Source organism: Mustela lutreola, chromosome 13, assembly GCF_030435805.1.
Source record: "Mustela lutreola isolate mMusLut2 chromosome 13, mMusLut2.pri, whole genome shotgun sequence".
Classification (NCBI taxonomy): Eukaryota; Metazoa; Chordata; class Mammalia; order Carnivora; family Mustelidae; genus Mustela; species Mustela lutreola.
In genome coordinates, this window is record NC_081302.1 from 19,765,968 (window position 1) to 19,838,056 (window position 72,089).

The 72,089-nt window shown below is 34.0% G+C and overlaps 1 long non-coding RNA gene across 1 annotated transcript; it reads left to right on the forward strand.

Annotated features, from left to right (window-relative positions):
• Positions 1–30,377: 30,377 nt before the first annotated feature.
• On the forward strand, positions 30,378–41,422 carry LOC131814123 (uncharacterized). Its single transcript, XR_009347129.1, has 3 exons — positions 30,378–30,493; positions 35,000–35,117; positions 40,878–41,422. It is a non-coding gene; the product is annotated as an uncharacterized LOC131814123 (long non-coding RNA).
• Positions 41,423–72,089: the final 30,667 nt, after the last annotated feature.

Consider the following 72,089-nt stretch of genomic DNA (forward strand, 5'->3'; position numbering starts at 1 on the left):
TGGTTCAGTTACTTAAATATCTACCATTGGCTCAGGTCATGATTCCAGGGTCCTGGGGTCTAGTCCCTCATTGGGCTTCCTGCTCAGTGGGAGCCTTCGTCTCCTTCTGCCCTCCCCCCTCGCTCATGCTCACTCTCTCTCTCTTAAATAAATAAATAAAATCTGTAAAAAAAACCCTTGAGTATTAATTTGAAATTTTAAATAATTTTCATCATTTAATAAATTTATGTAAATGAATAAAATTGAAAACAATGAAGTAGAGACAGAGTATCAAAGTTTATCCAATATAAATGTATGCATTGTTTTATAGATGTTAATATACAGCTGGTTAATAAAGCACAGAAAATCAAATACTTTCCAAAGGGGTATACTAATGGAATAAGAGAAGGGTGCCAAGTAATACCCACATACACTTGTATATCACAAATATATATATACCACATATATATTCATTCCTACAACTGAGTTTAGCCAAATCTACCTGATAAAACCATGGTTCTGGTGGAATTTACAAAATGAAACTAGAAATTTTTTTTTTTAATTTCAATTTACTTCATGGAACCTTGAATAACCTACAATAACTTTTTCAAATTGTTATTAGGTATTGGCATTCACCCTCTCAACCAAGCATTTTCAGCAATGCAAAGAAATGAGGACAATGATCCCTTATTACACATAGCCTGGAAGATTCTAATCCAGTGCAGTAAAAGCCTTGTCTTCAAAATACACATGTACATACCTTTACTCATAATTGCAGTGACATGCATCTTATTTCTAGCCCAGAGTTTTTTTTTTTTTTTTTTTAAAGATTTTATTTATTTATTCGACAGAGAGAGATCACAAGTAGGCAGAGAGGAAGGCAGAGAGAGAGGAGGAAGCAGGCTCCCTGCTGAGCAGAGAGCCCGATGCGGGACTTGATCCCAGGACCCTGAGATCATGACCTGAGCCGAAGGCAGCGGCTTAACCCACTGAGCCACCCATGCGCCCTAGCCCAGAGTTTTTTGCTTCACGATCAGAACCTGCAGTGCATGTGAAACCTATTATGTTAAAAACACATTTACATAAAATATGGTTCCATGAAATTTACAAATGCCATGAGGGGAAAGATGAGGAAAAGATCAAGTTTAAATTCTCTTAACGAGTTTGATATTCTTCCTTTGATTCTTCCTTTGATTTTAATTACGTATCACTTTTTGTAAAAGATTGCTCATTGTCTTCAACGTATCATATATTTGCAATAAAATTATTTGCTTTTTTTGTTAGATTTAAATGATTCATACTCCCTGTAAATTTTTATTTCTAAGCAGACTTAGATGACTACAACCTCATATTTACATTAGACAGTATCACTTGTAACATTTAAGCTCTATCTATGCTGACTGGTTTCCCTTGAAAGGGAAAGAACACTAAATGTAACTGGAAAACATCATATCATGGTGGTTAAGAGCATGGTAATTAAAGTCAAACACATGCTTGACAGTTTATCCTAACACTTAAGATAGAATTTTTCAAGATAATTAAATATGTCAAGTTTTAGGTTTCATAATCTGTCAAATGGGGATATTGATAGCTCCTCCAGTTTGTGTGAATTAAAACCATTTCTGGTCTAGGAAGTAATTAGAGAGTAACTGTTAATAATTGGTGTTGGAAAGTATTGGTGAGAAGTATTTGTGATAGTCTGTTAATAGGAAGGTATACTTAAGAAGGAAAATGGTCTCCTATTTATACAAGAGTTTTTCAGTGGGTTTTTAACAATTCACATTTAATTTTTCCCTATTTGGCAGTTTTAAGAAATTTCATGTCATGCTAATAAAATTACTGCCAGTTTTTTTTTTAATAATTTGCAAGTTCTTAATACTATCAACGTATATACATTATGGCTTTCCCCACTATTTATAATAATTTATTATCTTTCATATGTAATTGTCTTCATGTGTTTGTGGAATTGCAAGCTTATCTATACCATAAACAGTTCCCTCAGATTTATCAAAATAAGGAATATAAGCAGCCAAACACCATGTACATAGTGTTAGTATGTAACACTGGAAAAGATACACTAATGTTAGTCACACAGGAAAGAGAATAATGTAATAGAAAGTGAGACATAGTCCAAAGAACCAACACTTTTGTTTAATTTAATTAATGAAGGAAGTTACTCTTCCCATGCACGTAAGATATATTCAAAATTTAGTGGTGACAGAGAGAAAATGGCTCAAGTTGAGGGAAATAAACCAGAGTCGGGTAAATGAATATATAGGACCAGAGCACTTGGAGCAAAAGAGTACATGAAGCAGAGGAAATGCCAGGTTGAAAAAATGGAGACTAATCAACAGAAAACAATCAGGTCTTCTCCTGTGTTAGACACCATAGAGTATAGTGAAAATATAGTTCAGATTATTGAGTTAGACAGATATGGACTGCATTCTAAAGCCAATTCAATTATTATCTGTGTAAATGTGGTTATGACTCAGTCCACTCAACTGTAACAATAGAAAAGATAATATTCTCTCTGGCTCTTAACAAATGCTAATCATAGCTATTGATGTTTTGTAGAGATACAGGCAAAGGACAATCTAGGTTTTGAGGTACCTAAAGCTGATACAATTTGTGGAGCCCTCTTAGGAAAAGAATGTAAATTGCAATTACCAATTTGCATAAGAATACAAATTTAGAATGAGAAAGTAAATCACAAATTATAGATACAGCAAACTTCACAAGGTCAGGAATAATAACAAAACAATTTTACTCATGAACAGCTCAACACAGCTAAAGAATATCTTTTTTTCCTAAAATATCACTAGCATATTTTATGATAACTTTTTCATAGTACAGTGATTTCAATTTTATGAAAATATAGTTTGCTCTATCCTCTAGCTTAATTAAAATTTATCTTAAATTATTATTATTAAAGAGAATCAGGTTTAGAAAAAAGTTCACTTGGGTTCACAACTCTACTGGAAACATCATGCAAATACTCAGATTTATTGTTAAATTTGGATAAACCATTAACATAAGTCTTTCACTTAGACTACAAAAATGCAGGGCATTGAAAGTTTTTATTTGCTGTGATGTCTTAAATATTGGCTGAATTAATGCTACTAATTAGCTAGTTTATCATGAATGATTCTACAGCATTACTTATGTAATGGAGTTTTCGTGTTACCTTTGTCAGTGTCTGTATTTTGTATCAAACCAAAAACAGATAGATCATGGCCAATGAGTTCATACAATGCAATGATAAGTTGTAGGATATGAAACATTCAGTCCACACACTTAAGTACTCAGTATTTGTTTCAGTGATGTAGGCTCAAGCCCTACAAATACAGGATTTCTTTTTCTTTCTTTCTTTTTTTTTTTTTAAGATTTTATTTGTTTGAGGGAAAGGAAGAAAGCATGAAAGCATGAGCAGGAGTGGAGGTAGAAGCAGACTCCCCACTGAGCAGGGAGCCCATTGTGGGGCTCAATCCTAGGACTCTGGGATCATGACCTGAGCCTGAGGCTGGTGCTTGACTGACTGAGCCACCCAGGTACTCCCAGGATTATTGATACATTCTACTTCACACAATTCCAATACAAGTGAAAAATTACTTTCTTACATTGTATATGCCACATTACTGCTTAGAAGACTTTTTTTAAAAAATACACATCAATGAGGAGTACCTAGATGGCTCAGTGGGTTAGGCCTCTGCCTTTGGCTCAGGTCATGATCTCAGGGTCCTGGGAATGAGATCCACATTGAGCTCTCTGCTCAGCAGGGAGCCTGCTTCCTCCTCTCTCTCCGCCTGCCTCTCTGCTACTTGTGATCTCTCTCTTTCTGTCAAATGAATAAATAAAATCTTTTAAAAAAATAAATAGACATCAATGAGAACCAATCTTCTTCCCATAACTTTATATTCCTCATGATAGTATAATTTCCCATAGAGTAGCTTCTGGCTCCAAACATCTGTAATCTCGTTACTCCTCTACTCACATCTGATGCCAGGCAGTTTGTCATATCATGATGATGTCATAATATCATTTCAAGCTTTACTTCTTTGGCACAATATGAAGTAAACAGGCATGGTAGGGAGTTCCATTACTTCTGAAAGTTAGTTCTATTCCAAGATTGATAACAAAAATTTTACTGTCATTACAGGTGCCTGTGGTAAACAAAACCATTTATTTATTCCACAAAGTTCAAACTCTACCTACTCAACTTATTCTGGGCCAGATCCTAAAAAGAACTGTAAGCATTCCAGCACCACATAAAAAGAGAGGAAGTCAAATGAAGATCAAATAAGGGTAGGGGCTGCTGGGTAGCTCAGTGGGTTAAAGCCTCTGCCTTCTGCTCAGGTCATGATCCCAGGGTCTTGGGATCGAGTCCCGCATCAGGCTCTCTGCTCAGCAGGGAGCCTGCTTCCTCTTCTCTCTTTGCCTACCTCTCTGCCTACTTGTGATCTCTGCCTGTCAATAAATAAATAAATAAATCTTTAAAAAAAAAAAACAGATCAAATAAGGGTAGAAATGGTTATTAAGTAAATGCAGATAAAACATTTTTTTTCCCTTTTTAAAACATAAGACCATATGCATTGACTAGCTCAGACTATCATGAAACTCCTCAGACTTTATCTTTTCATAATTCTGGAGTCTTAAAGTCCATAATGAAGGTGCCAACAAATTTTGTGAGAGCCTGTTACTGGTATGTGTGCAGGTATGCAACTTAAGTTACATGTACGGGGAAATGTATATGGTTAAAAACTTATATTGGAAAGGAAGAAAGATCTAAAATAAATGACCAGAGTCCCTCACAGGAGGAGAAAAATAAAGAACATAGTATGTCTAAAGTAGAAAGAAGAAAATAAAAAGATAAAAGCCAAAACAAACAAAAAACTGAAATATAACAGAGTAACAAATTTAAAACCTACTTCATTGAAAAGTTAACAAAAATGATAAGCCTTTAATTAAAGAAAGAAAACACCAATCAATAATATAAGAAATTACATATTCTACAGACCTTAATAGGTAATAAAAATATGAGAATATTAAGCAAACAGAATTAAAACCTTAGATGTAATGGGAAACTTCCCTTTAAGACATAAACTAAGTCCACTGAAGAAGAGATAGCCTGATTAATTTTGTATTTACCAATTAATTATAATAAGCTAACACAAAAATGATACAATCTGATAATGGATACTTACAAAAATTGTAGAGCGAACGTTTTATTACAATGAGAAATAATTCTTTGATCCTAAAATTAGGAAGAAAAAATGGTTTACTATCATCTTTTTTTCTGTTTAACATTATAGTAGGATATACAAATATTAAAGACATAAATATCAGAAAGGAAGAAATAAGACTTTTAGGGGCAGAATATCTATTCCCAGATAGATAACACTATCCTAAATCTTTTATTTATTTGTTTGTTTGTTTGTTTATTTATAGGAGATAGAGAGAGAAAAAATACTAGAGGGAAGAGAGATATTGTCAAATGAGATATAAATACAGCACCCAATTACATGATGCTTATAAGATATTACTTTAAATTACCTTAAATATAAAGGTATGAAATATTAATAATTAAAGGATGTAAAAAATATACCATTCTAATTGTCAAAAGAAGTCTGGAGTTTCTCTTTTAGTATCATCCAAAATAAACTCTGGAATGGTGAATATCACCAGGCATCAAGAAGGTAATTTCAGGGGCACCTGGGTGGCTCAGTGGGTTAAGCCTCTGCCTGTAGCTCAGGTCATGATCTCAGGGTGCTGGGATTGAGTCCCACATCAGGCTCTGCTCGGCAGGGAGCCTGCTTCCCCCCATCTCTCTGCCTGCCTCTCAGCCTACTCCTGATCTCTCTGTCAAATAAGTAAATATAATCTTAAAAAATAAAAGAAGGTAATTTCATGATTTTGAAAAAAAAATCAGTTTATTGATCAAGAGAATTTTTTAGCACCATAAATTTGGTGGATTAAAACAACAAAAATTTATTCTCTCATGGTTCTGGAGGTGAGAAATCCAAAACCAGTTTTATTGAGCCTGTATCTAGGTGTTAGCGAAATGCTCCATCTGCAGTCTTTTGGGGAGAATTCATTCCATGCCTCATTTAGCTTCCAGTGGCTCCCAATACTCCTTGACTTGTGGCCTCTGCCTCTGTGGTCCTATTGCCTTCTCCTTCTGTGGTCTGTCTAATCTCCCTGTTTCTTTCTTATTAGGATAATGGTGATGACATTTAGAGCCCAACCAAATAATACAAAATGAGCTCCTCATCTCAGGATCCTTAATCACCTCTGTAAAGAGCCTTTTTCCAAATGAAGTAAAATTTACAGGTTTAAGAAAATAGGATGTGAATTCATTCTGTGGATTTATTCATTCATTCATTTTTCAGGCTATTACAGTATTTTTATAATTAATTTTGAAAAAACAGATAATAACAGACCTCTAGATTTTATCTTTTCAGAATTATTTTTCTCTTATAGATCTTTGTATTTTAAAGTTGATTTTAAACTCAGTTCTTAATTTCTCTGCAATAGTTCACTGGAGATCTGATGGGATTATTTTATATTTATAGGTTATTTTAGGACATACTGTCATCTTAAAAATACTGAGCCTTCAAAGCCATTATGTATTTAGAACTTTAATCTTTTGCAGAAATATTTTATATTTGTCACTGAACAAGTAATGCACATACAATCCTGTCTTCATCCTCAGGTATTTTATGATTCTTGCTGCTGATGTAAATTATTATTAATTTTTTTAAAGATTTGATTTCTTAAGTAACTTTTTTGGAGGTTCCTAAGATTTTTTTTGTATACAACCATTAATTGTAAAATAAGCACAAGTTGATTTTTGTTTCCTTCTGTTGCCTTGTTACATTGGTTAGGAATTCCAATATAATGTTAAATGAAAATTATTAAAGAGGTTATCTTTACTTTGTTCTTGTTCTTTATATTGTCTAGTTTTACAATTGTTTTTAAATATTTAATTATTTTAGAGAGAGAAAGGGAGAGAGCATGAGTGAGCGTGTGAGTGGGGGAAGGGGCAGAAGGAAAGAATCTCCAGCAGACTCTGTGCTGAGTGTGAAGCGTGCCCCAGGGCTCAGTCCCAGGACCCATGAGATCATGACCTGAACTAAAATCTTAAGTCAGTCCCTTAACTGACTGAGCCACCCATGTGCCTCTAATTTTACAGTTTTTATTGCAGAAAGACACAATCCAGTACTAGTACTTCATCATGACTATTCTGATTACCATAGCTGTGTCAAAATTTACTTTGAAACTTAGTGAACTAACTTAATAATGACATTTATCTTACTCATGAGTCTTTAATTTGGGCAGCACTAAGTAAGTATATCTTATCTCTACTCAATGTGGATTCAGCTGGGGTTGCTCAAAGGCTAGGGCTAAAATTATCTTCAGGCTTTCTCATATTTTTGGCAACTGATAGTGGATTTAGGCTGATAAGGGGTGTACGTGATAAATAGGGATCTTAGATGGAATAACTAGGAGTGGTTATCTTTGTTGCAGAATTTTGTTGCAGCATGGTGAGTGCATCCTATGAGTTAAGTGTCCCAAAAGTTGTAACCAGACTAAAGCTTCATCACATTTTATGTCCTAGTGACATAAACTACATTATTATTTAAATCAAATTCTATATTTTGAAACATTTACAAAGTTGCAGCCATTTGCAACCAGGAGGAAAGTAGGCTTCACTTTTTGATGGGCATGGTACATTTTTGGAATGGCAGGTAGGATCATAAATACTCTTACAAACATTTGTTTCAAAATACAACATATGGTAATGGTTCAGTAATTTATTTTAAGGCTGTATTCTAGGGGCGCCTGGGTGGCTTAGTGGGTTAAGCCACTGCCTTCGGCTCAGGTCATGATCTCAGAGTCCTGGGATCGAGTCCCGCATTGGGCTCTCTGCTCAGCGGAGAGCCTGCTTCCCTCTCTCTCTCTCTGCCTGCCTCTCCATCTACTTGTGATTTCTCTCTGTCAAATAAATAAATAAAATCTTTAAAAAGAAAAGGCTGTATTCTATTTGTGTATTGCACAAAAAATGAAATATGCTAAATGTTCACCCTAAAGTAATGAATTTACAATGAAGTATTATGCAGGTGTTAAAAGAAGAAAGCTTTACATTTTCTTCTAAAGTACAATTTCCAGGTAAATAAAACAAGTCCTCAAAAGTGTGCATGGTAGCATTAGTGATACAAAAATGAATATAAATGCACAGGTATATGTATATATGTTGATAGTTCTGGTAGAATACATAAGAAATTAACAACATAATTGCCACAGGATAATGAAACAGGGTGGCAGGAAGAGAGAGGTAGAAAGGATAAATTAGCTTAATTTTTTATAGATTTTTCATGTTAGAATACATGTAATTTTTATGTAACATGTTTATGAATAGATAAATAGTATTAATCTGAAAAGACAGCTGTTTATGTTTATTATAGTGAGGTTAATATTATCAAAGAGATGTTATGAAGGAATTCTTAAATAACCCAGTACTTCTAGGGAAGTTGGAGATGATTTTACCAAGGAAATGACATTTGACTTGGATATAGTTTTTTCCTAATGTTGGCTTATTTTTGGTACTCATCTATTTACTTTATCATTTTATAATTAACATTTATTTTAAATTTGTTTACATTTTCTCACTCACTGAATATGCCTCCGCTTCTTCATTTTATTTGCTAACCATTGGTAGTCAGAACTGAGTCCTGGATTTAGGTGTACTGTAAGGGAACTATGAACATTAGAGAAACACAAGGCATCTAATCCAAAATGGTAAAGGGGGAGATTGATTTATACCTGTTGCCTCTCTCTAAAGAAGTACATGAAAGGTTGTGTTTATTTATTTATTCCCCGCAAAATGTTTTCAACCAAAATGAATGAATAAATAAATAAATAAATAGATGATTCTGGGGCTCCTGGGTGGCTCAGTTGCTTGAACATTTGACTTCTGATCTTGGTTCAGGTCGTGATCTCCGGGTAGAGGGATGGAGCCTGCATGGGGCTCTGTGCTCAGCAGGGAGCCTCTCTCACCCTCTCCCTCTGCCACTCCTCTACCTCAACTACATAAATAAATTAAATACACACACACACACACACACACACACACACACACACACATACCCAGATAATTCAGTCAAATGCCTTGTTATAGGTTCTTATTACTGAAACAGGGCTGATTGGTGCATTCTTTCTTTACTTTGCCCATCTGGATAAAGTTTACTAAGCTGGAGCATATAAAATTTTTTAAATGTATTTTCACCAAAAAGAATATAAAATAGAGACTAAAATTTGTTCATATGGGTAAATAAAATATTTCTGGGGGAAAATTATGCCTACAGTGTCAAGTGAAAGTAGAACTAATACAAATTTACTACTCTATCATAATTTGATCACATCAGGAGATCATAAGTATGCATTTTGATAAATAAAGGATTTGGTTCCTAAACCTAAAAGCCCAAAATTATGATGACAAATAACAGACCTTATATATCTAAGCTGCCACTGAGAATTCAATTGCTTTATATTCATTACTGAAGAATGATACTACCTAAAGTATTTTATTTAAACATACAACTGAGTTGTGAATTCTTTAACATGGTGGTTTTGTGCAGGGTTAAAAATGCTCAATTTTTGGTAGCATAATTTTAAAATCGCCCTATGATTATTCATTTCCAGCTAGTCACTATTTAGAGAATCATGACAGCCACTCTAGGAGTATGTTTGAGAAATTGTTGCTGAATTTAGCACTTAGTAATTAGATTATGTTATTAGAGGAGTGCTAAGTTTCAGGCATTGAAATTTAACAGACTCCTGAAACCTCTTGTTGAAGGTACTTGATTCTATTCCCATGGAAACTGTTCCCTGCCTTGAGAAATAACCTGTAAGTAGTTTTTTTAAAAAATGAGTGTTAGAATTTTAAGACTTTGCTGTTGGTGAAAATTTTAAACATAACATTATACTACAGGTGACATTTCCATTCCCTTAGCTTTTTGGTATTACAGCTAGAAAAACTGGGCTTCACATAAAAAAGTAATTCCAAACTAATTTTTATAAATACCTGGTATTTTATACTGTATGGAAAATGGTATAATACCATTTGTAGGTAGACAGTAATAAATAAAAATATTATTATTATAAACTTAGGGAAATGAAGTAAAGATATAAAAATGAATTTTTAAGTAATAAGCCAAAAATATAGATAAAATGAAGTAACAATATTATAATAAAACAAAAGCAAGAAGAAAAAAGGGAGGAGAAAAAGAAAGAGATGGATTAAATAAAAAATCTAACAAGGTGATAGACTTAAAGTAAAACATATCAATATTCATATTAAGTTAAAAATATTCTAAACACTACAATTGGAAGATACATATTATCAGATGGGATAGAAATACAACATCTAATTATGTGCTGCTTATAAGAAATCACTGTAAATATAAACATGAAAATATTAATTATTAAAGATGTAAAAAATATGCCATGCCAACAGTCAAAAGATTCAATAATATCTTTATTAATATCATCCAAAATATCACCAAGAATATCACCAGGGACAAAGTAGGTGATTTCATGTTTAAAAAAAAAAAAGTGGTTGATTGATCAAGAGAAGTTAGCACCTCATAACAGAGCTTCAAATAAGTGAAACAAAACCTCATTAAATTATATGGAGAAATAGATAAATCTATAATCACAGTCAAAACAAGATGGGATTGGGAGGGAGACAAACCATATGTGACTCTTAATCTCACAAAACAAACTGAGGGTTGCTGGGGGGAGGGGGGTTGGGAGAAGGGGGTGGGATTATGGACATTGGGGAGGGTATGTGCTTTGGTGAGTGCTGTGAAGTATGTAAACCTGGTGATTCACAGTACCCCTGGGGATAAAAATATATGTTTATAAAAAATAAAAAATTAAAAAAAAAGTTTCAGGATCCATCATTCAATAATTGATGGAGAAAATAGAAAATCAGCAAGAATATAGAAAATTTGAACACTGTGTGTTGGCTAACTGAACATAATTCAGAAAATTTGAACACTCTGAACCAAAAAAAAAAAAAAATTACCAAAATGGTCAATCTTTAGATCAATATCCCTCATGAACATAGATGCAAAAAAAAAGGAATTTTTGAAAATCAAATTAAGTCCAACAATTTGTAAAAATTATATTATATCATGATTCAGGAAAGTTTATTTTAGGAATGCCAGGTTTGGTTTAGCATTCAAAAATTAATGTAATTTACCATATTTTTAAAAAGCTAAAATCAAAACTCATAATTATCTCAGGGGTTGTAGGAAAACTCAGTGGATGAAATCCAACATTATTTTTTGATAACCACTGTCAAAAACTAGGAATAGAAAAGCACAATCTTACCTGGTAAAAACTGAAAAATCTATATTTAATAACAATGTAGTGGTGAAACACTGAACAAGTTTCCTAGAAGATCAGAAACAAATGAAAGGATGTCCACTTGTACTGCTCTATTCAGCATTGTACTGAGGGTTCTAGGCAGTATAACAAGTTAAAAACATGAAATTAAAGATATTCAATAACAAAGAAAGAAGTGTAGCAATCTAACGGAATCTACAAAAAAAGGTACTAAAACTAATTAGTTCAGCTAGTTTCTAAGATATAAGATGGCTATACAAGCATCATCTTTGTTTTCAAGTCTTTACATAAAGAATTAGAAATTGAAATTGAGAAAGCAGGATGCCTGGGTGGCTCAGTGGGTTAAGCCTCTGCCTTCAGCTCAGGTCATGATCCTGGGGTCCTGGGATCTAGCCCTGCTTCAGGCTCTCTGCTCAGCAGGGAACCTGCTTCCCCCCTCTCTCTCTGCCTGCCTCTCTGCCTACTTGTGACCTCTCTATCAAATAAATAAAAATAAAATCTTAAAAAAATAAAAAAGAAATTGAGAAAGCAATGTTATCTACATAGCATTAAAATTATGACACAGAAAAACCTGACAAAATATACCAAACTGTTACTCTAAAAATACACCATTGCTGATAGGAATTAAAGAAGGTCTAGATAACTGTAGAGATATGTCTTGTTCATAACTCAGAAGATATAAAACATTATGGTGTCAAAGCCTTTCACATTGTTCTAGAGATACAATGAAATCTTAAAATCTAGCAGGCTTTCTGCATAGTGACAAACAAATTCTAAAATTCATATAAAGACATAAAGAACCTAACTTGCCAAAGTAACTTATAAAAAGAGCAAAATTTGAAATTTAGCATTAATTTGAGTAGTAGTATCAAAAAAGACATGTATCAGTTGAATGGAATAACATCAAGAAAAAGATTCACACATCTTTGGACATCTAATTTTCAGACAGATATACTAAGGTATTTCAAGGGAGAAAGGATACTGTTTAACAAGTGGTGGTGGAGCAATTGTATATCCATATGTAAGAAAAAAATCTATGGATTGTACCATGTACAAACACACACACACACACACGGATACTGTTTAACAAGTGGTGGTGGAGCAATTGTATATCCATATGCAAGAAAAAAATCTATGGATTGTACTATGTACAAACACACACACACACACACACACACACACACACTGGACAACAGACCTAGTTGTCCATAGATTTAATTAAAATCCAACTGTCTCAAAGCTATGGAGAACATGGAGAGTCCTATAAAGTTTTTCCTCCCAAAAGGATCCCTGAATTTAAGAAACATAAAAAGCCAATTGAAACTTACATAGTTAGAGAGGATTACATGTTTCCTATAACTTTGGAATGAAATACTCAGAATTAATTATGGTTTAGTTATCATATTATGTTTCAAATTATATCAGAGGGTGGAGTAAGCCAAAAGAGGAAAGACAATCTCTCGTTTGAAGAGCTTTTTGGAAATTATTACCTCACTAGGGAACTTGGTAAGAGAAGAAAACAGAGTATTTCATGATAAGATCATCTAAGTTCTATCCTGATGATTGATTGACAAAGTTTGAGCCATGTAAAAATTATGTTAATTTATTCTCCTCTCTGTTTCTCCCACAACAAGTTCCAAAAATGGTATTTGGCATCACATATTTCCTCTCTAATATAATAGAGTGTGAATTATTCACAATAACTACTTTTTTAAACTCAGAATGGACTAGTAAGATAAAAGCAAAATTTAGGTCACAAGAATATAAGCTATTCTTAATTATAAATCTTTAGAAGTATAAATATAGAGAAAAACAATAATGATGAAATAAAGAATCTCATTAAAATAGATTTTTATTGGATAATAATAAATATCTGTATTACATACCTGTCACTGGCTTACTTTAGCAGCTAAAATATTTAATTCAGTCTCTTATATTTGGTAATAATATAACTCAAATGTAGCCCATTTCTCACAGGTATATAAACAACAGTATAATTTTGGTAACTTGAAGTTGGTCAGATGGAAATTAAGAGGGGCAGAGGGAGAGGGAGAGAATCTTAAGCAGGTTTCACACTGAGTGCGGAGCCCATCACTGGGTTCGATCTCAAGACCATGAGATCATGACCTAAGCCAAAACCAAGGGTCAGATGCTTAAATGACTGAGCCATCCAGGTGCCTCTTGACTTCATAATTTAATAAAAGTGTTGCTTATACCCCATGTTGAATAGTTTGGCAAAAATGAATATAGTTTGTACTATGAGTTCAATCCCTTCCTTAAGTATTATAAGTTAGAGGGCCTCATCTGAGAAATGATAATGTTGGTTTCACACATTCTCTAGAGCCCAAATTTTTTCTCCTAAAAACACACCTGGAATTTTGTTGCTTCAGCAGTCTAAAGAAAGTTAGAGAAGCCTAAAATCATGGCAGTTAAAGGAGTATAGAACCTTGACATGTGGCTTTTTATCACATTTTCTGATATGTGTGTATAGAGGGAAAGAGTATTGCTAGAGGAACGCAGCATACAAAGATCTACATGTTTGCCAAAAATATGACCAATGTTATTCCTTTTATGCCACCCCATCTGGACACAATTTCTAGGTTCCAGGATCACATTTTCTTGTACTGGAGTTATATGATCTAGTCATATATAAGGCTAATGGATCATGCTATATAACTTAGCTTCTATTGCATTTTATATTTTGCTGAATCATAGGTATATTTAAAGTGTTAACAGCTATCCTTTCCATGGCCAGATACATCATCGTTTGGTTGGGGATGTTAATGGCAATAACTTAATCACAACTTTTTTTTGTTATGTAAAGATACACTGCTACCTCTTTAATCTGGAAAAAAATACATCTGTGTTCCATATTATAAAACTGTATTAAAATTCATGAAAGATAACTGTGTTAAAAAGTCTTGTCCCTAGGGGCACCTGGGTGGCTCAGTGGGTTAAGCCACTGTCTTGGCTCAGGTCATGATCTCAGGGTCCTGGAATTGAGCCCCACATCGGGCTCTGTGCTCAGCAGGGAGCCTGCTTTTCTTCCTCTCTCTCTCTGCCTGCCTCTCTGCCTACTTGTGATCTCTCTCTCTCTCTCTGCCAAATAAATAAATCTTTAAAAAAAAAAAGTCTTGTCCCAGTCTCAGTGATGGATTTAGGTATTCACCTTTGCCTATTTATATATAAATCCAGGTGGAATGACATAGGCAAATGCAAGGTGCAACTTGAAATCTTTTCTCCTCCCTCCTTCCCTTTCTCCCAGTGAAAGGGTCTGCACGTAGGGCTGTAGTCCCACCATCTGCATATCCTTTACCATATTCACTCTTGGAGCACCTCATGGAGAAGCTACTCTCTCCTTTTTCTTTCTTGAAATTTTTTCATGCACCACACTCCAGACCATGTACCCTGGTACCTTCAGGTCTAACCTAGTCATAAAAATGGTCATTGAAGGAGATTTAAATCAGTGAGTAGAACATTTCCCTTTACCCAATATATGCCCTTTCTGCTTGAGTTGCCCACTCCTTCCCCTAGAACTAAGAGAAATAACCAGCTTCCTCTGCTCTATTCTTCTTTAAGGAGAAGCCAGGAAATGGGACTCCCAAGTTGCAGCTTGATCCCTTTTCCTTTCTTAATTCCCTGAGCAAATCTCTCCAGGTTGTTTGGACTTCCTCATTGTTTCAACATACACAGTTGTCCCAGAAAAAAAAAATGCTATGGAGCTTCAGCTTCAGACACACCATTAAAATAATAATGTCATGAGTAATATAAATATACTGTCAGTTTTTAAAACCTCAATATTCAATAAAATATAAATCATGCTTACTTCAAAAAAATGTGGTGAGTGCAAGCCATTATATTTTTGGTAAAAACAGAGAAACTACAGGGTAAATGCAAACCCTATGGATGAAAAAAAGCTGCATTTCATTTAAAATACTGTAATATATTCTCTATCAGTCTGAAAGGTTTTTTAACATTTAAAGTCAGTTAAGCTTTGATATTTTAGAAATGAACCCCAATAATGTATATAATTTATAATACTATATGTATATATATACAGTGAGATAAAATATATTTATAATGATCATCAAATTGGCATATGTTAATTTTATCTGCACTGAAAATACTAGGAATCAATATTCTATAATGTCTTAAAAGCTGTGTTGTCAACAATTACCCTCATAATCCTCTGGTAGAAAATCATTATTCTTACCATGTTATACAGGTGAAGAAACTTACAGATTTAATGCCTCAGCTAATGATATACAGAAAGACAGTTACGGCAAGGGTCAACAATCAGAATTTATTTGGGGATGTCACTTTCAAACTGCTGTTTCACATTGACCTCTGAAAGAAAATCAATTATATAGAGCTTACTGGCTTAGAGAATGTCAATGCAATGCAGTTTAATTCATCATTAAACCTGTACTGTCTATTTTACCAGTCTGTTGTTTACTGTGAATAGTAATGCTGAATAAAAACCACACTGGAGAATAAGGAAGGGTGTATTTATTGGGATGTCTACTAGACATTAGTAACATTCCTACTGAAGTGCTTTCCTACCACACTGAAGACATTTTTTTTTTTTTTTAAGGTTTAAATTCATCGAATGATACTGAAGCAGAAAGTAGAAGACAGCATCATTCTATCATCAAATGTGAAGTGTTATTGTTATAATCTCTGGAATTCCATTAAATATGTGGGGAAATGAGCTTTCACAATAAAAAATAAAGGATTTAAAGGATAGCGGAAGTGACAGAAAGAGGTAACTAATTTTCCCAATTCAGACAGTTCACTGCCTGACGAAAGAAAGCATATATCTATTTGGGAGGTGGGGTGGGGTACATTGTTATTTCCTGAAACTGCATACAGAGAGAAAGAGGGATTCTTTAATGGAATCTTCTTATAAAGAAGAAAATATGACAACAAATACAATGCATTTGACTGAAAGTATTGGCTGAAGATATACAAGTTATTCTCAAATGAATACTTCTTGGATTCAATATCAGTGAAGTAGAAAGCTTAACGTTAACTTGTAATTTACTGAAATAATTTTAGTGGGAAATAAAACATCTAAAAGAATAGCTAAAAATTCCTATGCATGTTCTAAGATAATTCCTAAGCAGGTATTTTGTAGGAGCTGGATTGAAATCTTTACCTAACTTAATTTGATAATTGTAGTTGTGAAAATAAAATGTCCTGTGGATTAAAGCTAGGTGATATATGTTAGAAATAATAAATGAGGGAGGAAATGGAATAAGACCATGCATGTGATAGATTGCACAACTCCTCCGGCACCATTTATATATGCCCTAATATGAAATGTGGCCCTGGACTTGTTCATGTGATGAGCCTGGAAAGGAAGGTTACTATATTTTCTTTAGGGTTTTTTTTTTTTTTTTAATAAAATTGGCCTTTTAGATGTAAGAGCTCTAGTGGTACTGCCCTTAATTAAATAATACAGAATCTTTTGTCCATCTTTCTGTGCTTTGTTTTAGCCACTTGCTTTAAACCTACCTTCCAGTTGTTTTGAAATCTCTCTCTGTTCTAAACTTTGCTTAAGTTCTCTAAGAAATTTTTCATCTGCTCATATACTTGATGCAAATATTGTTGTGGGCTTTCTCAGATTGTTTTATCATCATAAATTATTTTGTTGCTAATGGCTCAATTTTGTTAATTCTGGTGTACCCCCTCATGGATGATTACTGTCTGTGTCTTTTATAATTTTAGACAATGCAGGCATCCTCAAGAGAGTCAGGTGTGTTTGCTTTATTATTTTTTACTCTTGGAATCCCTGGGTTCTCTCTAGAGCAATCAGTGCTGCTCTGGACTTTTGTTGTGGGGGAGGGAACCTACATTGTCTTTAGTGTTAATGGACCAGATTTTGGTTTATTTTCCTCCTCCCTGAATTCCTATAGCATGCAGACCCTTAAACTTGTCTCCCTCAATCGTACATGGAACAAACTTGGGAATTAAATTTTTCACAGAGGCCATTTCTCCCACCTCCAGCATTAAGGCCAGGGCAAACTTCTGGTACTTTCCTAGGTCCATATGCAGTCTTTCTCTAGTGTAATCTCATGAGTCTTGGATTATGTTTGGCAGCACTGATTTTGGTTCTAGTTTCTGACCTTGTTTAGGCTCAAGGTCACACCTCTTTCTCTCTTATAGGTACTTTATTAAACTCCACGTGTAGCAATTAGATCATACAGCTTTCCTATCCTCTCTTCCAGTGAATTCATGGGTTTTCTTCTCCTGCTCTGCATTGCCATATATTATTTTTCTAACATTTTCTAGTATTTGTATTTAGCATGGTAGTATATGATAAAATAAGGTTGGGTATGTATCTGTGTATGCTAGGTTCAGAATGTTGCCAATATGTAATTAACTTCATAAGTGTTTTTTGTGTCTTTAGTATATTCTTCTAAATCAGTGTGCATTACTGCCTTCCTGGATCACATATTCCTATTTAGTTGTCTGCATTTTCCTTTCCTTCTATGTCATGGTCACCGAATGATGAATTTATATATCCCCAGGTAATTCATATTGGATATTTGGTGGAAGTAAAACATTTTTGTTGAAAGGGATGTTAAAGGTCATGTCTTTCAATTTCTTTCTATTGCTTGGAAGTAACAAAAGTGAAGAAAGTAAAGAAACTCAGACGGAGAAGAGTCGATGTCATTCAGCATAATATCCTGGCACAATCTTATTAAAACACCTTTTGATTCTGCAAATAAAAAACTTGTGGATCATATTTTTTAAAATTTAAGAAATTTTATATTGCTTCTTTGAAGTACCAGAATTACTATCTGTGTTTTCCAAATACAGATCTTCACTAAATTGAACTAGAGATAGTAATATGAGGCATGAAAGTATATGAAGTTATTTTCTATACCCATTGTGACTTTTATTAAACACACTGAATGTTGGAAAATGGTTGTATTAATTTTTACTTTTCTGTCTCCTAAACGGTCCTAGCCATATTTACTCATAATTAACTGTTCTTATTTAGGTCTTAAAATGTAAATATTACAAAGGTCTTTATAACTAAAGCTTAGTTTTATTATATGAATATTTATATCAAATGATTTATCATATTATGTTCAGGTTTCAAATATGTTTTCAACCTACAAAAGTTATTCAAAAACTAAATTTCTAGTTTCTATCCTAGGCCACCAAATTAGAAACTTTGAAAATGTCCAGTACCCATTTTCTACACATTAATCTTCTTAGTACTAGTACCCCTCAGAAGAAAGTACAAAGATTCTTAGCATGTCATTGCTGGTTGATTACCTTTTGGCCCATGTTTCCTTATCATCTGGATTGTCCAAAAGTCTAAGCTAATACCTTTCCCCATCCTCAGGGAACTTTGCACATTTTCTGTATTCCTAAAGATTCCATCTCATCTCCTCCATCTTTCATCTGCACAAGTTGCTTTCCTTTCTTAGAAGGACTTACAGTTCCTCTGGCAAAGCTTGACTACGCCTGAAACATCAATTCAGATATCACCTGGTTTATAAAATTTTATAGTCCCTATAGGTGGTGAGAATAAGATGAAGAATGTGTTGAGGGAGTAAGTTATGTAAGAATCTCGATCTGATTATCATGACACAATGTGAATGTGCATGGTCATCCTTGAGTGTTAGTGATAAGCACTTTTTTTTTTTAAGATTTTATTTATTTTTTTGGCAGACAGAGATCACAAGTTGGCAGAGAGGCAGGCAGAGAGAGAGAGAGAGGAAGCAGGCTCCCTGCTGAGCAGAGAGCCTAATGTAGGGCTCGATCCCAGAACCCTGGGATCATGACCTGAGCCAAAGGCAGAGGCTTTAACCAACAGAGCCACCCAGGGGCCCCGATAATTGCTTTTTTTTCTTCTTTCTTTTTATTTTTTTATTTTTTTACATAATTGTAGAAGATAGGGGGCAATGCTCCCTGTGTTTACATGCATCTCAGTCATTCACTCTGCTTGGTGTGAGTTGACCACTAAAATTTAATAGCCTGTTCACAAGACCTGAGGAGTTTTACACTATTGTAGACTATTTCTTATTCCTTCATTTGGAAGTGTTGGGAGGCCAGAAATGTTTCACAAGTGAAGACAGGTAATTTAAGTATAAAAAAGTATTTTCCTGCCTACTTAAGAATAAAGCAAAACTTAAAATTAGAAGACAAAACTAAACATGTCTCTCCAACCTTAAGGCAACTTGCTCTTAATTTCTCATTGCTATGGGGACCAGAATCTTATGATTTCTTTAAAGATCTTGAACCATGTAGTTTTCTTGCACAAAAATAAAATCAAGAGAAATTATATTCATTTTTTAAGTTAATTTTATTTTTATTGAGATATAATTGGCACATTTCTTTGTGTAAGCTTACAGGGTATATGGTGTTGATTTGATACATTTATATAGTGCAGTATGATTCCTGCCATAACATTAGCTAAAAACTCTATCAAGTCACATAGTTACAATTTCTTTTTTATGGTGAGAACATTTAAAATCTGGTTCTCTAGTAATTGTAAAGTGTATAATACAATATTATGGACTATAATCACTAGGTTGTGCCTTAAATATTCATTATTATTCACAAAACATATGCATGTTTTAAATACAATTCAACAATACAAAACTTAAAAAGTCCTCTAGAGAGCACACATTGAAAATAAAGTTTACTAAAATACTTCTACAGTTTATGATTGAGGCAGTATTACCCATGAATTCTTCTTATAGAAGTAGTTACACAATTGCCCACTTATACATTATATGTAAGAGAAAAGAAATAAAGAAAAGAAAATTCAACCACCTAAAGGACCATCAATCAAGGCATTCTGAGAAAAAAGCTCTTAATCCTATTCTAATCCTACCTCCTGAAGCTAACTATTCTTAATAGTTTCATATGTATTCATCCAAGATATATGTCTATGCAAATACCATCAAAAGATATTTTAACAAAAAGGAATCATGTTATAAATACTACTCTTTAACTTACTTTTTTCACTTAATAATACAATAATGTGGACTATATTTTTTGCTCTTCCAATGCAGTTGTACTATTTTAACACCCACATAATGTTATTTAATTCATTACTTTACACACTTTCAAAAGAACAATTCTATTCTTTATGATGAATTTAAGTGATATTTTATGATATCTTATTTAGCGATATTTTATGATGCCTCAAGCATAAAGAAATCTTGAGTACAAAAACAATTTTAATATATAGATAAGCTTAAAAACAAGAAAGGAGGATATCCAAGAGCTAACAAAAAAGAGAACTCAAAGCCATAGTGGTAAGCTGGAATTAAAGTCGCATTAGTGGTTCAGTATATTTTAACTGGTATATGCTTAGTGGCTTGGATTTTAAAATTAGTATGGAGATCAGACACATGCATGGTCGTAACCAGAACTGATAAAACTTCATAAAGCTGGGAGCTGAACAAAGCCATCATATCTGTGAACAGAGAACCGTTGTTAATGAGTTCACATGCTGCAATCACAAAGCATATATAGAAACTTATTGCCAAAGGTCAATTAAAAAACAAATCCAGACTTTGGTAAGGAGGGACTTTGTTTGAAAAGATTAATTAAATAAAAAGAACAGTCTAACCTCAGTATCAAAGAGGAAATGGTTTTTCTTTTATAGAAAAGGATAATTGAGGTAAGCAGGAACTTTGTAGGGAAATGGGCAAGCAGAAGGAAATGAATTTTCAGTATCATTGGACCTGTTTAGGAAAAATATACTCTCTATGGCCGGCCAGTTCTAAGAATGAGTTTTTAAGGGGAATGTTCTATACTTCTATCGATTGTTGAAGCTTGGAGTCAAGCCAAAAATCAGGGGTCTGTGCGGAGGAAACTTCTGAAGATATAGTAAAGTTTGGTTAAGCCATGTTACTGAGTCAGTTATCAGTAATTATGAGCATTTGGTTACAACTAGGATCATTCATCACTGAGTTGGCAAATCCACACCCCAGGAACTAAATATAATAGAGCAATTTGAAAGAGATTTAATTCTTTTAAGCTTAAATGCCCTCAGAGACATTAAAAAGAGAGAGAGAGAGAAATGAAAATACAGTGATACAAAATATCATGGTTAAAAACGAGTAGACCCTAAATTGCTAGAATTCACAATATTATAAATAGAAGCTAGATTTGAAAGAGTACCAGACAGAATCACTACTAAATAAAATCTACAGTCACTATAATAAAAGAGAACTTAAAGTTGCAATATCTAAAACAATATCTAAAGAAATGATTAATGAAATGTATTGATATAATAAATTGGAAAAATGATTAGAATATAAGTAATAGGCAAAAGATTACTATATTTTAAAATTAAAAAAAAAGAAACAAAATAAAAATGAAAACTCAAAAATGAAAGTGCAAAAAGCCAATACATATATAAAAATTAAAAGAAAAATTAAAATAAAATACCATTTTTCAACTATATTGGAAAAATTTAAGACTTATTTGTTTTTTAAAATATTTTGTTTATTTATTTGACAGAGGGAACATGAGCAGGGGGAATGGGAGACAGAGAAGCAGGCTTCCCGCTGAGCAAGGAGCAGGATGTGGGGCTCCATCCCAGGACACCGGAACCATGACCTGAGAAGAAGGCAATTGCTTAATAACTGAGCTACCTATGTGCCCCCAAATTTAACTTTTTAAAGCCAGTAGTTAAATTTGGTATATAGATGACCTTTGATGGAAGATGGTTATTGCCACCCTTGAGTAATAATTTGGCATTATCTGTTGAAATTTTATATATGTGTCTTTGCCTGGGAATATGTGCTGCTATGAATTTATTTTTTAATATGATTCTCTTTAAGTCTGTATAAGTATATGTAGTGTTCATGATAACAAAAACTTCCAAACAATTTAAATTCCTACTCTTAGAAAAATTTTAAGAAAATATTTTTAAAAATATACTTGTACAAAAAGTTAAAAAATTTAAGGTTTTCAATGTGGATTTTTTTTGCCTATTATTTGTCTGCTTTTTTCTCCCTATACATTATCAAGGAAAAAAAAAACAACAACAGTGAGTTGTACTGCTATAATCTTTTGAAATGGGGGGCTCCAAAATGCATCTTAATTAGATAACATTAATAATTAGAGTAATCAGATACTTCACTTATTAAAGTGCAATCGTTTTTGAGAACCTTAAATATTAATGTAGTAGAAAATGATTTACCTGCTATGGCCAGTAAACTGAAACACCCATTTTAAGATGTCTATATATAGTCATAAGACTGAGGAAGCCAACTCTAAACCCAAGCAGCCTTTAGAGCCCTGAAAACTGAATTATTTGTCAACATAACGTGGAAGGCATATTTTAATAACGCAAGAGTCAAATTGAAAGACTGAACATGATGTGAAGTCTAGTAGAATGATATTTTGGAATATTATATGATTTTTTTTCTATCTTGCTGGTTATAACATTTAGATAACTATATCATACAGAAAGAGTCTTTTGCCTCAGGCAATAGGTGGTAAAAACATTAAGAACAATGCTTTTATATTATGCAACTTATCAGGCTGAGGGAACTCAATGCACATTGCCTGATGGATACAATGCAACCTAAACTTTCCGAATATGTTAATTCTTCTCCAGGTAGGTAGAGCTAGAGAATCAGAAGAGAAAAATAAAATGTTATATGTTGGTAGTTCCCTAGATGGGGGACCATTGCATCCATTAGCATAGGAAACGTATCAGTTTAAAAGCTTTATGCAAACTTCCCATTTTAACACATGATAGATGAAAAAATCCCGTAACCAAAAAAAAAAAAAAAAAAAAGTCTAAATGGCAACACAAGGTTGGTGTCTTAAGTGCCTCAGACAGTCACAGCCAATTTCCTGTGGCACAATGAAACCCTGGGGCAACCTGACTATTCTGGGTAGCAAATGCCCACTGAAGTACAAAGAAAAACTGACATATTTAAATAGGCAAAATTATAAAGAAGACTTGTTTCCTAGAAGAAGGAATTAAATGTCAGTAACCTGCCTATAGCTATAATTTAGGACTCTGATAAAAGGTGGCCACATCTGGTGACTGTACCACATGGATACACAACAAGCCCCATCTGTCAGTCTTCTCCCTATACTGCCATAGGCCCCAATACCATATGATCTTGAAAGCAGAGCATTTGGAAAGAGAGCAGCCATTCAACTATCTGAAATCATTTTTTAACTTTAACTCGCTAAGTTAAAGTTTAACTGGGTAAGTTAAATTGTTTCCCTTACAGTGCATTCTTTGGGAGGCACTTCATTAACAGTGATAATATTTTGGGGTGCCTGGGTGGCTCAGTGGTTAAAGCCTCTGCTCAGGTCATGAACCCAGGGGCGTGGGATCGAGCCTCACATCAGGCTCTCTGCTCTGCGGGGAGCCTACTTCCTCCTCTCTCTCTGACTGCCTCTCTGCTTGCTTGTGGTCTCTGTCAAATAAATAAATAAAATCCTAAAAAAAAAAAGTGATAATATTTTACAATTAAAGTATGGAAAGGTTACTTCTTTTCTTTCCCCAGAAAAGATAGATAGATCCTTTGATCTATTGATCAATCTATGTAAATAAATAGATTAATAATTTATCTATATAGCATTTAATAGATATAAGGTTATTTCTCTATAGATGATAATAGGTATAGAGACAGAGACAGATGCAGAAGCAGAGACAGAGAAGAGACAACGACTAAGATCTTCTCTTTCTGGATTCAGTGTATTTTCTTATTATGTCACATTGCTGCCAGTCCAACTACCTTCCCCACAAGAAATTTGCTTTGATTGCTTTGTAAGGTAAATGAACTAGTTTTTCACCTGCAGGCTTTGCTTATTCTTCTTAACACAATTCAGAGTTAATGATCCCAAATAATTGTTCAAGCTTGTTCAGGGACCATCTGCCAAATCAAAAGAGACATTTCTGCCTGGGAATGAAAATGTGTCTGCATATATGTTGTTATATTTATGCCTCATGAAGAAATAAACTTTCATGTGGTCTGATAACAATGAACTTTAGTCGTATTTTAAAATAAAAGGGTCCATTTTTTCTAATGATAATAATTATTGCCACCATTTTCAGAGCACATTTTACTGGGTCTCTTGCTAATGACTTAATGGGAAAGTATTATTACCTTTCTCTTCTAGAAGAACTAGTATTTAAAGATATTATGTCACTTGCCAAAGATCACCCACATAATAGGTACCATAGACAGAATAAAAATTGAGAATATACTCTTAGCCTTTACACAGCATCATTTCAATTTACTCAAAGTAATAAGATCTTATATTTCTATTTATAAAGGTATATACCATTTTGAAAGTGTTAATTTATTGATGATTTCTTTATTGGTTGAACAAATCTTGATCTTCTAACCGCTTTGTTGAGAATAAACTGCAGGAGAATAAGAGCAAAGAAGGAAAACCATTTAAGAAACTATAACAGTGGGGTGCCTGGGTGGCTCAGTGGGTTAAGCCTCTGCCTTTGGCTCAGGTCATAATCTCAGGGTCCTGGGATCAAGCCCCGCATTGGGCTCTCTGCTCAGCAGGGAGTCTGTTTCACCTCTCTGCCTACTAGTGATCTCTCTCTCTGTCAAATAAATAAATTTAAAAATCTAAAGAGAGAGAGGGAGACTATTACAGTAATTAGAATAGAGACTATTTTTAATAGTTCAAAATGGTGACAGTAAAAGGTGGTGAGAAGTGGTAAGATTCCATTGTATTTTTCAGGAGGATTTTATAATGAATTGGGGATGGAGTGTGTGAGAAAGATGGTAATCAAGGACAGTTTCAGGATTTGTGGCCTGATTGCCTAGAGAGATGAAGTTTCCATCAACTCAACTGGGAAACGGTGAAGGAATAGTTTTTGGAGTCAGAAGACAGGGCAGGAAAAGGCAGGAGTTAGTTGTAGACATGCAAAAGTTGAGATGCTTATTTTCCTCCTCAGCGTGTTTGGGTTCATTGTTTCCTACTAGGGAATTTTAACTGAAGTTAAAATTTATCATGTTGTTCCATTAGATGAGATGAGAGGGTACACTATTTAAGGAAATCATCACCGAAGTTTTGGGGAGTTATTGCCAAAAGGTCAGGCAAACAAACACTAAAGCACATAGCCCATAATTTTCAAGTATCACTGGGAAATTTTCATGACTTACTGATAAAGTTCCCCCTATCTCAGTCTGTAGCAAAGAAACAGGTGAATCTCAAGTGATCACTTCTCTGGCTGTGATTCTGGATACATCTGGATGTCTTTCCCATATTTATCCTCCTTTTCTTCATCCATACAAATATTCTATGAGTTCTCAATGGCAACACTACCCCAGAACCTTAGAAGGAAATAGATGCCAAAAAATGTAGCTCCTATCAGTTCCTCACCATGCAGAAAGGAGCTTAGAAGGAAGGAGGTATTGGTGATGACAAGTTGGAAAAAAAAATCCAATTCCTAATTAAAATATCTAGTAAGCACTTGGATAGAAGAGTTGATTTTTCAGAGAATGAGTTAGTATTAGAATTACATATTTGTGGGATGCCTGGGTGGCATTCCTCCTGGAATCGAGGTCCGCATCAGGGTCCTTGCTCTGCAGGGAGCCTGCTTCTCTCTCCGCCTCTGCCTGCCACTCTGCCTGCTTGTGAGCATGCTCTCTCTCTCTCTTTCTCTCTGACAAATAAATAAAATCTTTAAAAAAATAAAAAGGTTACATATTGTTGTCTTTGTTTCTTAGACTGCCATAATGAAGTACTACAAGCTGAGTGGCTTAAAAAAAAATTGTCTCCGAGTTCTGGAGGCTTTCCAAAATCAAGATGTCATCAGAGCCAGGCTGCTTCTCAGACTCTGGGTAGAATCCTTCCTTGTGTCTTGGCAGTTTCTGGTGGTGGCCATCAGTCCTTGGCATTCTGTGTCTGTCATCACATGAATTCTTCCTCTGCATCTGGTATTTTCTTCTCCTTATAAGGATAAGGAGTTGGGTCTACCCTAACAGTCCATCTTAACTTGATCACATCTGTGGAGACCTTGTTTCTAAATATGGTCATAGTCACACATTCAGTGGTATGGGGGGGAACAATTTAATCTATGACAGTAATCTTCAGAGTGCTGAGGATATTCAAAGCCATAGTTCTGGATAAAAACACCTAGTAAGCAGATTTGGGTAAGGAAAATTTGTGGCCCAAAGATTCTCATCTGGCACACAAGCAATAAGGAATCTGGAAAAGAGATTGAGAGAGTGGTTATTAAGTAAGAGGGTATATTTCTTTTCCATTGCTGGGGCTATAACAAATGGCCACAAGTTGGTGGCTAAAACAATACCATGTTACTATCTTTTGGTTCTGGAGGTCAGAGGTCGAAGTTGGGTCTTACTGACTAAAATCAATGCATCTGCAGGGCTGTGTTCTTTTCTGGCAATTTAGGGCAGATTTTGTTTCCTTTTGTCTTTCAGCTTTTAAAGCTGAATTACTTGACTCATAGTTTTCTTCTATCTTTAAAACTAATTCAGTAGTCCCCCAGACATATCTGCAGTTTTGCTTTTTCGTGGTCTCAATTACCCGCAGTCAACTGCAGTCTGGAAGGAGATGATCCTTCTTCTGACACATCACACTTCCTAAGGTCAACAGTAGTAGCCTAATGTTATGTCACAATGCCTACATCATTCACCTACTTCATCTCATCACGTGCGCATTTATCATCTCACATCATCAAGAGAAGGGTGAGTAGAGTGCAGTAAGATATTTTGAGACAAAGAAAGAGATGACATTCACATAAATTTTACTACAATATATTGTTCTATTTTATTATTGTTCAATAGTTGTTAATCTCTTACTATGCCTAATTTTTTAAAATAAATTTTATTGTAGGTGTGTATATATAGGAAAAAGCATAGTATATATAGGATTTGGTACTGACTATGTTTCTTGCCTCCACTGGGGGTCTTAGAACATGTCTCCTACTTATAAGTAGGGACTATTGCAATAGCTAGTTAAGTTTTTCCCACATATTATCATTCTGACCCTGACTTTTCTGTCTTAATCTTCCATATTAAAATAACCCTTGTGCTCAAATTGGGCCTATCTGGACAATACAGGAAAATCTCTCTATTTTAAGGTCCACTTATTAGCAAACTCAATTCTACTCGCAACCATAATTCCACTTTGCCATGTAATATAACATATTCACAGATTCTGGGGATTAAGACATGGGTGTCTTTGGGAGACCATTATTTTGCTTACCACAGAGGGAAGCTAAAAAGTGTAGTATTTTTAGGTCCAAATGTTATCGAGGGGGAAAAATGATTGAGCATGTTGGACTCTTGCTGATGGCCTAATTAAGTTAACTAGGTTACTTATTGATGATTCCATGAGGTTAAGACGTGAAAATAAGCATGGATTTAACATCTGGGAAAACACTGGTAGTATGAGAAGAACAATTGATGTGTATTGATTGGCATACAAGTCTGGTGTAGGTAATTCAGGCAATGGTAAGAGAAAATATAGATTGAGGAAGTACTGACAACTCCAATGTTTATTGGAGGTTTATGATGTATAGGTTGTCACTGAGTGTTCTTGTAACCCTCACCAAAACTATATTTAATAAAGTGGACATTTTTGTTATTCTCATCTCTGTAACATGCCATAGAAGTATTCCACATGCTATGGTTGGTTTCCATTATTAATATAATTTAAAATTTTTCAAAAAATAATGTTACAAGGAGTGTTGTATGGTGTTAAACTATTTACAATTGTAGAGTGATGGATCTAATATTGTAATTCTGCATTACTTTATTTTAAAAATGGAAACTGAAGTATTAAACTCCCTTTTTATCTTGGGGGAGAATTCTTTAAACAGACATTATATTTCTTCTATAGTAGAAAATTAGGAAATGATTAAAAATATATTCATTTGTTAAAAATTACCTATTTTTTAAAAAGGATACCAACTAATAATATAGGGAGAGATAAAAAAAAGTTTCTGATAGCTCAATTAAAATATAACATTGTTTTTGCACTTTATGAAATTTATTATGTCAAATATCCATCATTTAAAATCATACTTTCTGAAAACTGTAGATTCTAAGTTCCTTTTTACCAATTGGATGCTACTTTCCTTTTATAATGTACCTAAGTAGCTTTATGCTTCAGTTTCCTGGTCTGTAAAAATACTGTAAACCTATCAGTTTATCATAGTAGGTCCTATTCTAAAACTAAACTAGTAAAACTAAACATAACTTGTATAAATTATGAAAAAGATATACAGTTGAAAACAAATTCAGATGACATTGACTCATAATAACTTTTAAAAAGTAGTATTTTTTTGGAGGGAGGAAGCAAAATCAAATATTGCAATGTAAATGCAGAATCTCATGATGTTTCCTACTAGGGAATTACTAAAGGGAACATAGAGATAAATTTTTATGGGCCCAGCACGCTTCCACTGCACAACTCTGCTGAGGTAAATTTTTATATAGGTTTATTGTTCTCTTTTTAATATAAATAAAGAATTGGAAAAACCAATTAATAAGAAATAAAAAATAATCAGATCTTTTAAACAGAAGTTGTTTCTGAATGTTGATGATATATTTTGGTAGTCATACATTATTGCTATTATGAACACATGCTGTTTCATATGGGTTGATTCATATTTAGTTATAAAATGTATTTATTTCTCTATATTTGACTGTACAGTTTTGGTTTAAACAGATTAAAAAGTTCTTGTCCTTTAAAACAAAAGAATAAAATGTTTTTCTATATCAAAAATATTTACAGTATACTCACTATGTGCCAAAGCACTATTCTAGGAGCTGTGGATACAGGAATTAAAACACACATGTGTGCTCACTTATGCCCTGCTGCTTATATTCTATCAGAGGACAGATTTTAAGTAAAATTAAAATATGTGTTTATTAATAAATAATATCTACTTAACCTATGTGGATTTTTAAACATATTTTTAATATTGAAACTAAATCTGGTATTTTAAAAGACCTATATCATAAAACCATATTAATGCCAATTTTTAATAAACTTTTATTTTTTTTAAAGATTTTATTTATTTGACAGACAGAGATCACAAGTAGGCAGAGAGGCAGGCAGAGAGAGAGGGAGAAGCAGGTTCCCCGCTGAGCAGAGAGCCTGAGGCGGGGCTCAATCCCAGGACCCTGAGACCATGACCTGAGCCAAAAGCAGCGGCTTACCCCACTTTTATTTTTATGCTTGAATATCATGATTGAGTCAATTGAAAACTTAAAAAAAAAAAACTATAACACAATTATAACTATGCACACTGAAGCAGCAAGAAAATTGAAGGAATGTTTAATTTTTATATGCATTTTAATAAAATTATGATAAAATTGTGATCACAAAACATAAATTTGAAGTGCCCCAAAGTTTATAAATAAAATAAATAAGTACTGGCATGTAAATCAAAATTGATGTATATGACTTTCTTATTCAAATATCATACATAAATTGTATTCTGAGGAATTGTCTGCTTAGTTTTTTCTTAGATATATAATCACCAAGTTTTCAAGATTCTGTTTTCCTATAACATGTACAAAAAGTTTTTAAAGCAGTTTTAAAAATGTATCATTTTTATTTCCCCTATATTGAACTCCTTTGAACATCAAATGAATGTTTGCTTATTATTATTTCCAAATATTTTAATATAATGTAGAAGCAGTATTATCACGAACTTTTTAGCTACATCACATTACTATATGTTCAAAACTTTGTACATGAAACTAGCCAGAGCTTTTCACAGAATGTGCAATTAACCAATGTTCAACATTGCTTTATCTATGTGGACATACTAATAGGCTGTAATATATTTTGCTAGAAAAATTGCATAAAGGTTATTCTGCCATATTTTAGCATTAGCTGAATAATTGGGTGCATTAGGAGACTAGGAATTTCAGCAAGAATCTGCATTAATCCCCACCAAGCTTGAGTTAGACATACTAAAAACCCTAAAGAATTCTGTGCTCTTAATTACTGCTCTTTTCTTTTTCGATATAGAACTCCCTTGGTGATGAACAACTGAAGAAAAATCCATCACTGAGGCACTCAAAGTTTGTAATCCTTACAAGTGACCTTTCCATGAACCCCAATTTAAGGACATCTTTAAAGGGAAGAGTGTGTAAGTGTAACATTTAAGAAACTAACTTAATTAAAACAGTAAATGCTAACTTGGCATGAAAGCAACTTCTACTAGATCACCTGTCAGCATACCAAACAACAATTTTTGGTTTTGTTTTTAAACTGAACCTCAACAGAGACTGATATTTTTTTTTTATCAGAGATAATTGTATTTTAAAGACATTTTTTAAAGGTCACAATAGACTTACATTTGCTATAGTTAGAAATAAACTTTAAAAAATATTTGAGTTTAATATGCAAACTTAATTTTTAAATTCTTATAGTTTTTTTTTTTTTTTTATAAATGTTCATATTTAGGCAAGCTTAAATATGGCTTTCCTTTTCTTCACTCTTGATTTATTTCACTTCTAGGATGATTTTGAGAATTGACAATACAGTAGTCTCAAAGAAACTCCAAATCATGGGACTGTAACCTACCTGATATTTCTCAGCCTAGAGCATCACTTAAGTAAAAAAAAAAAAAAAAAATCATTGTCATTCACTTGAACCATCAGTACTTTTGTATTATTGCCTATATTGGGCACAATGATATTTCAGTCTTTTTAAAGATTATATTTGCTCAAAAGAGAGAGAGGGAGTGAGCTTGCAGATGTGCAAGCAGAGGGGAGAGCAGAGGGAGGAGCAGACTCCCCACAGCCCGGAGCCAGAGGTGGGACTTAATCACAGAACCCCTAGATCTATGACCTGAGCCCAAAGCAGATACTTAACCTCCTGAGACACCCAGGCACCTCTATTTCAGTCTTTTGGACACTATCTCTACACAGGTGTTTTCAACGGCTATGAACACTAAATCTAGCCATTTAGTCGATATTCATTCATCTGGTCAGTGTTTGTCACAGTTTCTGGTATCTAAAATGTGTTTAAATTTTGTTGAGTTTGTATGTAATCCTAACTGACCTTATAGTATTGAGGAGAGTAATTAAGGCATGGGGGGCAGTGGGGGGGTGGTAGGGTGGGGGGTGAGGGTAGGGTGGTTCATTTTCTTCCCAGTGAAAATAAAAACTTTATTTCTTCTTCTTGATTCTCAAAAATGTCACTGAAACACTATTGCAAATACCATGATTTCACCTTTCCATTCTGTTTTCACTGCCTTAGGTTTTCTGCTTGGGTATCCCAAACTTGCTGTTAAACCTTGTACAACTTGTAGGACTTTTTGTGTGACTTTCTTTTCTGTGAGTCAGGATACTTCTGTATCAAACAGCAGGAAGTTAAATCAAGCACATGTTAACAAAACAAAAGGGAATTGGAGATCCGGTGATTGTCAGGGACAGTGAGGACCACCAGAAGTGAAGTTGCCTCTCAGGAAACTACCCTCAGGGATTTGAACATTGTTACACCCCTTCTTTGTACAATGTTTTCATACCTCTCCAGTTGTTGGATTTGTTTTCCCAGAATAGCTTCTCTACAAAGCAAGAGGACCTGAATGATACACCTTAGGTTGCTATTTTAAAATAGAAGTTCAGAGGATGACCAAAAAGTCTATGTTTACAGCAGGCTCCCAGCTTTAATCTTGTCACTTACATAGTTGCTATAAACACTGAAACATAAAGTCCAAATTATTTATGCTGGTAAAAAGGATAATTGTAGTAACTGGCAATAGTGTGCTTATAAAACCATTCTGATGAGAGAGTAAGTCTTTGAATTTACCTGCTTTTACCTTAGAGCAAGGGGGAAACATTTTTTGACATGTATTTATGCCTAAATTCTTTGATAAAAGTGTCCTAGCTGTTATTTTTTCTTAAGATAAACACACATATTATGATGACATCTTCTCTTGAACATAGCCTCTAGTGTTACACTACTTTAGTTCCCTAAAGCAGCCTTGTATGGTTATGGTAAGAAACTGGAGGAGCGTCTGGGGGGTTCAGGGGGTTAGGCCTGTGCCTTTGGCTCAGGTCATGATCTCAGGGTCTGGGATTAGGATCCACATGGGGCTCTCTGCTCAGAGAGAGCTTACCCCTCTCTCTCTGCCTGCCTCTCTGCCTATCTGTGATCTCTGTCTCTCTGTCAAGTAAATAAATAAAATTTTTAATAAATTAAAAAAAAATAAATTGGATTAGGTGTGATTACTGACAGTAACTGTAGATTTCAGACCTCTGAGTAGACAAGGTAAAATTCTTATCCATCATGGAATCTAGAAAAGAATATAGCTTATGACTAGATGATTTATTTTAATGAGTATCTAATTTACAAATATGTTTGAAGTCATTTTTGTCTCTTACATGTTATAATTATCAATGAAAATATAATTGTGTTGATGAAACTTAATTGCTACTGTATTTCAAATAATACACAGTGCTTATTGATATTTTCAGATAATTTGCAAATGTAGAACTAGTATTGCCAAAAAATCTCATAATATAAAAGCTGTATAGTTAATACTTTTCTGATTTTTTTCAGGTAAATTACAAAACCAGAACTAGTATTACAAACAAAATTCTAATAGAAAAGTTATATAGTTAATACTTTTCTACTCACTGTAGATTATGAAAGTTAAAAAGCTAGATGAAATAAATTAAAAATAAGTAAGTGTAAACTCCAAATATAATTTATCTAAAAATATTAATATAAAAATTATTTTTAATGCTAAAATTTTTAGGGATAGGTTACAGTTGATATCCATTATCTTATGAAATTCTTCAACCTTCCAATCTTTCTTTCAATGTAATCACTATTATTATCATAACATTATTTGTATATTATATATACTGTATTATCCCAAGCAACAATAATTTCCCTGAGTATAAGATGATATTTTAAAAGTGTCTCTATCTGTAATAGTGTCTAGTACAAACTAAATTATTGTATCAGAATCTATTATTCCTCTTTCTCACTATATTTTAATATGGGATAGAAAGATTTATTGTAATATATTTTAAATTAACATTATTATCTAATACTAATCATCATTTTAAAAACTCAATAAATTTCTCAGTGAGAGTATTAGAAGTGAGGTGTCTTCTAAAAATCTTGTATTTTTTAGAGGCAATAGTAATCTTTAAACTACACTTATAATTAGATGAATCTACAAAGAACTGTATTAATGCTCAAGGCTGAGAGTGGAACTGGCAGTGAGTCAGAGATTCTGAGTAATGCTGGGCAGAATATATATGAAATTTTTTAAATCATAAAGTGTTTTAAAACCCTATTTCTGTGCTGTGATTTATTCATTGACTTGTTCCTTCTAAGGTGAATAATAGAGCCATTGGGCAGTGCATAGCTCTTGAAGTGATCGTAGTGGTACTTCTCCTGGCAGCTGAAGTGTTTGTTGTGACATTTAGTAAAATCTTTCAAGTTTTGACTATCTTTCAGAAATACTAACTTCCCCATATTTTCCTCCTTAATTCAGCTTAACAATGTGTTTCCACTTAATCTTAAGATTCTTCTGGCCTACATGAACATTTTCTTGTGGTAATTTTGAAAATTCCCTCCGGTCCAGATGGAAGACACACCAAATAAATTTCCTATCAACAACAGGCAATGTTGAGGAATAAAGACTGAATTAGTTTAATTTTACTTAGCTCAATCTTTTCATTCATCCAACAAATATATATATAAAAGTACTTGTTATGGATAAAGTACTTAGATAAGCCTTGATGATATAAAGAAATATTAAAAAATGAATACAGATTTTAAGATATGTATGTTTTAATAGGATAAATAGATAAATCAATGATTATGAAACAATGCTTGAAGTGAAATGGGGGCTATTGCAGATCATTGAAAGAGAAAAATCCAATATTTGAAGATTCACTCAAGTTAGGAACATGAAGTAAGGTATTGAGGGTGATGAGGCATTTCAGGGGAAAGAAACAGCATTTAAAAGATCTTGAGACACAAAACTGTGGTGTATTATTTACTGGGAAAAGAATATAGACCAGACTTAAACTTCTATTCATGAATAAGATGGGACCTGACTTATTTTTTGCAGAAAACACCTATAAAACTTGGATATAAAACAAACAACAACACTGGTGAACAAAAAGGAGTAAGCAGATTTTGGTGGAGGGGAATTTCATAGGATATTCATAGGAGGGAAATTTTACATTCATAGGAGGGGAATATTATAGAGTACATTTCCATTTTTTATGAATTTTATTCCGGGGTCATGCATCATCAGTGCAGCAAATGAGTTGGTAGTGGTAGTGAGAAGTCCATAGTTTTGTGACCTGGCAATTTTGAGACCTGAATATGGAGACAAACTAGTTTACAAAGAGAGGAAAATTTTGTTAAAGAAAAAGAGCCAAATGAGTCTCGACTTTAGGAAACCATACCACTCTTTGATCCCTCAATCATGCAATTCTAGACACAAAACTAAAAATACCCCCCCAAAAACCTCAACTAAAAAGAAAGGATCTGAAATGAAACCAGAGATATGGTCCATGAAAACAGCTTTTGATTTGAGACCAATTAAGATAATTGAAAGATAAAGCAGAAGAAACAACTCTTAAAAGAGAAAAATAAAATAATCTCCTGTCTCCCCCAGGTGATATTCATAATTTCCAGGACTCAATCTAGAATTATCTAATATATGAAAAGCCAGGTGAATGGCAAACACTCTCAGAAGAAAAGGAAATGAACTCAACCCAGATGATCCTGATATTGTAAGTATCAGAAAACGTGGTAAAGTAGGTATAATATTTAGCTGAAGAAAAGTTTAACACAATATACTCCTAATGAAGGGAAAGAGGAATTCTCCGCAGACATATAGGTATGATAAGAAGGAAGCAAATGGAAATTCTAGACCTGAAAAATATGATACCTGCAGTTAAAAAAAAAAAAAGTTCATTGGCTAATATTAACAGCTTAAAGAGATGGTATGGGGGAAGACAAAGTAATCTTGAAAGTGCCACAATAGAAATGGCCCAATGTGAAAAACAAAAAGAAAACATGCTGTCAATAAAAACAGAGCTATGTGTATACACACACACACACACACATACACACACAAACATCTAGCTGTCTATCATCTATCTGTATCTATATCACTATCTATATACACAAATACATAAACATATGCACAAATACATATGTACACAAATGTGTATGCACATATAAAGATGTGTGTTATGTAATTTGAAGATACAACTCCTTTAATTTCCCCACATTGGATTAGATAAATTGTCAGATTCAGCTCATAGAATTTGAACAATTTTTTAGTTTGCTTTCCATTTTGTGATTTTGAAAAAAAGTCTCTATGTGTGTACATTACATGTATAGTTTATAAACCACATGTATGCACATGTACATACACACCTACATATGAGACTTAGTACTGTTTTGAAATTTAATTGTTATTCAACTCAACAATATACCTTGCAACACAAATATAGGTATAAAAATATGGACCATCGTCATAATATTATGTCCAGTTTGCTCTTGGTTTACCTGAAACTGCCCTCTCCTTGCTGTTGATGCATAACAGCTGAGGTGGGAATCTGTACCCTCTGATATTAAAGCCATAAGAGGCGATACAGAAGTTGTTGCTCTGGGAGATGTTATGTGGTGATACAATTTCCTGCATGAGGAAATGATTATTTAGTATGTTGGTTTATTTGAAAAGATCACCATAATTTCTTTAAAATTGCAAGACTGACAGAATGCTCCCTTATTAATTGAGCAATCTTCTCTATTAGGTATAGCCATTGATCATGCTTAACTTTGAACCCTTGTTTGAGGTATGTCATGACTATTCATTGTATAAGTTTGCTTTTCCCTTCTGAATATATTATTACCAATAAACTTACACTCACATATTTTTATATCCATTTACCATATGAACCTTAGTCAGCTTTTACATTGGGCTTGCCAAATTTAGTTTTTTCTAATTCCAACTCTACTTTGCTTCTACATTTATTGCCCATTTTTTCTATAAAGAAGCAGTTTCCATAAAGGTCAAATTTTAACTTATAAGAGATCTTGGAGAAGTACAAAAGACATAGAAATTCAGCAGAGAGAGAGTCAGACAGGAAGAAGCTGTGAACCAATGAAAAGTATTTTCTTAGGAATAGACCAGACAAAAATCATACAGCACTTTTTTAAGCTTTCATGGCAGAATCAATACTAAATGTTGTCAGAAAACCACTCAATACTGATATGTCCAGATTTGAGAGGATTAGTACAGACTATTTCATGCTTTATTAGGGGATTGAAAATGTATACAATTATTCTAGTTTGAGAAGAATAAATGGCAGTTTCCTTAATCACTATGCCTGGGAAATTTACGGAGTTAGGATGATTGATCAAGGAATATGGAAGGTGAGACTTACTGAAGGTGTCAGGCAGGAAGAAAACACAGCAGTGACTGAGTTGTATTTGGATTGATATATCAACTTATTATTGGGGCCATACTGACACATAAGAAGTTGTAAATGATTGTTTGATTGAACAATTGACAATTGAGTTGGCCTGGAATTTAAGTTACATTGTTTACAATAAAGGGGCCCCCTAGGGAGTATAAAGAAAAGCACATTATAAAACAAATGACATAATTTAAAATGTAAATCCCAATTCCACTTATGCCTAGAAAGAAGGAAATATTGTCACTTCTACCACCTTATCCACAACAAAAGCAAGGTAATCTTAAAAAAAAAAATTCTTAAATCTGCCCATCAAATATCTGCAGTTACAAAGTAACGGGATGGCCTAACTTCTAAAGAAAGACAGATAAATGTAAAAAGAGACTGAGGCATCTGGGTGGCTCAGTGGGTTAAGCCTCTGTCTTCACCTCAGGTCATGATCTCAGGATCCTAGGATCAAGCCCTGTATTAGGCTTTCTGTTCAGCAGGGAGCCTGCTTCACTACCTCCCAACCCCCGTGCCTGCCTCTCGCCTACTTTTGATATCTATCAAATAAATAAATAAAATACTTCTAAAAATTAATGTTCGACAACAGGCAGCAGATTCAGAAAACTATGAGAACGTCAATCAGTGTGAGTGCCAAAAGATTTAGTCCCACATATAATTTATAAATACAAAAAAATCAAAGATAAAGAAAAAAATCCTGAAAGAAACCAGAGAAGTAAAAACATCTTACTAATAAAAGAAAAAAGAATTACATTTGACTTCTTTTTGGAAACCGTATAAGAAAGAAGAAAGTGGAGTACAATTAAAAAAATAAATAAATAAAACAAAAAAACCCTATCAACCTAGAATTCTATATCTTGCAAAATATTCTTCAAAAGTGAAGGAGAAATAAATACTTTCTCAGAAAAATAAAACTTGAGAGAATGTTATCAGTAGACCTGCCTTGCAAGAAATGTTAAGAGAAGTTTTTTTTTTTTTTTTTTTTTAAACAGAAGGAAAATAATATATATTAGAAACTAGGATCTAAACAAAGAAAGGAAGAACACCCAATAAGTGAAAATAAAATAAAAACTTGTTTTCTTATTCTTAAAGATTTATTTATTTATTTATTTATTTTTAGAGATGGGAAAAGAGAGGAAGAGCACAAGTGGCAGGGGGAGGGGAGGGCAAAAGAGAATCTCAGGCAGATGCCATCCTGAGCAAGGAGCTCGATTCAGGGCTTGATCTTACAACCCTGAGATCCTGAAACCAAGAGTCAGCTGAAACCAAGAGTCAGACACTTAACCAACTGTGTCACCCAGGAACTGCTTATTTTTCTTATTCTTAATTGATGTCACAGATAATAGTTTTTTCAATTAATATGAGCAATGTGAATTATGTATTCTTATGTGTATATCTTAAAGTATATAAGATTAGATAATATAACATTATATATATTCTTTTTATGCTAATACATAAGTAAATAATATATAAGTAAATGATATATAATATATTTAAAAATAATATAAATTAATAAATTAAGAATTATTACAAAATTAAAACTAAATAAAGTAATTAAATATATAATGCACTTACTTATGTATAAGTATTTTAAAAATAAATATACAATAAAATAAATTTATATAACTAAAATTAAATATAACAAAAATATATAAATATAAATACATACTTATATATAACACATACATGTAAATAATATATAATAATATATAAGTAAATAATAGTATATAGGGACACCTGGGTGGCTCAGTTGGTTAAGCGGCTACCTTCGGCTCAGGTCATGATCCCAGGGTCCTGGGATCGAGTCCCACATTGGGCTCCTTGCTCAGCAGAGAGCCTGCTTCTCCCTCTGCCTCTGCCTGCCTCTCTGCCTGTGCTCACTCTCTCTGACAAACAAATAAATAAAATATTTAAAGTCAAAATAATAATATATAAGTAAATAAATGACATCAATGATACAAGGGATAAAAGGGAGGAATTTGGATTATTTTGTTATTAAAATGTATCAACAGCACCGTGAATTTGTATAATGTTATCTGAAAGTAGACTTTGATTAGCTGTAAATGTATATTACAAACTCTACAACTGTTAAAAAAAAGTTTACAAAAAAAAGAAAAATAAAAGAAGTAATACAGAATTCTCAGTTAAAAGCACACACACAAAACTATAAAGACAGGAAGACAAAAATAGAAATGAAGAGTAAGGGCAGAAAACAGTAACAATTGTGGTAAATATTAATCCAACTATATTAGTAAGTTTGAATGTTGATGACTAAATGTACCAATGATAAGACACAGATTGTCAGAATGGAACAAAAATCACCAACAACTATCTGTTTTGACAAGAAACCTACTTTAAATATAAAGACATACAAATTAAAAGTAAATGAGTGGAGGAAACATACTATGATAATACTAATTTAAAAAGAAGAATAGCTGTATAAATTTTAAACAAAGTAGACTTCAAAACAAGGAAAGTTATCAGAGATAGAGAAAAGCATTTTTTTAATGGTAGAGGGGTCAACTCTCTAAAACATAACAATCTTTACCTTGTAAATGCCTAACTATAGAGTGTTAAATATATGAGGCAAAACTAATAAGACTGCAAGAAGAAAGAGATTAATACACTATCATAGTTCAACACTTTAATAGTCCTCAGTTAGAAATGGATAGACTCAGCAAGCAGAAAATCAGTAAGGACATAGTTGACCTTAACACCACCATCAATCAACTGGATATAATTGACATTTGTAGATCACTTCTTTTAACAATAGCAAAATACATACTCATCTCACACTTACATGGAACATTTGTCAAAGTAAGCCACATTCTGAGCTATAAAATATACATAAAGAAATTAAAAAGAGAGGGGATTGGGTGGTGCAGTAGGTTAAGCTTCCATCTCTTGATTTTAGCTAGGTCATGATTTCAGGGTTGTGAGATTGAGCCCCACGTTGGGCTCCACACTGAATCTGGAAACTGCTTGAGTTTTTCTCCCCCTTTTCCCTTTGTCTCTCCTGCTTGTGTGTTCTCTCTCTCTCTCAAACCAATAAATCAATAAATTAATACATCTTATTTAAAAAAATTAAAATAGTAGAAATCATAATTTTATTTGTCTTCTCTGAGACCACAAAGAAGTCAATCAGAAAGATAACTGGAAAATTGCAAAATTGTGGATTCAACAACATGCATCTAAATAACACATGAATCAAAAGAAGAAATTTCAAGAGAATTTAAGAATATTTTGAATCAAATGAAAATGAAAATACAACTTATCAAAATATGTGTGATGCAGTGAAATGCAATGCTTAGAGGAAAATTAATAACACTGAATGTTTATATTAGACAAGAAGTAAGATCCAAAAACAATGTTCTGTTTCTACCTTAGGGAACTAGAAAAATAAAAAAGAAGAAGTATTTGACAAAAGTCAAAACCCATTGATTATAAAAACTCTCAGTAAGGAATTGAGGAGAACTTTCTCAACTGATAAACCATAGCTAAAAAAAAACACCCCTGCAGGTAACATTATACTTAATAGCAAGAAACTTGTAGTTTTCCAACTGAGATCAGCTACAAGGCAAGAATGTTCCCTCTTTTCAATATACTAGAAGTCCTAACTAATGAGATGGGATAAGAAATAGAAATAAAAGTATATAGATTGGAATGGAAGAAATATAAGTGTTCAGAGATGACATGATCATCTCTATGGAAAATCCAAAAGAACTGAAAAGAGGCAGAAAATGGAGTGTCATCATTAAAATCCTGAGAACACAAAACAAAATCCTTAAATCCAGTGCACCATACTCAGTGAAAAAAATTCAATTATAAAGGTAAAATATATATTTTTAGAGAAATAAGTGTTTTTATTTCCATTAGACTTTCAGTATGGGAAATGTTAAAAAGATTCGCCATGAGCAAGATGATAATTCCAATAAATAAATGATTTTCTCCATAAATAAATTCTACAGAACTTGGTAAAGGATAAACATAAATGATAAATTATTATGTTTCATTTACTTAAAAGATAGATGACTTTCTAAAGCCTTTCAACATTTTCAGAAAAATCTGCCCAGAGCTCTGACCAGCCCTGGGACAACTCCTTGTGAGGCAGAAGAAAGGAAAACCTTCCTGCAGATCTTTGAAGAAGCCACTAGACAGGCTGAAGGACAACTACAGTCCTTCGAGAAGAGTCCACTTCCTCTGGCACCAGTGAATGAACCAGGACTTCAGGGCCATCTGAACCATCCTCACTGTTCCTGCTAATCTTGTGTTTGGGAGATGACCGGCCATTTAGAGCACACAGTTCATTCTTACCACAGAGTGTCAGCTTCTTTCTCCAAGTCTTCCTCTGCCCATTGCAAGTTTTGAATAGATTCTGGTGTTCCGAAAGTCAATTCCAACACCTTTGCCAGCTCGTTAATTACATTTGGGGAGGAACAGAGCTCTAGAATTAGCATGCTTAACCCCTTACTCCTCTCTACCTGCAAATATACAAAATATGTGTTGATCTGTTTATTTATTGCATACCTTACCCATCCAAAAATGAAACCGCATGTACTGATTTTATTTTGCTCATCACCTGGCCCTGGCGGTATAATCATGCAGACCCGGAAGAGAACAAAGCAGGAAAGTAAACAACAGAGGATGATCACTAAAAAATCTAACACTAAACTTGGAGTAGTAGTCTGGGGGGAATATTCTTGTTAGGATATCACTCTCCTTTGTGTTGTAACAAAGTTTTCAAGCAGTTTTGCAATTCCCTGGGGACTTATTATTACATCAGTTCAGGGAGAGGTGAAAGGGGGAAAAAAAAAAGAGAGAGAGAGAGAGAGAGAGTTCAAGCTGCAGGAGGTAGACTGCTCCTTAAAGTCTTGTACCCAAGTGGTATACAGTTCAGAAGTAGAGGTAGTGGATTTTGGTGAGCTGAAAGCAATTTCATCTGCTGGATAGTTAGACTCGGTTTCCTTCCAGGTCATTAGTAAAGAATGGTGGCTAATTTTCTTAGGGAGAGTAGGTTGAAAGGAAATCCAGGAAGAGAAGTTGCATATGGTGAGGTCTGGAAGCAGGTAAGAGTTTGGAATGTTTCAAAACTGAAACATGGCATGACTAAAAGGAAGAGTAGTGAAAATTGATGTTGGAAAAGTATGCAAGGACAGACCAAACAGGATATTTGTATTTTTACAAATATATTATGTATAACATTTTTATATTATATAATTATATTACATATCTTATGTACAAAATGTTTAAAATTGTGTTCATGTTTAAATGAGAAGCTGCTTAATAGATATTAACCAAACAGAGAGTGAATTGATTTTGCATATTTTAGGGCTCACTAACCCTGTAAACACAGAATTAGCATGAAGCTTAATATATTCATGGTCAATTAGGAAACTTTGACTAACAAAATGGCAGTGAAGATGAAAATAAATATATAATGTTTATGAGGTAAAATCAATAAAAAATTGTTGACCTAGACTTGCAATTTTAGCCTGGAAAAAAAGGCATATATTTCCAAATACTTGAAAAGATGTCATGTACTTATGTTCTGTGTTACTATTTGGAGTTGTTCTTTATACAGTACCTTGCTTAGGGTACATCCTTGATATACACATTTTAGAGTAATGAGTGCTTTTAAATACAGTAAAAGTACAACACTCGGGGCAAAGAGAAGAATAGCTGCTGCATATGGAAGACATTCAGCACAATATAAAAAAAGAATGATCTGAAAATAAGAAAATGTCTTAATATGAAACCAGATGTCTTAGAAGTCAAAGACCTTTTCATAAAAGAGGTTGGATTATCTGAGCTTAGACACTGAATCACAGAGGAAGAACTACCCAGTTAGCAGAAGCTGAAAAGCTCCCTTCAAATTTAGTGGACAAGGAAACTCTGTGTTAAAATAAGTATTTGAAAACAATGTAGACAAAATCAAAGCCCAACAGGGAGGCGCATGTTGTCAGGTGCTCTTTAGCCAAAATGATTGCATGTGTCCTAGCAGGTGATGTGCCCATGGCAAAGATAAAGAGCATTCAAACCTGCATTCTATGCATGTCATTCTTAATTTTCTCTAATGCTATAATAAATATGTAAATACATTTTATTTTAAAGAAGCAGTGTTTAGACTCCTCTAATATAACTTACTTGATGTACAATACATTTCATACTTAAAATCATACTTTTTTTGTGGCTAAATCAACCTGAAAATTGATACTTTGTATAAAGACATATTTGTATTTTATTATTTTTTGAAAGAATTATTAGAGCCTTGATTAAACCTATTACCTACTGTGAAAATGAGATTTTTAATTAGCTTTATTGAAGCTGTGCAGATAATGATAAATGATGAAAATCTTTTTTTAAAAAATTTTTGCTTGTTTTTGTTATTAATATTTATATAATGGAATTCAGTATATAACCAGTTCACCTCAATTGTTTAATTTTCAGAGTACATTTTACTGAAATACCTCATTGGAAAAATTCAACTTTCAAAATGGAAAATTCCTTCAAATTCAAATGGCAGTTCAATAAAGTAATTCAGGTTGTTCCTCTCCTCAAGGGAAAGAAAGAGTTGTTCTGAGTCAAAATACAATGGTTGAAAAGAAGTGATGTGACATAAAATAAGGCAGAACAATGTGACATGTGTTCATAGAGGTTTCATTAAAAACGCAAAAGTAAATTTCTTTAAATTGGAACTCAGATATGAACATTTGTTCAAACAGCAGACTTCACATTGTAGTAGTTGAATAATCAGCAAAAATGCAAAACATTTTCTATGTTAGTCCTTTTCCCCTTTCTATTGCAATGACTGAAGTAAATTGAGTTTTTATGGACATTCTCTGTTGGGATCAATAGGGTGTGTATGTGTGTGTGTGTGTGTGTGTGTGTGTGACAACTATCAAATCACAGAGTCCAGGGGTCTAATGTTTTACCAAAGAGAAAAATTGGCCAGCAAATTGAGACAGGGACCCTTGGAAGTAGTGTTTTTGTACCTGCTGGTAATATATTTTAAGGAAAACTATTTTAGTCGAAGTCTGTAACTCCAGTCAGCCACCACTGTCCTCTTTCTCCCAGTACACTTTCCCTTGGGTACAAGGAATCATAAACTTGCAAGGATTCTTCTCTCCTTAGAACATTTAGAGAAAAGGGATTTTGACTCACAGTGGGTTTTTGTGTTTTTTTTGTTTTTTTTTTTTTTTCTTTGTTTTGTTTTTTTCAAGTCAGACGATTTTAAGTTAGTTCTTTATTTTCTGGTTCTGGTCGATCTGTTTGGTCCACTTTGACTTAGTCTCTTAATGTGATCTGTATGTTACAATTACTTGCCTCCATAGTTCTGATGCTGCCACCCATCTAGCAGCCACACTGGAGGGAGCCACATGTTCTAGCTTCCCTGCAACACCACCACCTTTGGTCCGCTCTAGGTAGTAGGCTTCCAGAGAAAGGCTGATCACAGCAGATGATAATTTCAGCATCATCCAGAATGTGCCACTGTCCTCTTCTTTCCTAATTTTTTTTTTTTAAAGATTTTATTTATTTGTCAGAGAGAGCGAGCAAGAGCGAGCACAGGCAGACAGAGTGGAAGGTAGAGTCAGAAGGAGAAGCAGGCTCCCTGCGGAGCAAGGAGCCCGATATGGGACTCGATCCCAGGATGCTGGGATCATGACCTGAGCCGAAGGCAGCTGCTTAACCAACTGAGCCACCCAGGTGTCCCTCTTCTTTCCTAATTTTTTGAGCAGGCCAAACTCTGCCATCCCTAGACTCCTAGCCTGAAATTGCATATCTCCAAAGTGCTCTGTTAACTTACAAACAAGAAAATGTGGAAATTTTGAATTACAACTTTTCTGAGATGCCAATGTCATCAACCTATTCAGTATACCCACTTTAACTTGTAACCAGAGAAGTTATACATTTTTGTGTAATTAATTGTTCAGGCTTTGAGAATCATAGCTGTGGATTTTCCTATTACAAAGATTACTATGCTTGGCCTTCATTCACATTAATTAATTGAAATATATACTCTTTTCCTTCCTTTCAACCTTCGGGTGGCATTTTATTTTTAGGTGAATTTCTTGTAAATAGTAAAGATGTAAATTTTGCTTTGATCAATTTAATTCCCCGGCAAAGGTAATGAAAGCATTCATGTTTAAGATGTTGACTAATATTTTCATTTTTATTAATGCTATCCCCAAAAATAACTTATTCCAGCTAGCCATTTTATTTATTTATTTGCTTATTTATTATATTTTTAATATTATTATATTCAAATTTTAGATACCCTAAAATTGTTTATGGATTTATTTATTTGTTTTAAAAGATTTTATTTATTTATTTGACACAGAGAGAGAGAGAGAGAGCACAAATAGGCAGAGATGCAGGCAGAGAGAGAGGGGGAAGCAGGCTTCCTGCTGAGCAGAGAGACTGATGTGGGGCTTGATCCCAGGACCCTGAGATCATGACCTGAGCTGAAGGCAGAGACTTAACTCACTGAGCACCCAGGTGCCCCTTATATGGATGTATTTAAAATATACTTTTATCAATATTAAGACACAGCATTTTGATAGACCAAATTTTATCCCAGCAATCTGTTATAGTAATTAATGAGTTAATGTTCCTCATTAGATTTTGAATTAGAACTTAGCACTATTTCTATTTCATTTCCGAGTGTCAGAACAGTTTATGAGATTGGAATCCATCAGAATCCTAGGAGAGAACACAAACAGCAACCTCTTTGACCTCAGCCACAACAACTTTTTTCTAGACATGTCTCCAAAGGCAAGGCAAATGAAGGCAAAAGTATTGGGACTTTATCAAGATAAAGAGCTTTTGCACAGCAGAGGGAATAGTTGACTTTTGACAGAATGGGAGAAGATATTTGCAAAGGTCTTATCAGATAAAGGGCTGTTCCAAAATCTATAAAGAACTTATCAAAACTCAACACCCAAAAAACACATTATCCAGTCAAAAAATGGGCAGAAGACATGAACAGGCATTTCTCCAAAGAAGGCAGATGAATGGCCAACAGATATATAGACACATGAAAAAATGATCTACATCCCTTGGTATCAGAGAAATACAAATCAAAACCACAATAAGATATCACCTCACAGCAGTCAGAATGGCTAAAATTAACAAGTCAGGAAGTGACAGATATTGGCAAGGATGCAGAGAAAGAAGAACCTTATTGCACTGCTGGTGGGAATGCAGGCTTGTACAGCCCCTCTGGAAAACAGTGTGGAGGTTCCTCAAGAGGTTGAAAATGGAGCCATCCTCTGACCCAGAAACTGCACTACTAAATACTCCCAAGATAAAAATGTGGTGAGAGGAAGGGGCACCTACACCCAGATGTTTACAGCAACGATGTCTACAATAGCTAAAATTTGGAAAGAGCCAAGATTATCCATCAACTGATGAATGGATAAAGAAGAGGTGGTGTGTATATCACACATACACACACACACACAGTGGAATACTACTCAGCCACCAAAAAAAAATATTTCCATTTGCAATGACATTGATGGAATTAGAGGGCATTATGCTAAGTGAAATAAGTCAATCAGAGAAAGACAACTACATGATCTCACTCATATGTGGAATTTAAGAAACAAAACAGAATCACAGGGGAAGAGAGGGAAAAAATAAAACAAGAGAAAAGCAGAGAGAGAGAGACAAACCATGAGAGACTCTTAATCATAGGAAACAAATTGAAGGTTGCTGGAGAGGAGCAGGGTGGGGGTGGAGTAACTGGGTGATGGACATTAAGGAGGACACTTGATGTAATGAGCACTGGGTATTATATAAGACTGATGAATCACTGAACTCTACCTCTGAATCTAATAATACATTATATGTTAATTAATTTTAAAAGAATTAAAAATAAAGTACTTATGGGCACCAGGGTGGCTCAGTCATTAAGTGTCTGCCTCCAGCTCTGGTTATGATCCCAGGGTCCTGGGATCAAGCCCGCATTGGGTTCCCAGCTCAGTGGGAATTCTACTTCTCCCTCTCCCATTGCCATGGCTTGTGTTCCCTCTCTTGCTGTCTCCGTCAAATAAATAAAATCTTTTGTAAAAAAAAGTACTTATGGACAAAGTGGAACCCCCCCAAAAAAGAACAGTTTATACTACAGAGACTGAACTCAAGGTAATAAGAGTAAATAGATTATCCCTAAGATCTTATTGTGATGATGTTCAACTCAAAGGTCGAATCTTCTTTAGTACCCACATTTTACTCAGCAATGCAAGCCCTTCCATTTTAGTTGACCATGTTAGGAAATAAATCTATACAAGGATTCTCCGTTTTTTCTATAATATTTCCCTATTGCTGTATTTATTTGAATTACACTCTGCTTTTCATTTAGCTTGTAGCTGAATTGTGTTTACCCATGGTCTAAGAACTCTCTTTCTCTTTCAAATCTCTCTCAATCCATGTCTTTTCAGAATTTAATTAATCGTTATCTTTCCATTGCATTCATATACATATGCAAACATGGACATTTTAAAACTACATTCAGTAATTATCAAATACTTCTTACTAAGTAATAAGAATACAGATGATTTGAAGGATGGTTTTATTTGCATTCAAATCTTAGAATTACCTGTATTTAAACTAAACATATGCTTGGGCTATTAGAAAAATACATTTTCATGTTGAACAAAATTAATTGAAATATCATGTCCATTCAAAGGATATAAAGTCTCATCTGACCTGGGATTAAATTCGACCACTTGAGTTGTGTGTTTATTTGTGGGGGCTGAATCCTAGATGATCATTGATAAATTTGAGAATCTAGAATCATGTTTTCAGAATTAATTGAAGAAACTGGTCATGTTTAATTTGGAAAAGAGAAATACTATAGAGCCTATAATAATTATACTCAAGTGGTTGAATAAATGTCCTCGACCACCTTGCAACAATGAGAGGAACTCAAAATAATGATTGAACAACATAGAAATTAATTAATTATATGAAAGGACTGTTAGATGCCCATAAGTGAAATTGGACAGGTTGGAAATTTTTAGCTTTTCTGTCAGTGGAAACTTTCAGAGGCTGGATACCCATTTATTAACATAATTCAAGCAAAAAGGGGTAGTGAGGGACTGTGTGATTGATCCTCTTATATCTGTTACAATCCTAAATTATTGAGTCTGTGAAATATCTTTAGCCTCCTCCTCTTATTCCAGGTATTCTCACTTTACTTTTGAAATGTTTATAGCTTTATAATGGAATTATAGCCATCTAATAGGATATTTCCTCAGAAAACAAATGAGTAAACTGAAGACAGCAATGAAAGGTGGTTTCTATAAAAACCCATAGGGAGTTCCAATAATGGAAAATATGGTGGGTTGGAAACTTAAACCTACTCTAGACTGAGTAATTTCTTTGGAAGTTCAGACCTAAATATAAATATGATATGGTAATTTGTTTAGTTGAGTAAGTAGAGATTTCAATATATGGAAAAGAGCATAATTACTGGAGAAAATATTTGCTATTATTTAAGGAGCTAGCTAAGGGGCCACCATACCTTGGCACTTTGTGAGATTCTATTTCTAGATTAATTTGTTGCTTTTTTTTTTTTTTTTTTTTTTTAAGAGTAGGGTTAAGGTTGTTTGGAGTTATTTGTAAATTGATAAATCAAATAGTTGAGTGGATCAACATTCTTTGCTATCTTACTCTAAGTATAACATTGGTAACATGGTACAATATTTATTTTAATAATGCACTAAGGAAAGAATTATTATCCTTCTGAAAATAAGTAAAACTCTTATCCATCAGAAATGGTCCATGAATGTTTTTATAAGGAAAGCAAAGTATGCAAAAGCATATGACACAGGAAAACAGGATGATAGGAGAATTGCCTTTGGGTCGCTTAGATCAGACAGCAAGTAGGGAAGAACTTAATTCCAGTATTTGGACAGTCATATGAAATGGGAAGCTAAAGGAAGTAGTAAAGGGGGAAGAGGTATAACTGAAAGAAGCACATGGATAAGAGAGATTGGAGCATAATAAATATTTTCAAAATTGTAGGATTTGGGAAGGAGACAAGGAATTCTGGAGAGGAATTCTAATGAGCTTTCAGAGTAATGACCTTAAAACACCCATGAAGGTCCTTTTAGGGAAGACTTAATTTAAAAATATATATATTTTGGGGGGTGCCTGGGTGGCTCAGTCAGTTGAGCATCTGACTCTTGGTTTTAGCTCAGGTCATAATCTCAGAGTCATGAGATCCAGGTCTGCATTTGGCTCCAGACTCAGTGGGCAGCTGCTTGAGATTTTCTCTCCTGCTCACACTGTCACTCTTTCTCTCTCTCTCTCTCTCTCTCAAATAAATACATCTTAAAAAAAAAAATAAAAAAACAAAAGTCACCCTTGTTTCTGGAGTCAGATTTGTGTTTGCATTAAATCATATTAAATGTATATAAACTTGTATAACAACATGTAGAGACTGACAAAGAGGAATCTAATATTTTATAAATGATTTTCTTCATATATAATTCTAATTTCAAAATCCAAGTGACTTTTTCCAAAGACTTTATAATTTACTTTCACCTGGATGTTTTCACACAAAATTATTCAAATAACTATCTTCAGAAAGTGATTAGGAATTTCGTACCTTTGGGCCCACATAAACATAGGTTGTACTCTATAACACCCAAGAAATGCATAATGATTAATTATACTTGGTCACCAGATAAAAAGATTAAACATCTATCGTAATAAGCATGAAAATGTAACTAAGTTAAGAATCATGACAATTATTTAAACTTATAGAGCAACATAACTTGAAACAATTGCAGGTAATCAACTTCTATTTGAGAATTGTCCCCTTCCTCACACAAAAAATTGTGCAGAATTGAAAATAGCATCTTTGTTTTGCGGTATTTCACTGACTCCCTGCTGTATATCTTCACCTAAAGTAGCATTTTAGAACAATTAGTGACTGTAGAGATGATTATAATGTCACAAATGTGGGATTATGACTTTAGCTAAAGAATAAACAGCAGGAGGAGAAAGTCTATTAAGGAGTAAATATCCTCTTTACAGAGAAGTATGGTTTGCAATTAGAAAGAAATGGGAACAAGAGAGAACAAAAAGACTCAGTTATAAGCACTTATGAATTTTTATATTGTTGTTAGTTTTTACCAGGAAAATATTCCTATTAAGTAAACAATCCACTGATAATAAAAAAAATTAGAACACTGTAATTTTGTGATGTTATTCTTTCTCTAGGGAAAGAGGATCAAATGTTTTTAGAATGGCAAAAATGATAAAAACCAAAGGAGTAAAATATTATTTAAAAACTTTGAAAAAGGCAAAGTATATATGTAACTATTAACTTTAAATGGCTAAACATACTTAATTCAAGAAGTTGAATGAAAATTCTGCTAAAGTACATGGGAAATAAGTAGACATCAAGAATCTTGAAATATTCACCTCACCGATATCATGATATAAACCAGATTAAACAAAAAATGAGTAGATTCAAGACCCAAACCATACAAATATTTATTTCTTAATTTAGATCATTATTATTTTTCAAATAATGTTGCAAAAAAAAAAAAAGAGAAGATGTAATGATAGATGATAGATAGATGGATAGATAGATAAATGATAGATAGATGAAAAACACAAAAAGATGGTGGGAATCAATTGAGGTCACAGATATGTTTTTGAGGAAATTTCTTCCAAATGCAATTTCCTTCTAAAATCTTTATCTTCAATTCTTTAAGTAAAAAATATATTTCTAATAATTGAAATGAAAATACTAAGATATCTGAAGGACAAGTAAAATTTTTAATTTAAAAAAAGCAAAAGAAAATCTTAAACTCCTAACTCCATGTCATAATAAGTAAATTCCACATGATAAGAATTTTGGCTAATAGTTTTCAGGAAAAAAATTGGAATTCTAAAAGAGCCAGAGAATATGGTACAATAATGATCGAATTAGGAAACTGAACACCAGAAGTGGGGGGAAAGTCCTAATTCAAGAATGTTAAATCCAAGTTAGTTTTCCCTCCAGTAGACTGGGTAATGGAACAAGGCTAGAGAGAGGACACAGTTAGATCATTGTATTAGGGTTCTCCAGAGAAACAGAATCAATAGGCTATGCACGTGTGTGTATGCACATACGTATACATACAGATACGCCTACATGCACACACATAGACACACGAAGAGACTGATTTTAAGGAATTGGACCATGCAGTTATAGAAACTGGCAGGATTAAATCTATAGGGCAAGTCAGCAGGCTAGAAATTCAGGTAGAAGTTGATGTTATAACTGTGAAGCAGAATTTCTTCTACAGGAAATCTCAATTTTTGTTTCTATGGATTTTTAACTAACTGGATGAGGTCCATCCACATAAATGAGGATAACTACCTTTACTTAATGCCAGCTTATTGTAGATGTTAACCATCTAGGTTAACCGCAACACCTACATTAGAGTTTGGTTAAATAAATAATAAATAATTAGTGTTTGGTTAAATAACCTAGTACATTCTAGGTAAGTTGACACATAAAACTAACCATCACAATTAAGTGGAGTCTTCCTGACTATGTCAAAATATTGGCGTGTAGTCTACATGCAATGGGTACTGCGCAGATAGAAGGAAATGCCCAGACTTTAAACCTGGGGCCTAACAGCAAGACGTTTATATTATCTGCTTATTTATGATGGTGGTTTGGGACAGTAATGGGCATATTTCAAGGATGATGATCATGTGAGATATTAACTCATTCACTAAATAAAAATTCCCAAGCATCTCAAGAAAATTCTCAGTGACAATAGCAAGACTCCCAAGGATAGAGAGTTCATTTCTGTAAATGAACAGAGAGGGTATGTGCTATGGTAAACACTGTGAATTGTGTAAGACTGATGAATCACAGACCTGTACTCCTGAAACAAATAATACATTATATGTTAATAAAAAATTAAATGTCAAAAAATGTTCAAGGAAAAACACATAGATATTTTCTTAGGCTGAATTTTTGGTTTGTTTGCTTTTCAGATTTCCAAATGTTCTTTAAAAAAACAAGGAATTCAGATGAATACAGTGCATTCCAATTAAAAAATATAAATTTGCATTGATTTTTTTTCAGTAAAATAGATTTATTATAGTATCTAATCAGTGAGACAATGCTGCATATATATTCTTATTTTATTTTATTTAGATTTTATTTCTTTATTTTACAGAGAGGCAGCAAGAGAGAGAACACAAGCAGAGGGAGTGTGAGAGGGAAAACGGTCTTCGCTCTGAGCAGAGAGCCTGATTCAGGGCTGGATCCCAGGACCCTGGGATCATGACCCAGGCTGAAGGCAGACGCTTGATGACTGAGCCACCAAGGTGCCCAAACTGTGTATATATTTTTAATAGCTAAAACATAAATTGAAGTTTACTGATATAAGGAGAACATCAATTATATTCTAAGTCAATTTATATGATGGATCATCAGCACTGAGAAATTGGACTTAACAATTATGGAACACAGGGATAGAATAACAGTGTAGGTGCATTAAAATATATCATGCTTTTATGAGCTTTCTATCCTATATTGTTTTTCTTAGCCTAAAAATATTATCTCCATTGCTTTTCTAATAAGCATAATTAATTTTCTAGCTTTCTTAGTTATTCTAAAATTATGTACTACTATCACCACTATAATTTTAAAACTCGTAAAATATTATTTAATTCTTAGGAATTGTTTTCTTAATATGAGTTATCTAGTTTATAAAAATTATAACTCTCTGCATTCACACTGAACTCTTTGAGGACTCAAATAACTTTAGTCATTAGCTAATTGAACCACGAAATAATTACATCCTTGTAATTTATAAAGCATTTAATAGTTTCCTTCCTTCCCTTCTTGGATATTCATCTTTATTTGGATTGGAAATATGATACTTTGATAGAATCTGTTTTTATTATTTGGAATGGGTTAGGTAAAAGTAACTCAATTCATAAAAATTATAAAAATAGCAAAAATTTTTTTATGAAGAAAATATAGGGCTTGTTTCTAAATTCAGCAGCCCATTCAACACTAGAATTTCATTTTTTATTCACAATCATGATTCTATAGTAGGCAATTTTTTTTAAAGATTTTATTTATTTGACAGACAGAGATCTCAAGTACGTGGAGAGGCAAGCAGAGAGAGAGAGAGAGAGGAGGAAGCAGGCTTCCCGCTGAGCAGAGATCCCGATGCGGGGCTTGATCCCAGGACCCCGGGACCATGACCTGAGCCAAAGGCAGAGGCTTTAACCCACTGAACCACCCAAGTGCCCCTATGGTAGGCAATTTTATAGACTGGAAAGATGTATGGAAATGTGCAATACAGAGTATACAGAAGTTGTAGTGTGATCCCTTGTAAAGTTATGTTGTAAGTTCATCGTAACTAGTATACTTTCTTTTGTAGTAGATTGGTAACTATAGAAATGGACTCAATCATTCTGAGGAACGCATACTTGACTACTTTAATGAGAACATATATCACTGCTAAAGTTGCACGGGAACTTGGTTTGTATGGATAGTTAGTTGTTTGACATTAACACTGTACTCCAACCTGACCCAGAGAGTCTATCTTCAAACACGGCTTCTGTGGTACATTTCAACTCATCCTCTGTGGTTTGTTCCCTATTGAGTTCATCTATAGCTTCTATCTTTGCTTTTGGAGACCTTTGACTTCAGAAGTTACTCTGAAGAAAAAATCACAAAAGTTCTAAGAGTTATGGATGCCTCATAACCTGTACTTAAAAAAAAGTTCTTGTGATAGTATTACTAAGGTAGAACTCATTAGTAATACACACTAAAGTAAGAAAGGTCTACCCAGAATGTCACAATAAATATTAATTCAATCAATAAAATTCTGTCATCTTAATATTTTATATACATTTTATATTTCTATTGTTTTCATATTTATATTCTTTTATATTTTTCAAAACACAATTACAGATAAAGTTGCAAAAATGTGTAAGAGTAACTTAACTTGCAAATTATTCCTGTACTTAGTGTAATATTTAAGGATTATTTAGAAGCCACATGCAACTAGTTCAATTTTATAGAAATGATACCTTTCTAATTAATACAGAGATTTGCAATAAGAAGTTAAGGGAACTTTGCAAATGTTTTAAATTGTTTTTACAAAATAACAGAGGCAGATTTGGCTATTCACTCATTCATTTAACCAATACTATGAAATTTCCTACTATGTGCCTGCAAAACTGCTAGAAAGGGGAATAAAACTGTGAGCCAAAAGAAATATAGTCCCTCCTGCTGTGGGGCTTTGGTCTAAGGGATAATCGGTATGGGGAAAAACAAATAATAAATACACTGTTACAGACTGAGATATGTTCTAAGGGAAGCAAAAGGGTTCTGTGAAAAACAAGTTAGAAATATATCTTGATTTTTGAATGGGGTGTGGGGAGTGAGGAAAAGCATCTGAGGGAAAGTTACAGCTGCCTTAAATTCTATTGTTTGAATGATGTTAGAAAGCATAATATTAGTTATCAAAGATTTGGCTTAAAGGAAGAACTAGTACAGAAAGGAGGGAACGGTATTAAAGAACCTGTGGTTCAAGAAAACATGGAACCTTGGTGGAACCGAAGCACGGTCATGCGACCTGAGCAGATGGACCCAAGAGCAGCTTGGTAACCAATCAGGAGAGAGAGGTAGGCAGTGAGGACATCACGTCCAAAACTTTTTTTTTTTTTTTTAAAGATTTTATTTATTTATTTATTTGATAGAGAGATAACACAAGTAGGCAGAGAGAGAGGAAGGGAAGCAGGCCCCCTGCTGAGCAGAGAGCCTGATGTGGGACTCGATTCCAGGATCCAGAGATCATGACCGGAGCCGAAGGCAGCGGCTTAACCCACTGAGCCACCCAGGCACCCATCACGTCCAAAACTTTTGAAGAAATGATTTCTTCATCCTAATAGCAATGGGACGCTGATAGAAACGTTAAAAAAGTGGCTAAAATGGTCAGTTTAAAAATGTTTCCTGATCTCCTGAGTGGCTCAGTCTTTAGGCCTCTGCCTTTGGCTCAGGTCCCCCCCAGGGTCCTGGGATGAGCCTGGCATCCAGCTCTCCGCTCTCTGCTCAGCAGGAAGCGTTCTTCTCCCTCTCCCATTTCCCCTACTTGTGTTCCCTCTCTCCCTATCTCTCTCTGTTAAGTAAATAAATAGAATATTTTAAAAAATAAAATTAAAATATAAATAAAAATGGTTTCTGCTTTCATGAGTAACACCAGGGTATACTTAACAGAGAACAGCATGAGGAATGCAAAAGGTCAGCCACTGAGATGGCCAAGAAAGTCTGACTTTGCACTTTGTACCGTGACTATGGCCTGTGAGGAAGAGGAAGAGAAATGGATGAAGGGTTTACATTGTCTGGCTTGTACTTCGGCACTTGTTTCCCGTATTTGGGGGGAGCTGGCATTTTCATAGGATAATTAGAATTTAATTTAGACAACTTGATAAGAGAGCCTGGAGTGATACCATTAAATGTCAGGGCTTCAACACTAAAAAGGAAACGGGGTATTCAAATTTGAGAACACTTTGCGGGGTGAGACAAGTTTCAGTGTGTGTTGCCCAAGAGTAGCAGTGTATTCAAATTAAAATCTCTCTGCTCTGGAAGGGACAGGCTCATTAATTCCCCTTTAGGGTTCAATGTTTGTAGAAAAATATTTTTCTCAACATGCTCATTCTTGGAACTCCTCACATGTTCTTATTTAGTTTTGTTTTACTCTTCGTATTCTTCACCCTTTAATACAGTGCAGTTTGCTTATTTATAATCAACTTTCTATTTTCTCTGACGACAATGAAAATTGCAAAAAGGAAATTTGTATCTCTACTGTTTTTTCTTTGACTGTACCTTGCATATAGTTGGTGTCCCATGAATATCTTTGGAGTGAATGAATAAGAGAATGAATGCATGAGTGAATTATAGAGCAGTGATATGTTTGAAATCATTGAGGGTACAAGATAGTGGGATTCTTTGTTGGAAAAGAGACTGGGAATGGTGTTTGAATTCAGGTTATCAAAGCACCTTGAAGGCTTTTAGTATTTGGGAGCTTTGGCATTTAGGTGATTGGAAGATACTAAAATTTTTATAAAAGAAATGACACAATAAGAGTAATATTCTAGAATGATATTTCTTGTAAACATATCAAAAGTTTATTTAATTATAGTAAAAGATTAATAAATATGACTTAGAAAGCTGTCCAATTACACAGAAACTTGGAACTGTTAATAGTAGTTTTGGAAAGAACGTATGTGAGTTTTATCATTGCAATCTTGGTAAAGCAAGTGATGAATTAATAGCAAACCTAGAATTAGGAAGCAACCTGGTACAATGAACAACCAAATGTGTGTGTGTGTGTGTGCATTAAAATGTGCCACAGAGATGAGACTTCAGAATTAGGATCTGTTTTTCAATTTTTGGGGGGTGAGGGCATGTATTTCATGTGCAAAATTCTAGCTGTTCCTAACTGGCCTAGCTCTTGTCTGTCTCTCAAAACTTCACTGGTGAGTGTGGGACATCCTTATTTCATGCCTTTATATGTTGTAAGGGTATATAAGCAATTATTGTCAGCTTTTTTCCCCTGGTCAGCCTTTGAGTATTTCTATCCTGTAAGCTGACACTCAAAACATCTGGATCTGTATGTGATATTACCTTCCATTTTCATATTAAAATGACAGGACAGAGAGGAAAGAAATTGTGTTCTCTTTCACCACTAATAGTGATTTTGGCTTTAACCTGCTTTCATAAAAAAGCATAACCTCATTCACTGGGCAATAGTTCTTACAGTCATTCAAAACTTTCTCCCTGAGTTCTGAATTAAAATTTGCCTCCACCAGCTACCCGGAAGGAGATAGTATGGCTGCTTCAACAGTGTAGTGAGCTCCGAGGATGTAATGGGAAAAGGGAAAGAGCGATATAAATTTCCACCCATAGTTAACTGGGGGCTTAGTGTTAAAATAATGCTAATAAACCAGGCACTGAAAACCAGGAAACAGCTATTGTATGAATAATACACTTCCTTAGGCCAAGGACATATAAAGGACATATAAAGGCCAGGGACAAGGACATATAAAATCTTGGAGATAACCCTAGGTGAAACGGAGTGATGACGGTTCTATGTTACCACTTTTGTCCTCTCCCCACCCCTTCCTGGACTTGAATCCAAGTTAGCAAAAAGCACACAAAAGTAAATTTGATTGCTGAAATTTGACATATCTCATGTTCATGTGTCTCATCATATATTTATGAAAAATTTAGTGAGCACTAAACAAATACCAAAGATTGTGTAGGATTTTTTTTTTTAAGTTAGCAAAACCATTCCCCTCTGTCATGATCCCCGTGCATTTTCCATATGTTGCATTGCCCCTTCACTTACAGCAATGTTGCAGACCTATGTGAAGATACATGGTGAGGGTTTGGAATCACAATGAGTGTATTTGAACCCTATTCACAGTCACTTTTTATATACCTCAATTTTCTCACTGAAAATAAAGATATCATCTATTAGAGGAGTCAGTGACATAGTTCATGTAGGGCACATAAACACAGCACCTAATTTGTAGAAAGCTGACAAAATGGCGTGTTACGACGACCATTAGCATAGCGTGATCATTTTCAAGAATACTACACCATAAAAATGTATCCCTGAATGGGAGCAAATGTGTAATCATCAACTGTGATTCAGTCAGAGAAGGGTTCAGATTATACTTTTTGTTGTTGTTTAGTCACTATTTTTAGAAAATCTGTTGCTGTCACATGTAGCATATATCTAGGTATATTTATGTCTTCCATAATATATATTCTGCAATTGCTTTTCCATATTTTCTGACATTCCTACCACTGTTTAGGTGTATGCATTCTCTCCAGGAACTTCTGCAAATACAATTGCATTACAGTCTATGTAATAGATATAAGATCTTGAAAATAATTTTGTTAATTAATTACCTAGCAAAAATCAGGGAACTAAGGGAGTGAGGGACAGGAATAGTCAGCTTTACCATGAGGAAGGGAGCAATGAGAAGATAACCTTGGGCAGTCGTGACTTCTGGGAAAATACCTTAACTGGAACCCTAATCATAGAACACACAGACTCTACAAATAAAGGTATGAAGAACAAACTCAGAACTCTACAGATTAGCCCTAGACCAGAAGATCCACTTCCCTCTCTATAGTGTCAGATTCAATGACAGTAAATAAAAGCAAACAAATAGCATTTAGAATAGAAATAAAGACTATTATCTTTATTAATATTTTATAACTCAGTTTTACTCTATCAATGAGGGTGTTAATAATTTTTGAATGACTGATAAATGTCTGTTATGAAATATTGGTAGATTATTGTGCATGCAACAAAGATTTTTTTAGGTAATTATATTATTACATGTAGAATTATTGACAAGAAAGCTGTTTGAATCGTTTAATTTAAAGAAGTGTTTATAAGTAAGGCATACATAGTTTTATCTCTAGGAAGGACAAAATTTAATGAAGAGTAAATTCATTGTATATGGGAATTGTAGTATTTTTCTCTATTTGCCTGGATAGAAGAAAACACAGACTCTATAACATATATATTATTAATCTGTTTCTATCAAAAATAGTTTATTTTAAACAAAACAGTTTTAAGAAGACAGAGAATCTGGGGGCACCTGGATGGCTCAGAGAGGTAAGCTGATGCCTTCAGCTCAGGTCATGATCTCAGAGTCCTGGGATCAAGCCCCGCATCGGGCTCTCCGCTCAGCAGGGAGCCTGCTTCCTCCTCTCTCTCTGCCTGCTTGTGATCTCTCTCTGTCAAATAAATAAATAAAATCTTTTAAAAAAAGAAAACAGAATCTGAAGATCACTGAATACAAACTTTTGTTTTACATATAGACAATGTGAAGTACAAAGATGTGTGTCATTTGGTGCAAATCATCCAGAAATAAGTATGTTTATATTTATAATTTATGTTTATATCTGTATTTATATTCAAATTATTAATCCTAGTAATATTAATTTATAATATTAACTTCTAAACATTGTTTCATCCATTTTAATGCACAGTAGTCAGTATAATACTGTTTTATTTTCAAAACATTCTTTTTTTAAGATTTTATTTGTTTATTTGAGAGAGAGAGAGAGAGAGAGAGCGCACTAGAGAGAGCAAACAGGAGTTGGGGGCAGAGGAAGAGGGAGAAGCAGACTCCCCGGTGAGGGAACCTGATGTGTGGGGGTCAGTCCCAGGACCCTAAGATCACAACAGGAGCAAAAGGCAGATGCTTAACCAAGTGAGCCCCCTGGGAGCCCCTCAAAATATTTTAAAAAGATTCTAGTTCTTCTGCTTTCTTTTTTATTCCATGTTACGACTTTTTTTCAACAGCTTTTATATCATATTGCTTCTTCCTATATTTTCTGTATTTCTTATTTTCTTCACCTTTCCTAAAAAATGCTTTACTCTCTGCCTCATGATTCATTTCTTCATCTAAAGATTAAAAGGGGAATGTAAGGGTGCAGAACTATTTGTCCATATGACTGTAGCATCAGTACTTCTGAAAAAGTCTCCACTAACTCCCATCTAAAGTGACATCTCTCATCATTCTTTATCCTTACATGATTAAATATTCCTCCCAATTCTTATCATGTTTTAAGATTTATATACACAATACATATATATTTTGGTTTACTTCATTAATTTATATCATACTAATACTCACAGACTAGATAAATTGCTTTAGTCTCTTTTTTACTACACTAAATTTATATTTTGTTTATCAGCTTAAAAAGCCATCAGCTGCAAGTAACAAAAATCTAATTAAGAGGGGCTTAAACTATACAGAGATTTATTATCCCACTTAACAAGAAGGCTAGATGGAGGTGACTGCTGGCATCAGTTTGCTCAACAAAATCATTTAGGATATATTCTTTTTCCTTTTATTCCCCTCTATAATCCTAGCCTTTGGGTTTTTTCTCCCTCCTTTTGTCACCTCATGGTTACAGTAGGACTGCCACAATCTTGAGCATCAAATCTATACTTCAGGTAGGATGAAATAAATTATAAAGTTAGTAACATAAAGCTCCGATCTTGCACTTTTATAAGAAAGTAAAAGTTTTGCCAAACGTTTCCCAGCAGCTTGCCTTTACATTTTACTGGCTGAAGTTGGGCATACTGTCGCTTTGAATGAAGTGGAGAAGGGGGTTTGTAAACCTTTGTTGGCCAAATATAATGGGCTTGTGCCTGCCACGGTATCTCCTATGTATGCTTCACTATTTCTAGCTCCTGCACTCTGTGAAGACAGTCGCATCGTAGCCAACTTATCTTTATGTGGTTGTGCCTAGTACTATTGAATTGTTTATAGATTGGATCCCTTTTTCTGTTCCTTATCTTAAAAATCACCCTCCTATTCTGGTCTTAGGCATTAACAATGATTGATTTAAAACAAAGGAACAGGGAGACCATGTCATCAGTTCTCCTTAGCAGTGGTTCTGAATCGTTTGTTGAGTTAAACGGTATCAAACAATCTGCTATTTGTCAGGTTTCTCTTCAGAATGTGGACACTGATAGCAAAGTTCTTTATTCTTTTCTTTTTTTTTTTTTTTTCATTTTTACCAGTGAATTCATATAGGTTTTTAATATTGCCAACAACCCTACATAAAGCTCCAAATTTTTGCCATATTTTAGAAAAAGTGTTATAAGTGATGAGGTGCATCAAACCAACTTGTTTTGCAAATACAATAATTACAGCACATCTGGCATCATTTCTGCTGGCCCTGTCCTGCTGTTCTTCCTCAGTGGAGATGTGGGCTGCAGATGTTGCTGATGCAGCTGGATAGTCACCCACATTCTATCACCCTAAGGCACAAGAGCCAGAGCCAAAACCAACTCAGAATTCCTGCTGCCAAAAACCTTCAGAACAGCAGAAGTGCCTTGAAAATAAATAGGTCCTGAATCATCAAAAGTCAGCTTCACAGAAATTGTTTTGTTTATAAAAAAAGACAAAAAAGCATAAATTGTTTCACTTTTCCTATAAAATATTTGCAAAATTTTGTTATGAAATCCTTTAATGATTTTAAACTACATCATAAATATTATCTATTTTATCCTCTGGGTCCAAGAGAAAATTATTTTATTTTAAAGAGAATTTAAGGACCTATTCTCCTAATGCATGTGTATATCTAGAAAGTAAGGTTGCTTAAGATATTATGAAAAAGATGTTTTTCTACATTGAGAGTTCTATTTTAAGAAATAAAAATATATGTAAAGGTATTAATATGTATATTATATATTAAAGATAAGTGATGTAAATGAAGCTACTTTCACTGTATTTTGCTCCCTCTTCTCTCACAGCTAAGACAATTTAATAAATAATTTCTTCTAGAAAAGCCAAGTTTTAGGTTTACTAGTAGTCTTTTCTTTGCCTCATCAAAATATCATTATAAGATACTTTCCCATTTTCTTTCTGTGAAATCAGATCTTGGAATACTAAACTTCCTTTTCACTCACTTCCGTCTAGATTTCTAAACTTCCCTGCTAATTACTTTCCATAGTATTAGTGATAAAAATAAATTAATGCAATGATTAATTCAATTACCTACTTGCCATAATGAAAGGGTATCATTAAAAGTGAAATCATTTTCTAACATGTTTATGTGTAATAATTAATTTCCTATTTAATCCACTCACAACTTCTGTATTATTTTCCTGTTGCTGCTGTGACAAATTACCACAAATTAAGTGACTAAAACTAACACAAGTTTATTATTCCACTGTTCTGCAGGTCAGAAGTCATCAATTAGTCAACATAGCTGTGTTTCTTCTGGAGGCTCTAGAGGAGAATCTAATTCCTTGCCTTTCCCAGCTTCTGGATGTTTCCTACTTTCCTTGGTTCATGGCTCTTCTTTCATCTCTAAAGCCAGCAACATCTTCAGACCTCTCTCTTTCTCTCTTTCTCATACATCCATCATCATATCTTCTCTGATGCTAACCTCCTTGCCTGTTCCCCTTTTATAAGGACCCTTGTGACTATATTGGACACACCTACACAATCCTAGATATCTCCCCATTTCAAGATTATTGATTAATTACGTTTGGATTCCTTTATTAAAAAAAGATGCATATCTACAGATTTGGGGGATTAGCATGTGGACATCTTTTGGCTTTCATTATTCTACCTACCCAAACTTCCCTTTCAATTATTACATAAAATTTTAACATAAAAAGTCTTTTTCACATAACTAACTATCGCTAGTCTCTACTTAGATAGGAACATTGAGAAGTGAACTGAAAACATATGTAGAGGAAGAAGTAAAGAACGTGTCATTAATTTTACATTTTTTATTCATGGAAGACTGTATCAATCCTACTTTATTAATAATTTGTCATGGTTTGATTTTCTTAACCACAAAGATTTAGATAGAGATTATTTGGAAAAGAAAGTGCTGATAAAGAAGCAGTTATAAGTAGAGATCAAGAGCCTGAAAGTCTTCTTTGTGCCAAGGATCAAATTCCAAAGAGTCAATAACTCAGACTGTATACAAAATTTGAGGACACATGTAGAAACATTATTTTACCAAATTCATAAAGACATGGATTCCTAAAATGAACTCAGTACTAATGTGAAACAAAGAAAGGTAAAGTTATTATAACAGTTCAAATTTATTCCATCTAAGAAACTCAGCAGGATGATTTGCATTTGGAGAATATTTCTAAAGAAGATTCTTTAATTAATTACTTTGTTTGAAACAGGAAGCATTTGCTATCTGAAGTATTTACTTACAGAAAATATGGTACTAGTGATACCAAATGCTTGCAGTTTTTTGTTATTAAACCAACAACATTCTTTTGGAGTCATTGATCATTTTGTTAATAAATTCATAATTTTACTACTAAAAGAACAATTATATAGACTGTAAGCATTATGGAAAAACACATTCAAGTTTTTGAGAAACCTCCACACTATTTTCCAAAGTGGCTGTACCAACTTGCGTTCCCACCAAAAATGTAAAGAGCGTTCCCCTTTCTCCACAACCTCTCCAACATTTGTTGTTTCTTGTCTTCTCAATTTGCTATTCTAACTGGTATAAGGTGGTATCTCAATGTGGTTTTGATTTGAATCTCTCTGATGGCTAATGATGTTGAACATTTTTTCGTATGTCTATTAGCCATTTGTATGTCTTCCTTGGAAAAGTGTCTGTTCATGTCCTTCTGTCCATTTTTTGACTTGATTATTTGTTTTTTGGATGTGGAGTTTGAGAAGTTCTTTTATAGATCTTAGATACCAGTCCTTTATCTGTAATGCCATTTGCAAATATCTTCTCCCATTCCATGGTTTCCTGTTTCTTGGAACTTTGTTGGACTGTTTCCTTTGCTGTGCAGAACACTTTTTATCTTGATGAAGTCCCAAGAGTTCCATTTCACTTTTATTTCCTTTGCCTTTGGAGATATATCTTGAAGGAAGTTACTGTGGTTGATATCAAAGAGGTTATGGCCAATGTTCTCCTCTAGGATTTTGATGGGTTCCTGTCTCACATTGAGGTCTTTCATCCATTTAGAGTTTACTTTTACATATGGTGTAAGAGAATGGTCAAGTTTTGTTCTTCTGCATGTGGTTGTCCAATTTTCCGACCACAATTTGTTGAAGAGACTGTCTTTTTTTCCACTGGATACTTTTTCCTGCTTTGTCAAAGATTAGTTGATCATAGAGTTGAGGGTCCATATCTGGGCTTTCCATTCTGTTCCACTGATGTATGTGTCTGTTTTTGTGCCAGTACCTTGCTCTCTTAGTGATCACAGCTTTGTAGTAAAGCTTGAAATCAGACAACATGATGCCTCAAGCTTTGTTTTTCTTTTTCAACATTTCCTTGGTGATTTGGGGACTTTTCTGGTCCCAATCAAATTTTAGGATTGTTTGATCCTGCACTTTGAAAAATGCCTTGACATTTTGATCAGGGCAGCATTGAAAGTATAGATTGCTCTGGGCAGCATATACATTTTAACAATGATTATTCTTCTGATCCATGAGCATGGAATGTTTTTCCATCTTTTTGTGTCTTCTTAATTTTCTTATATAAGTGTTTTGTAGTTTCCAGTATAGATCCTTTACCTCTTTGGTTAGGTTTATTCAATTGTATCTTATGGTTTTTGGTGCTATTGTAAATGGAATCAATTCCCTAATTTCTCTTTCTACAGCTACTTTGTTAGTGTATAGGAAAGCAACTGCTTTCTATGAATTGATTTTGTATCCTGCCACATTACTGAATTGTTGAACTACCCTATGACCCAGTTTTGCACTACTGGGTATTTACCCCAAAGATACAGATGTAGTGAAAAGAAGGCCACATGCCCCCAGTGTTCATAGCAGCAATGTTCACAATAGCCAAACTGTGGAAGGAGCCAAGATGCCCTTCAACAGATGAATGGATAAAGAAGATGTGGTCCATATATACAACAGAATATTACTGAGCCATCAGGAAGGAAGAATACCCAATATTTGCATCAACATGGATGGAACTGGAGGAGATTAGGCTAAGTGAAATAAGTCAAGCTGAGAAAGTAAAATTTCACATTGTTTCACTCATATGTGGAGTATAAAGAATAGCATAGAGGACATTAGGAGAAGGACGGGAAAAATAAAGGGGGGGGCAGAAAAACCATGAGAGACTATGGACTCTGGGAAACAAACTAAATGTTTTAAAGGGGAAGGGGGTGGGTATTAAGGAAGGCATGTATTGCAAGAAGCACTTGGTGTTATATACAAACAATGATTCTTGGAACACTACATCAAAAACGAATGGTGCACTGTATGGTGACTAATATAACATAATAAAACATTAAAAAAACTTTCAAAATATGTTCATGTGGTGAATCTTCAACTTTGAAGTCTGAATGGAGTTTCTGGTTATACATTAGGCTGAAGTGAATCCTGTATTTGAGCCTCCACTTGACTAACATGCACATTTGACTAAGACAATACAAAAATTCTGTTGTACTAATCAACTAGTTATCTTTCTTGTCTCAAATATGTATACTTTTATTAAGCCTCTAATTGCATGCTTATTTTAATATGTGTAGAAATAAATTAAGAATATGGAAGTATTAAATAAAATGGTAAGTTTTCACCAGCTCTAGAATTTATAGAACTCTCTCTTGATAAATAGAGATAGAGATAGTTGTGAACATTACTTTAGCTCTTGACTTCATTTTATGTTTATACAGCAAGAGGTATAGTTTTTCTATTTGCTCTTTCATGGTCTCTAGTTATCTTTATTTACTTTGGTTATGAAAAATTTAATTTGATCATATTTTTTTTCCTTAGAAATTTGGGATATAAACAATCAATCTTTACACTCCATCATGCTGCCATGAATTAAATTAGTTGTCAAGTGAGAGGACTATCAGTTCAAATGCTTCATTGTGCAATATGTACATTATAATAAAAGAATTACCTTACTTGCTACTCATCTATCATTTTCAAGCAGTCTTTAAAAAAGACATAAACAGATGTCAGGCATCTGGAAGTTTCAGGTGACAGGTCATTTTGAAAGGAATAATTTAAACTTTGAAGGTAAAAATGGTATAGTTACCTTACATGATCATGGAATTATAAAATAAAATAAAATAAGATTCTTCCTTAAGGTTTTTATATGTTTTGAATATACAGTTCTATGTTTTATAGGCTTTACATGCATGACAAGGAGAGGGAATGAATGAGAGAGAAAAGGGGGGTGAACTATTTGAGTTCCACCATGTATAATATCCTCAGTGTTTTTTTTTTTTTTTTTAATTTAAAGTGTTTATTTAAATTCGAGTTAGTTAACATACAGTGTACTATTAGGTGCAGGTGTCCAATACATAATGGCTCAACACTTCCATTCAACACTGGACACTCATCACTGTAAGTGCACTCCTCAATCTGCATATTTTAAATTCCCTTAGACTAGATTAATAGACCAAAATGAATCAATTTTGGAAGAAAAAATTACACACAAGAAATTGGAATATTTTTCTTTTTAATGCTAAGTAAGGATAACATTAATCATGTTTGGAGGAAGAGGCCAGAAAGATAAGATAAAGTAATAAAAGCTAACATTTATTAATTGGTAGAACTGGATGCTTCATATTAACTGAGCTGAGTGGTTTATCTTATATAATCCTTTTTCCAACCCTCTGGTACTCAGCTTTGCTATTATCTAAATTTCAGATGTAACAGACTAGGACTATACATGTTAAATATCATGTAAACAGTAATATACCTAGTAAGTTTTTAAGATTTGGGATTTGAATACATTCATTCATGCAACAATTGAGTTAAGCAGGTGCCAGAACCCTGAAGATGCAAAGTCTTACCCTCACTGATTGTTCATTACACATTTACAGTAAACTGGTAAATAGTTAATAGATCAAGTGATGACAGGTAACAAGAAGAAAAAAGTAAAGAGGAGGTAAAAAATTAAGTGAATAAACCTTACAAAAACGAGGAGGAAGGACATCCGCTGCAGAGAAACTACCAAGTATAACGCATGCGGGTCAAGAAAATGAAAATGCAAGAAACCAGTATTAAGATTCTCATGGTGATTAATTAGATGAGACAACAGATAATGTGTGGCCTGGTCTTACAGATCATACTGGGGACTTAACGTGTAGTCTGAGATAGGAAGACATGAGATAATTTTGATCAGAAAAATGACATGCTACAACTTATATTTTAGAAGGATCACTACTGGGTATTGGTAGAACTGGTATGGAAGAAGGAGTGAGATAAGTAGAGAGGCTAGATAGAGCCTAACTAATTGTCTGGGAGACAAAATGTATTTGCATGCACAAAAATAGTAGTGATGGAAGTGTTTAAAACTTTGCAACTATTTTGAAAATAATCACTGTAAAGTTTGGACATTGGTGAGAAATGCCAAATAAGTTTATGTTGAAGTTCAGAGGACTACAACATAAAAATCTTGATAAGGATAGAGATTTTAATTGGAAAGACCTCAGCCCTGGGCTTGGATGATATCACGTGGGGAAGGATTTTAGTTATAGGAAAGAGCCAATGACAAACCATTATAGACCAATTAGAAAATGATTTAGGATCAAGCAGAAAAGAAAGGAATTGGAAAGGAAGTTAAGGTTAAGTAGGCAGTGAGTTTAAAAGGAAGCAGTAGAAAGTGGCATCTTAAAATGAAAGAAATCTGATTTCTTCCTAATTGGTTAAGAGTAGGAAGTAGTATGACGTGCTATCTTAAAAATCAAAGAAAGCCAATTTCCTCTTAATAAGCTAAGTAAGCTGACATGTTAGTTGAATATCATGAAATAAATGGTGGATTTTGTAGAACATTAAGATTATCAACAGAAATGTGGGGAACATAAGCCAGTTTGAGGTGAGTTAAGGAGTGGAAAATTTTAAAAACCATCTTTAAATAAAAACAACATCAACAGCACTGATACAACAGTAGACTATTTTTATACTGAATTGCTAACATTTAATTAAAAAATCACCAAACTTACCAGAAGACCAAATGACTAGGATTTAAAAACAACAAGGACAATAACAAAAAAAAGTGAATGCAAATACATTATAGGATCAGTAGTTGATGTGGGGAGAGAGGGATTTCTATACCCAAAATTGTGAGTGGTGAACTAATTCTCAGTGAAATGATGATTGGTGTTATAAGGAAAGTGAGAGTAAATTAAGGAGTAACGCTCTTCTGAAACCTGGAAAAACTGGAGATTCAAAGAACAGAATACAAGTGGAATGATTTTTTGGATAAAAGGAAGGGACTTTTGTTTTTTTTAATTTTTCTATTAGAAGAGAATAAAGAGAATGGGTGAAGATCTAGGTAGGATCATAGATATGGTAAGATGAATGATGTCCCCACTAAATTCCTATGCACCATCTCTGAAACCTATAGATATGTTACCTCCCATAGGAAAAGGAATTTTGAAGGTGTGATTAAGTTAAAATTCTTGAGATGAGGAGATTAACCTAAAATGTCATCACAGGGTCCTTGGAGACTAGAGGGTCAGGATAAAGAAGGAAATAGGAAGATGGAAGCAGGATCAGAATACCGTTGTTGAAAGAGGCCCATGAACCAGGGAATGCAAGCAACCTCTAGAAACTTAAAAACAATTCTCTTCCAGCACCTCCAGAAAGAATGTAGCACTGCTGGCACTTTAATTTCAGACCCTTAAGACACACTTTTGGAATTCTGATCTTGAGAACTGTAAGAGGGTTAAAAACTTGTGTTTTTTCAAGCTACCTAGCAGTAATTTGTTACTAATAGGAAACTAATACATTAAATTTTATTGTGAAAACATAAGCAGATTTCAGCTAAGCACTTCTTTCTTATTAAAGAAAGTATCTCCTGAGATGCACATAGAACATTTGAGAGTGGGATATAATAGCACAGAAGTATAAAAATTTCATACAAAAGATGGAAAAATCTAACCCAAAAGGAGAAACAATGGAGTTTCTCATGAAATAAAAGAGAAAACAATCTCATCATGTGTATAGGTTTTACAAATCAATATTCATGGTCTTGGTTGCAGAATAGACAGACATTTCTTATGACTAATCCAGGACTGTTTTCTATGTGGTAAAATGGAGTGAGGGGTGCACTAGCACTAGTGATTTGAGAACATTGGTTGGAGACTGAGTTTTATGATGAGCAATGAATCACGGCAAGATGTCCTGAAGCCAAAAAAGGGTTGATGAATAGTACTCCAAAAGGTTATGCCAAATGGTTGAGAACTGAATAGGTTGATGGTTCGACCAGGTGGGTAGGAGGGGGAGGGGGAGGAGGGGATTGGATTTATAATCATGGAATAAGGTAATCAGAGTGAGTAGCAGTGAGAGACGGGAATCCATCCAGGCTTTTATTTATTTTTTTATTTTTTATTTTTTTAAAAATATTTATTTATTTATTTGACAGAGAGAGATCACAAGTAGGCAGAGAGGCAGGCAGAGAGAGAATGAGAGAGAGAGGAGGAAACAGGCTCCCCGCTGCGCAGAGAGCCCCATGCGGGACTCAATTCCAGGACCCTGAGATCATGACCTGAGCCGAAGGCATCGGCTTAACCCACTGAGCCACCCAGGCGCCCCATTCAGGCTTTTAGATGACTTATCATGTTCATTTTACTTAGTGTAAAATCACTAATAATGATGCAGAATAACAATTTTTAAAAAGAAACAAGTTTAATTTAGGAACAAAAGTTTTCATACAGGGAGAGTAAATCACCAAGAAGTTGACAAGTGGCAGCAAGAAAGAGGCAGAGAAGATGGTGTAAATGACATTTTCTAGATGGAGTTGACATTTTTCTACAGGAGTAATTTTTTGGAAAGGAGGAATTGTTTGGAAATTCACAATGAGAAGCAAGGATGATATTTTTGCTCTCTATTTAGTTGAGAATACACATGTAGATTTGAGAAATGTGTACAAAACCAGTTGTTAAAAATAATCATTAGTGAGATAATGAATGATTTTAATAACCTCTTTTCATAAACAGGACATACTACAACAATAAAGCACAACAACATAACATCACTCAGATGTCCTTGTATCAATTTCTTTTTTACTAAATACTTCTAAAGAGAGGTATAATGAGAAAAATTATTCTTCCTAATAATCTGACAAGGATCTTCTTTAATCTGTTATAATATGTAAAAATTTCTTAAGGTATGACTGCGAATAGTTGCCATAGGTTTTATCATCTGTTTTGATTTATATAATATCTCTTAAGGGACCTCTGAGTACTTCCACTAATAACAACACAGAAATTGATACTATAGTAATAAAACACACTCTGGAAAACCAATCAAAGCCTACTGTGGAGTTTGTTGTTGTTGTAGTTTTGTTTGTTTTTTAAATCACACCCTCAGATATAGAGGCTTTGGACAGATAGGGACCCCAAAGAAATTTAAGGACTCTTTAGACAGCAGGGCCTCCAACAAGAAAATTCATTTCTGTTAAATTTTGGCAGCCAGGATCTGAAACTTAAGGATTTTTAGTAGACCATAAAACTCTCAATTAATTACATTAATTAAAGCATTTTAATGAAAACAATCATTAATTCTTGATTAAACATAAATCAATATCTCATTTCTAAACTCAGGTTATTTACAATAAGAAAAGGAAAAAAGTTCATCAAGTAAAAATGAGACAAATTTGAACATTAGCTCTGATTTTGTTCTACAACTGAAATGGAGCTACTGTAAATGCTGCAGCTTTTATAATCGTGTTAGTAGGCATTGTTTTATGATTCATATAACTAAGCACTTTTTTTTCCTTGCATGTTGTTGATTTTGTCTTCACTGGAAATTAGTTGTTACAATCATTCTGGTTAAATTGCATATTTATTTCTGAAGATACATAGTGGATTACCTTGATACCATGTCAGGAAAGACAATTTACTAAGTAATTTTTAGAATGACATATTAAAATGGATTCCTTTCAATTTAAGAGGTATTTGTTAAATTGGTTACAAATTTTATTTTGTGCTTTTAAGGAAAAAAATGGCTCAAGGACAATTTATGCTTTTGAGGGGCATATGCTTACTTAGCAGAAATACTCTTGTCTTTATTTGGAGTTTGGTTAATCAGAGACATTATCATGAAATTCTAAATAAGAAATGCAAAAGCTATAATAAGTTCAAAACAAAATGAACCAGATAATAGATTTGCAAGATTAGTTGAAGAAAACAAAATGGCAGCAAGACTCACGTGTATATATGTGTTACTTTATTCACTTCCCTAAGCAGACTAGTCTCTTTCTAGGTTCCCTGAAGCCTTTTAACATCACTTTACATATGAGTTTATTCCATAGCTGTATAAAGGATGAAATGAAGGTCAATGTGAGGCTGTGTGTGAATCATCACCTTCTCTCCCTAAACTTCATGTATAAAATCCTAAAATTAAAAAGCTGTATTTTTCTTAGTTTAGGTACTGGCATTACACACAACTATGAAGCATCCTTCCTACAGAATATTGACAGAGGAACAGAGGGTTTGTTTGTTTGTTTGTTTGTTTTTCACAATGGCTGCCTCTCAGCAGCCACATGATGACCACATACCCTCACAACTGGCCTGGTGAGATAAAAGGAGGGATTTATTCACGACATTCTCCTGCATTTGGAACAGGATTCCATTAGTTGCTATTTAAACTGAGTTTTGATCTTGAAATTTTTACTTTTTTAAACGGAAGAATTGTGATTTTTGGTTGGTATGACAATTCATTAGCTGTGAATTCCCCTATCCCTTCAAAACCTTATCTCAACCTAAAGCTGTTTTTATTTTATTTTGTTTTGATTTGTTTTTCCTGCAGTCTACTCAGTAGGTGATTCCCCAAACCCCAAGCCCTAAAGCTCCCACAGTTACGGAGGGTATGGTCTCCAAGGCCTCCTCGCTCCCACACACAGGCCAGTACCACTGGCTCTGCATTCTTCTCCAGGTCACTACTTTTATCTCTTGAGCTCCGGCTCTTCGTCCCCACCTTCTTTAAGTGACAATTTCAGCTGCTCTTTTCAAAATCCCTCAGTGGCTAACCATTATATCTTGAACAAAACCTAAACTCCTGTGCTGGGATGATCAAACCCCTGCCTACCTTTGCAACCTCAAACTTCTTGGTCACCAACAATTCAACATACAGGTTGTTTTCCAGAACCTCAAATAAGCTCATTTGGTCCCACCTCTGATTTTTAATGCACACTTTTTCTTCTTCTTGTCAGGGGCAAGATGCCTTTCTTTCCTTAGAACTCAATCTAAATGTCTTTCTCTGAGAATTGAGGTGTAAAGGAGTCCATTCACTCACTACCGTAAGACTCCTCTCTTCTTAATACTAAAATAATTTGACTAACATGGAGAAGTTAGGGGATCTTCACTTCTCATCAGAAAGCTTCTCATCAGAAAGCATCATACAGAGAGTGTATGGAGTCCACTACAGAATGCTCCAGTGAACAATTACTTGTAGCCAATCTACTTAAACCATACTACATTCAAAAGAAATTTTATGTGTTGTTTGTTGCAAAATATATCTCAACACATGTGTTTTCTCCTAAGTGTTGGTTCATGATCAAAAAATTGACTTATGCCTTTCCTCCGTAGAGAAGATCCATTTGACTTTCATGAGACAGTCCGCCAGGACTCTGAGCCATTGGCAACCTTGAAACAACATTTAACTACTATTGTCAGGCCCGGAGACTGTATATCAATCTCTTTCTTGTATTTGCCTTCAGGAGTGAAAGTCCTCTGCGGTTGTATGTTGAACCACAATTTAAAACTCTCCTCCCCTTCCCGGACACTG